Source organism: Acinonyx jubatus, chromosome B4 (genome assembly GCF_027475565.1).
Source record: "Acinonyx jubatus isolate Ajub_Pintada_27869175 chromosome B4, VMU_Ajub_asm_v1.0, whole genome shotgun sequence".
Lineage (NCBI taxonomy): Eukaryota > Metazoa > Chordata > Mammalia > Carnivora > Felidae > Acinonyx > Acinonyx jubatus.
In genome coordinates this window covers 3459267-3531355 of record NC_069387.1, presented here as the reverse complement: position 1 = coordinate 3531355, position 72089 = coordinate 3459267, and positions in this window count along the sequence as shown.

Sequence of the window (72089 nt, the reverse complement as noted above, 5' to 3'; positions counted from 1 at the left end):
ATGTGTATGTATGTACAATGGAATATTACTCTCCCATAAAAAAGAATGAAATCTTGCCATTTGCAATGACATGGATGGAGCTAGAGAGTATAATGCTAAGAGAAATAAGTCAGAGACAGACGAATGCCACATGACTTCACTTGTGTGTGGAGTTAAAGAAACAAAACAGATGAGCAAAAGAAATACAAAAGAGAGAGAGAAGCAAACCAAGAAACAGCCTCTTGACTACAGAGAACAAACTGATGGTTCCCAGAGAGAAGGTGGGTGGGAGGACAGGACAGGGGAATAGGAGATATGGATTAAAGAGCACCCTTATCATGAGGAATAAATAAATAAATAGATTTTTTTTAAGGCCCTGTAAGTGCATCACTTCACCTTTAGTCTAGATTTGAAAACCAGTGAGTATGGCCTACAACCAACCCTTCCCCATGGTTTCAGAGTGTCTTACAGTAATTCCTTCCAAACTTTTAATTTTTAGGGACAGTAATAGCCCAATGGAAAGACAGCTGGTTGGGGGCTGGAGGAGGCTTGGCCCCTGCAGAGGAGTTATACAACAACCCTAACGTGCTGATTTCTGAGGAAGGAGCAGCCGGCCGCCAGAATGCGCCACGGGGCTGGGGGGATCCGTGTTTGTAGGCTAGAGAGGGCTCTTGCCAGAACGAAGATAGGACTGAAACAGGAAGTCCAGATGGATGGCCCATTCTCTTCTGCAGGACAATCGGTTGGCATCAATTCAGTTTTCAAGAAGAAATATGCAAGCATTAATCAAGCTACCCCATTTTTATGACTCCATCCAAAGGCATTATCCAGAAATGAACTAGGTCACAAAGTAGGAAGGGAATCCCACGAATCAAGTTTCCCCCCTCTGCTGTAAATAAATTTTGCAAACCATATATTTTAAATATTTGAGACTCATCAATATACACATGTTGGAATAAAACAATCCTTTAAAAAACGAAACAAAACCTGAGAGCATTGCCATTCTTGTTTATGTTGTGTTACAGAGACAGTAGTCTTCATGTGAGACGAGAAAGCCCCCCGATGTGCGAGCGATAATCCCTGGGAAAAGCAGGAACTGAAAAGAAGCACACCTTTTGCAAATTGCTTTAGCAGAAATGACAATGTCGGTGAACATATCAAATGTCATTTCTGAAACGTCAAAAGGAAGGGGAATGTCTTTGCCACAAGCAACTGAGAGAGCACACAGCAGGGCAGAGGGTGTTGGTAAGAAAGACCCACGAGGAAAGCTATTGAGCCCTCCTGAAGATGGGAGGGCCTAGATGTTGCTGGAAGATTTTAGTACATCACACCCACTCCAAGGGACCACCCGTTCGTCGAGGGCAGTGGTGCTAGAGGCGGGTATTAAGAGTTCCCTTGGGGTCCTTGAGCCCTGGAGCACAGCAGGACAACCAAACAGGTGTCAGGGACACACATGCAGGGACTCCACATTCCAGCAACCAATTCTTCATCAGCACCTGGAGCGGCCGAAGAAAGGCAGTGGCATCAGCTTGTTCGCATCACCTGTTAGCGACCGAGTCTAGAGCTCAGCAGAAAAAGATTTAAATGACACTTTCTGTTACTCATTCCAAACGTGAAAACTGGAAAGTAACCTTCATCTCACAGCATCAAGTAGTGATTTGCCCGTCAAAATACACAGGATAGCACGCTGGAGACAGTGGAATAAATGTGGAATAGGCTATACAAAAATCCAGTCAGTGCTTTGAAAATCATAACAGTCTCCAAACCCAGCAAGCACTCACTGGTGGTTTCTCTCCCTGCCTTGTTTTTAAATATTCAGTTTTGGTCTTCAAAGACATTCAGCTGGGAAACTCCAGTGGGTGGGACAGATCTGCCCATATGTTTATTTGAATTGACAATAATGGAAGAGATTTCAAATTGTAAAGCCCAGAACTTACCCAAGGAGATAGCATCTTTTATGAAAGAGGGGACTCGAAGCCAGGAGCCCTGGACTGCACTTAACTCTATCAGTTACTCACCGTGTGGCCTGGGGCCACATCTATAAACCGTATCCCATGTACAAACTAGAGATGATAAATCTCCCTTTCAGAGCTGTCCTGAGATTTAAATAAGTTCATACCTGGGGAAAATCCATTGTAAACTATGAAGTCTCATGTACATATCATCTACCTAATGTGGAGATAGTGACTTCTAGCAAGTTCTTCTGTCAGGTATGAAAGGCTATGCCAACAATCCCAGCCTGCTCCTAGGAGAAGATGGGGGAAGGAATCCTATTTAACTGTGACAGGGTTAAGGGAAATCAATGCTGTTAATAAAATACTATTTGCCATTTAATTGGATTATGTCTACCAAAACTCCCAGAGCTAAGATTTTTATGACTAAAATGCTATATAGAATAGAGGTTGCAAATAAAGATGCCTACATGGGCCAAGAAGGCCACGGAAGAAGAAATGCCGACTGAGAGTAAGAAAAACAGACACAAAAGCAGAATAGTGATTAGCAAGAAGCACTTGGCTTCAGCAGGGGGATCTGGAGGGTGTGCTACAGACCTTGGGAAAATGGGGGCAGGCATCCCTTAATGAAAGCAGTGCTGTCTCAGGGAAATTTCAGTCTAATCTTGCTGGATTTCCCTCATTTGGGGGGAGAAGATGGAAATCTAGATATGTTATAAAATCTTCCCATTTTTTAAATGTTGGCTCATATTTTTGCCCCCCAGTACCCCATAGATGAAAATGGGGGCCCAGGAAACACATGTGCCATTGGGTCCCTTTGCCAATCACACCCCCTTCCAAAGAGAGAAGACGAGAGGCAGGAAGTGGAGGGGCTGGAGGTTGAGTAGCTATCGTATTGATGTCAAAATTCACTGGAATTGTTAATTAGCTAATGTGGAATGTGGACACTGTCAAAGAGAGCACTCATAAGAAAGTGAAAGCTAAAGTCATGGCCAGGTCATTTGTGGGAAATGACGGCTGAGATCATCTGGCCTCATGTGAAACTGACCTTTTCTTTCTTTCTTTTTTTTTTTCCCCTGATGCTGAACATTCCTGATGCCAACCCAACATACATGGAGATGAAACCAAAACATCCCCCTCTGGCCAGAGGGCCCTTGATAACAAATAGGGTGCTCATGACGGATGGCCAGGGACAAGGTAGCTCGGTGGCAAATGCTGGTCCCAAGTAGACCAGTAGACCCAAGCTGAGCTCAGGAAATGTCACCCTGCCCTTTGAGAGAAATGTGAAGCCAGGAGTTCAAATCGGTCTAGGAGCTTTTACAGCAATATTTTTATGACATCTTAGATAACACACAAAAAGAACAATATGTACAAAAATAAACACCATCATTTAAAAAAAAAAAAAAAGCAGCGTCCTGAGAACAAAGACTGGCTTTCATCTTGGAAAGAAATTCTCATTAGTTTGTTCACTAGATGAGAATCTTAATTCCTCAAGCCAGTGGCTGCCAAACAAGCTGGGAATCTAGAGCTGAATAATATTACAGAAAAATGGAATTTATCAACCTGTTTTAATTTAAAATTGGACTTAGAACTAGGGTGTGTATGTTGTGTAGGGGGACCAATAACCAATTAGAAACTGTTAGTCTCAACTTTTTATTAGGTACAGTCTTAATGGTATTTTTTGCATCATGATAAAAAATATGTATATTTTGATTGGTTCAAAATAATTGATTCAATCAGTAAAGTCACAGGATGCAAAATCGATGTGCAGAAGTCTGTTGCATTTCTATACACCAAAAATGAAGCAGCGGAAAGAGAATTTTTTTTAAATCCCATTTACAAGTGCGTCAAAAATAATAAGGTAGGTAGGAATATACCTCATAAGAGGTGAAAGAGCTTTACTCTGAAAATTATAAAACACTGATGAAAGAAATTGAAGACACAAAGAAATGGAAAGACATCCCGTGCTCATGGGTTGGAAGAACAAATATTGTTAAAATGTCTATATGACCGAAAGCAATCTACAGATTTAAGCCAATCCCTATCAAGATACCAGCAGTATTGTTCACAGAGTTAGAATAAACAATCTTAAACCTTGTATGGAACCACAAAGACCTCAAAGCCAAAGCAATCTTCAGGAAGAAAAGCAGGGCTGGAGGCATCACAATTTCAAACTTCAAGTTATCCTACAAAGCGATAGTAATCAAAACGGTATGGTACTGGCACAAAAATAGACACAGAGACAAATAGAATAGAATAGAAAACACAGAGGGGCGCCTGGGTGGCGCAGTCGGTTAGGCGTCCGACTTCAGCCAGGTCATGATCTCGCGGTCCATGAGTTCGAGCCCCGCGTCGGGCTCTGGGCTGATGGCTCAGAGCCTGGAGCCTGTTTCCGATTCTGTGTCTCCCTCTATCTCTGCCCCTCCCCCGTTCATGCTCTGTCTCTCTCTGTCCCAAAAATAAATAAAACGTTGAAAAAAAAATAAAAAGAATAAAATAAAAAAAAAGAATAGAAAACACAGAAAGAAACCCACAATTATATGGTCGATTGCTCTTTGACAAAACAAGAAAGAATATCCAATGGGAAAAAGACAGTATCTTCAACAAACAGTGTTGGGAAAACTGGACAGCCACATGCAAAAGAATGATGGTGGACCACTTTCTTACACCATACACAAAAGTAAATTCAAAATGGATGAAAGACCTAAATGTGAGATCTGAAAACATAAAAATGCTAGAAGACAGCACAGGCAGTAACCTCTCTGGCATCAGCCACAGCAGCTTCTTTCCAGATATGTCTCCTTGTAGTAAGGGAAACAAAAGCAAAAATGAACTATTGGTTCTTCATCAAAATAAAAAGCTTCTGCACAGGGAAGGAAACAAAACTGAAAGGCAACTTACAGAATGGGAGAAGATATTTTCAAATGACATATCCAGTAAAGGGTTAGTATCCAAAATACATAAAGAACTTATACAACTCAACCACAAAAAGAATCCAATTAAAAATTGGGTAGAAGACACGAACACCTTTCTCCAAAGAAGATGTACGCATGGCCAACAAGCACATGAAAAGACACTCAGCATCACTTATTATCAGGGAAATGCAAATTAAAACTACAATGAGTGATCACCTCACACCTGTCAGAATGGCTAAGATCAACCATAGAGAAACAACAGGCGTTGGTGAGGATGTGGAGAAAAAAAGAACCCCCTTGAACCTCTGGTAGAATGTAAATTGATGCAGTCACTGTGAAAAACAGTATGGAGGTTCCTCAAAAAGTTAAAAATAGAACTACCCTATGATCCAGAAATCACACTACTGGGTATTTACCCAAAGAATATGAAAACACGAATTCAGAATGATAAATGTACTCCTATTTATTTGCAACATTATTTACAATAACTGAAATATGGAAAGAGCCCAAGCATCCATCGTCTGACGAATGGATAAAGAAGATGTGGTGTATATATATATATATATATATATATATACAACAGAATATTACTAAGCCATATCAAAGAATGAAATCTTGTCATATTGTACACCCGAAACTAATATTACACTGTATATTAACTACCAGAAATTGAAATAAAAACTGAAAATAAAAATTAAAAAAAAAGCTGGGGCACCTGGGTGGCTCAGTCAGTTAAGCGGCCGGCTTCGGCTCAGGTCATGATCTCACGGTTCGTGGGTTCGAGCCCCGCGTCAGGCTCTGTGCTGGTGGCTCAGAGCCAGGAACCTGCTTCGTATTCTGTTTCTCCCTCTCTCTCTCTGCCCCTCTCCCGCTCACCCACTGTCTCTGTCTCTTAAAAATCAACATTAAAATTTTTTTTTAAATAAATAAATAAAAACAAAAAAACTAAACTAATTCGACTGACACTACCACTACCACTAAACTAGTAATTTTCTTGCATAGCTTCAGCGAGATCAGCTATGGACACGACAATAAAGAGGAAATTTGCATTTGTATTCCTCGTATTAAAAGAAATGCAGCATTTTAGACTGCAGACACACATGTACAGTCTGTGTCTACTTTTCCACCCATAGTCCCTGGATTCCATTCCTTCGTCCACCCTAAACCCTCCGACCCCAACGCTGCTTGGTTCATCAATGTCGTCGTGCGCAGTGAGAGCATCTTAGTACCTCTTGTCTCACGGCAGAGTGACTGTGCCACGAGATAACTGCCCTGGAAAATAGCTCCCTATCTTGCCGACCAATTTGCTCACGTACTTAAGTCACACGTATTTACAGAGCGGTCGACGCGCCGAGCACAACGATAAGCACAGAGCCTGCAAAGCAGGCCACCCGTGACCTTGCCCACAGGGACCCATACCCTGCCTGCCTCTCTGACTGTCTAGAAGCAGCTGCCTATTTTGTTAATTCCTTGAAGACTGAATAAAACCACAGCTGGATCCTTACTGACTAGCAGATGAATGTTGTCATTGGTTTGTTGAATGAATGAATCAGCGGCACCGGGAACAGAGCTGGGGGCGCTGGAAATCTTTCCAAGAGTTTGAGGAGACAGGTATGTGTCTGGTGACGCCTCGGGCTTTGGAAGTTCATCCACGCCGATCCCAGAAGCTCCGTGACAATAACTGACCCCAGACACGGATATGCGGGCCCCAGTTTTGCCAGAAAATTCTCCGTCCTGGGAAGGATGGATCTGTTTTCATCTATTACTTCACCTGCCTGCCTTGAGTTCGCAAAAGTCTCCGAAAATGTCTGGAAATTTGCGACGATGGATAAAACAAAATGGGAAACAGGGCAAACCCCTCTGACGATATGACAAATGTCTAGTCGTTAGGGCTACCCAAAGAATAAGGTAAAGTGTTTCACCGCCTGTCTGGCTCATCCAGGTAGGGGTGAGGACGGGCACGCCCCCACAATAAGGGAAGGCGTCCTGGAATTTAGTGATAAGCAGAAGAGTTGCTGAGCCCCCTCTGGCCCCATATAGTTCGTTGTACATTAACTAGTACAAGTGAGTCATTTCATTTCCCTAATTATGTAGTTTGAGGAGGAACTTTGTTCCGATTCCTCCTCGCCTGTTGCTGGACTTTGTTATTAAAGTGAGATTAGGCTGCTTACATTTTTGGTCACACTGCTCTCTATGTCCCCTCCCCAACGCCTGCACGGTTCATTGCAGCTTGGAGTTCCCTGTGACGTCAGTAATAACTGACCTATTTATCTGTGCCCTGGGCTGTTCATCTGAAAGTGGAGGCTTAAAGAGAGGACCAGAAATCATGACACAGTAATGGGAAAAACCCACACACGCACACACACACACTCTCGGGGGCCTGGGGGAGGGGAAATCCTGTGTGAGCCATGCTACAAGGAGAAATCCCTTGGAAAGTTAGAAAATGCCTTCTTCAGAGCCAGATCGCTATCTGGGTGAGTCTTCAGCAAACGTTTTGCTGACTGGGTCCTGCAGTGAAAAACCTCCCCGGGAGGTCCCTTAAGATTACAGGGTCTGCTCCACCCACCAGTTAACCCAAACATCACCCCATTACCCATTCAGACCCCGGGGTCAAATTCTTTCTCTGGGTCTCTGGAAGTTCCTCACTTTCAAAGCAATTACAAAAGTGACCGCGCTGGCACCTGAGGGCAGGCAGATCCAGGCAGCAGCTGTCCTGAGCAGTAAGAGAAAGGAATCTCGGGTCACTGAAATCTCTGAAAGACAAAAGCACCCATAATTTTTGGAAAATGCCACTGCAGAGGTGCATAAAGATACATAGGACAGAAAACAATCAGCGCGTGTTTCAAGGAAAAAAATAAAAAGGGTCCAAGACCGTTTTCTGCAAAGAGTTGATGTCTAAGAGGACGCAGACCACCGGGCTTCCTGGTCCAGTACAAGCTGTCAAATGATAGTTAGCACAGGGGCCTGTGGCAGGTTGGGGGTTTGGCGGGGCCTCCGGGGAACCCGGCCAGCTTCTCCTGCACAGGGGCGGGTAAATCAGAAAGGCTTCCTCCTCTACGAGGAAAAGTATGCTCCAGGAGAAGACTGGGAGGCAGCCACAGGGCGAAAATCAGGCTCTGCCCCTGGTTGGGGGTGACCGTCCCAAGCGGTCCTCCTGAGCCTGAAAAGGACTCCGTCCCTGCGGGCGGCTGGAGCACCCTGACTCAGGCGAGCAGGGGCCAGCAGGCTGCAAGGAGAGGAGGAAAGAAGGGGGCGATAAGCGCAGGGTGCACAGCCTCAGCGTGCCCTCCGGGTTCCCGTCCGGAGGGCCCAGCTCGGGGGGAGGTGTGCCTGAGCTGCTCGGGGACCGGCCTGTGGCTCTGGGTCTGCGTGGGGGCCACTGTGGGGCTTGTAGGATTCGAAAAGGTGGTGTGCAATGATTACGTCCATAAAGAGAGCCTCACAAGGCAAGGCGAGGAGCGCAAGACGTCTTTCTTCGGAAGCGCCCCACGAACTACAGGCACGAAGGGTCCGTCTCTGTTTTCCAAGACGAGCGGTCTCAAGGTTCCTTGCCAGAAGGCCTGCACTGCGTGACCTGTGTGCCGCGTGCCGATGGCAGAAAAGGGAGGGCGTTTGCTTGTGGGTTTTGTCCTTCGTCAACTCACCCTGTACCTCTGTCCGTCTGTGGTTTCCACTCTTTAAGTAGAACTCCTCAACGGCCCCCTACCTCCCCTGGCATCCGCTCCAAGCTCCCACCTGTCGCACCCCCACCGGCCACCATCAAGCACGTCCCAGGCCCTGGTGAACCACCAGGTAGGACGCTGCTGTTAGCTTCCTTTGGTGCTCCCTGGCCACACTTTCTGTTTCTGGCTCCTTCCTTCTCCGCTCCTTCCAGGGCCCAATTATTTGGAATTTCCCCGCGTCACAACGCTCTCTGAGCTTTATCTGATTTGGAGGCATATTGGAACCGCATTTCAAAATTTCACCCATTTTTGTTAAAGAATATCAGGGATTTCTTTGCAAGACCATCATCTTACAAAATCAAACCCGGGGCGCCTGGGGGGCTCAGTCGGTGAAGCGGCCGACTTCGGCTCAGGTCATGATCTCCCGGTCCGTGAGTTCGAGCCCCGCGTCGGGCTCTGTGCTGACAGATCGGGGCCTGGAGCCTGTTTCAGATTCTGTGTCGCCCTCTCTCTCTGACCCTCCCCTGTTCATGCTCTGTCTCTCCCTGTTTCAAAAATAAATCAAATGTTAAAAAAAAAAATTCAAACTCAAACCCTTCACAGGGGCTTCTGACTGGCTCAGTGGGTTGAGTCCAACTCTTGATTTCAGCTCAGGTCATGATCTCACGGGTTCATGAATTCAAGCCGCCCGTTGGGCTCAGCGCTGACAGTGCTTGGGATTCTCTCTCCCTCTCTCTCTCTCTCTCTCTGCCCCTACCCTACTCTCACTTGTGTTCTGTCTCTCAAAACAAATAAATCAACTTAAAATAAAATCAAACACTTACTGCGAATTGAAGAAAATCCATCTAAAACCATCTCGCGCATCCTCAAAGTTCAACCCCTTGTCAATTTTTCTAACCCACAGACGAAGGTGACATCCCTCAGTCAAAACAGTGTTAATAAACTGCCATTCATGTGAAAAGAACAGTCTATTTCTTATTCAACATCAGGGACATCTAATACACCATCAGTCACTGTATCAGAAGGCAGCCGCGGGATTCAAAACGTGCACAGTGACTGGTGCTCAGGATTTTTATTCCGGGAGGACGAAGCCGTGTGTCTGCTGACTTCGCGCCCCAGGAAAATGTTCACAACATCCGCCTCGCATCTCAGCTCCGCTCTGCCAGCCCTGGACTGCGTGATGCCGAGCCCGCCTGGCCGGAGGGGCGCCAGCTGGAGCCCGGGCTTGGGGAAGACAGAGTCCCCACCCCCCACCCTCCCTGTGTGCGGCCCCTGGCCTCTTGTGCCTCCTGCCTCTACTGCTGTGACACTAGCCATGCTGGTCCTCTGGGCCAGTGGGGAGCCTTCCCTCCAGCAGCCACTGGCCCCAGAGTGGTCTTCCAGCACCGAGAACCACCCTTACTGCCTCCCCTCTGCATGACACTTGCCCTCGCAGAGCCCCGGGTCCTGGCTCCGGGAGCCCCTTGCTCCGGGCTCTTTGCCTCCTTCCCTCGGCCCCGGGAATGGGACCTGAGTTCTACTTTTTCCTCTCAATTGTCCCGGTAGCCGCCTTCCCTGTAGTTCCCAGCTCTTCGTGGTAAATGCTTGCTGTCTCCAAATAACTAGAATGCTCTCTGCCTCCGAGTGGACCCTTCAGAGTGACCTTGAGAACTATTTCTCCCGTTCAGAGAAGCCATGGTTGGAGAAGCGGGCCCCAGGCTTCTTGCACAGTTTTCCCTCACGATCGTCCTTGATCGTCCTTGATCAACAGCTTTGCAAAGCCCTGACCCACCGCTGAAGTCCACAGCAGAATGTTCGGAACTGGCCGATCGAGTTCCCGTGGAGCGGGGGCCGGGCCCCCTGCCCCACCGCCGCCCGGCTTCACCCCCCCCCCCCCCCCCCCAGTGCAGGGTTCACAGCCGAGCCCCTCCAGGAATGGCCCTGCTCGGGGAGCCGATAGGCCCCAGATTATAGCCGGCCCCCGAGGGCGGCCCGGACCCAGTGTCTGGCCCGTGCCGGCCACAACGTTGTGCCGCCTAAGTTTGTCTGGGAACAGCTCCTGGGCAGCAGCCCAGGGGATCGGCTGAGCCCTCTGCAGGAACCGCATTGTGGTTCTCCTCCCCGCTGCCCGCCTGCCTCACTCACCCCTGCTTGGCGCAGCTCGTGTTGTTCACAAGCCTCTGTCGCCTCGTCAGCTTCCCTTGGCGTCCAAACCGCACGGGACTAGTGTCCCCACGGCTTGGCACTTGTCGGCCTCACGACCTCAACGAGACCGGTGACATTAGACAAAGGCTGACACCAAACTCACACACTGCTACTCAGAGAGCGGTTCCCTCTCCAGGAGGAAGGGAATGAGCGGGGCCCTCAAAACCAAGAAAGAGGGGCACCTGGGTGGCTCAGGCCAGTAAGTGTCTGACTTCGGCCCAAGTCGTGATCTCGCGGTCCGTGGGTTCGAGCCTCGTCAGGCTCTGTGCTGACAGCTCAGAGCCCAGAACCCGCTTTGGATTCTGTGTCTCCCTTCCTCTCTCTAAAAATAAACAAATATTAAAAAAAATTGTTTTAAGTATTAAAATAAAATAAAATAAAATAAAATAAAATAAAATAAAATTTCTCAGACAGAAGAGCAAACAAAAGCCACGGAGAGCACGCAGACTCCACCTACGAGATAGCAGGACCACAGACGGGGAGGTGTGGGTGGGGACACCGAGGGGCCACGGACTGGAAGGTGTGTCCCGAGAAGCAGCATTGGACAGAAGCGCTCTCATGTGATTCTAGATTTACAAGATGCCTGCACAAGAAACACACCTACGGACTGGTGCTAGGTACAGAATGTTTGTCTCTCCCCAAAATTCGTTTGGTGAAGCCCTAACCTGCGATATTTGGGATATTTGGAGATTGGGTCTTCACGGAAGCCAAGTTCAATGAGGTTATATGAGCAGGGCCCTGTTCCGATAGGATTAGTGGCCTCGTATGAAGAGGAAAGTAGACACGTGTTCATGCCAGCCCTTCTCAAGCACTTGCGGAAGAAAAGTCACATGAGGACACAGAAGATGCCATCCGTGAAACAAGACGCAGGTCCTCACCAGACAGCGAATCAGCCCGTGCCCTGATCTTGGACTCCAGCCTCCAGGACTATGATAAAATAAGTGTGTTAAGTCACCGTCTGTGGTGTTTATGGTGGTCAACTGGGCTAAAACCATTGGGTAATGAGTTATTACTGTAATTCTGTTGATATGGTTAATCCCCGAGTTTAAGAATTATTGAATGTCCAAGCCATCTGGACTTTATCTTAAAACCCTTGACCTTTACAATGGTACCTGTCTGACCGATTACTAGGTTCTTTCTAGAATTTGAGATCCTCACATGACTTAGAAGCTTCAGGCTGGCTAAATGTTTGCCGACATTACAGGATCAAACCGTAATAAGTTTATCAGCTTTGGCAAAATAGGAAGCAAGTCATAAAACTGTTGTATATGACTAATGGCCTTTTAAAAAAAATTTTTTTTTAACATTTATTCATTTATGAGAGACAGAGAGAGACAGAACATGAGCGGCAGAGGGGCAGAGAGAGAGACACACACACACACACAGAATCCGAAGCAGGCTCCGGGCTCTGAGCTGTCAGCACAGAGCCCGACGTGGGGCTCGAACTCGTGAGCCGTGAGATCATGACCTGCGCTGAAGTATGATTAATGGTCTTAATGGCAGTTATAGGAGACATGATTCACTTTCCACTAATCACTAACATGTATTGATTACTGTGCATAAGGCACTGCTCGAATCACTGTGTATGCTGTAATGCTCATTCCTACAATAGCCTTTTGGAATAGGTACTATTACATCCTGATTGCAAAGACCAGTAAATAACTGAGGCACAGAGAAGCTAGGGGATTTTCTCCAAGTCAGACATGAAGGGTGGAGCCCAGATGTGAACCCAGGCACCTGACAGCTGAGTTAGTGTCCATAATCATTTTCCTGGATGCCTTCAGCTGCTATTCCTTCCAATGAGGGTCCCCAGGTTCTCCTTCCACTGCTGCTGTGCATTTTTAACAAAGCTGGTGTCTATCTTGATGTGTCTTTATGCAGGGAAAATACTGTGAGCATCACCTTTCATAAATAAACTATGGAAAAGCCCCGCAAAATAATGGAGAATTTCCTGTACATGCCCCTTCGTGGTTACCCAGAACGATCCTAAGAGAATGACTTAATGGCCCACCGTAAGTGAAACCCATCCATCCGATGGCAGGCTTGACTCTGGTGCTTCAGAATGGTAGACTGACTTCACCTCCAACACTTTGCTCAGTTTTCCTCTGTCTTCGTTCTGCGAAAACAGTACTTTAGTGTTAGTGCTTTATAGCAGAAGCAGTCATACAGCTGGGTAAGATTAATTTTTAATCAATACAGTTAGAGGAAAAGCTTATATGCCTTTCTCATCGAAGTATATACACTCGTTTGTACGTGTGTGTGTTACGAGTATAGGTTTTTTTTTCTCCATTGAGATACACTACTCTTTTATTTGAAAAAGTTTCTTTATAAATCAAGATTTTCCATAGGACAGTCTCTCTGATCAGACAACCCTAAGAAATCTGTTTGAGTTGGATGTTCAAATTATAGTAATGGTAGACTTTCAGAGAATGTTTGCATTATTTCCTTCCACTGTCCTATGTCAAGTTTTCCACAACTATCTGAAATGATTATCTTTGAAAGGGTCCTCCTTCATAGAAAAAAATTATATATACATATATACATTCATATCTTAACATATGCACAGAGTTGGGGACAGTGTGGGCTGCCGCAATCCTGCTTGTTACAAACAATGAGATGAGGTTATAAATAGTGAGATAAGAGTCAGGGATAACAGGGGCACCTGAGTGGCTCAGTCGGTTGAGCGTCTGACTTCGGCTTAGGTCAGGATCTCACAGGTTCGTGAGTGTGAGCCCCGCGATGGGCTCTGTGCTGACAGCTCGGAGCCTGGAGCCTGCTTCGGATTCTGTGTCTCCCTCTCTCTCTGCCCCTCCCTTGCTTGCACTTGGTCTCTCTCTATCTCTCTAAAAAATAAATAAACATTAGGGGCGCCTGGGTGGCGCAGTCGGTTAAGCGTCTGACTTCAGCCAGGTCACGATCTTGCGGTCCGTGAGTTCGAGCCCCGCGTCAGGCTCTGGGCTGATGGCTCGGAGCCTGGAGCCTGTTTCCGATTCTGTGTCTCCCTCTCTCTCTGCCCCTCCCCTGTTCATGCTCTGTCTCTCTCTGTCCCAAAAATAAATAAATGTTGAAAAAAAATAATAAATAAATAAATAAACATTAAAAAAATTTAAAAAAAAGTCAGGGATAATGGCAGTAATTAATACTTATTGAACATTTGATATGTGCCAGGTAGTAAGTGCTTAATTTCCATGAGCCCTCTGCCCCTCACTGTGTGAGTATGATACTGTTTTCATCCACAGTTCTTATATGTTTATGTGAGTTTTTCATTGACAATTGGGAGTATTTTCCAGGGCACGCCAGGCACTGTGAGGAAACGGGCTGCCTTCTTTTCCGAAGGGAATTGGTTTTGTTACAATTGTATTGTTATTTTTGAGAAGGGCAAATGGATTCGTCATGATTTATTATGAGGTCAATGCCAGTTGAGTGAATATATTTGGCATATGAATAAAAATGAAAATAATTCTGTTTGCATCTATTTATTAGAAACCACAATCCCCTGCTTCTTAGAAGCGTATACGGTCCTCGACAATGAGATCATAAGCAAGGAAAACACAAGCGATAAAATCCCCTAGAAAGCCCTGGTGGGTGTTTTTTAGACCTTTCAGATACAATTTCCTTTAAAAATATAATCTCAGAGAAGACCGAAATGCCACAAAAAGGTTCATTTTCAAGAAACATTGCTATTAACATACAACAAGTGAAATGCCAACAGGGCTCTGAAGGACAAGAGAACAGAAACCGAACACAACACTACCCAAGAAAACTTAGCTTGTTGTACCGCCAGCATAACAAAAAGCAATGAGAAGGCACTTTCTCAGAGAATTCTGAAACATTAAGCATATCGTAATTGTTGATGATTGCATAAGACAGCCAGCTTCTAAACTCATTCATAAATAAATCCCTGAATTCCTAATCAGGGTATTAAACTATTTGTGATAATCAATTCTGATAGATGTCGTATGTTTTCCTTAATACAACCGAGTCGTCCGGATCCTTAGGCTCATGGAAGATTCAAATCAGCTGAACAGGATTTGGCAGGTGACAAACGGTTTTGATGCAATTTTGCATCTTCCCTGGTTCGTTCCACTTCTAAAGGGAGGAAATGTGCCACATTCGATCATTGGAAAGGACCCAGAAGATTCCAGGCAGCCCGGTCCCTCAGTCTTACAACGAAGCCAAGTGCAATGAGAATGGATGGCTTGGATCCTGTCCTACGAAAAGAACCCCAAATGTGCCCCAGCCAAAGTAGCCCAGTGTTATGGGAACTGGCCCCTAACTGGGATCCTAACAAATCTGAGAAAATCTCTGCTGCTGTGGGGAGTTTAGATCCTTCTCGTTCAAGTCCCCTGGACCAGCAGGCTGTGTGTTACCTGAGAGCTTGTCAGCCCCACAGAAGCCCCACCCAGATGTGCTGAACAAAAATCTGCATCTCAGCAAGGTCCCCAGGTGACTGCTGTGCCAGCTGGCTGAGGGACGCTAGGGTGGGTTCACCGCGGGGATGGAGGTCAGAAAGGACCCCTTCTCTGGGACATTCCGTACTACGAGTCTGCTGCTCATAGAGGAGACCCTCCCACACCGACGACGAGGCAGCTCCGCGGAGTCTGAAAGTTCACCTCCTCTGAGCTCGAGACCCCAAGCTGTGTGCTGCAGGGAGGCTGGGGACGATGGCAGTGGGGACAAAGCTGAGGGAGCCTCATGGCCAGTGCTCTGTCCACCTGCACCTCTCCCTGTGGCCCTACAGAGGAATCAGGCTGTCTCTGACCCCCAACTTCAAATTAGCAAAAAAAAACAAAAAAACAAAAAACAAAAAAAAGAAGAAGAAGGGAAAATCAGTCCTGGGTGACAAGGCTAGCACTTGGCAAGTTACTATGCTGTTTCTTTACAGTGTTTCTAATCTCCCCACCAGGCTGCAGGGTGGGTGGGTGGTATTTTAGAGGTGAGGAAGGCAGGGCTCGGAGAAGCCCGGAAACAGGGACCACGGGCCACACAGCCCAGGAGACACAGAGACACCCGAGCTGAGTGAGATGCCCGGGCCTGGCCCCCAGGGCCGCATTCCGACCTCACCTCTGGTTCCTCATGGACTCCCGAAAGCAAAACAAACTATTTCCCATTTGCAAATCACGACACGCCCTCCGCATATCAATTCCTTCTCCGGCTAACTCGGGGAAGGGAAAGTCCTTTAAAGACCTTCTTAAAGGAAGGGGTGCTCAGAGGGAGAGTGAGAGGCGGGCCTCTGAGGCGCCTGGTTAAATGGGACTGGGGCAAGGAGACCCAGGCTTGCACCGAGGAGCAGGCCTCCTCCAAACACCTGACAGGAAATGGCAGTGCTGAGGGATTGTGGGAGGGCGCCTCTGGCTCCTGTTAAATAAACACCCTGGCCTTGTCTGTCCCACACGTTGGCAGTCCCCCTCAGTGCTCCCTAAACCCGCGTGTGGGGTGCTGGGGCTGAGACACAGTCCCATCGCAGAACGAGTCCGAACGATTTGCTCCCCAGAGAAGAAACGAAGGGTAAGACTAAGCAAATTTAAAGACAAAAGTACAAAAACACTAATTTCTCTCTCTCTCTCTCTCTTTTTTCAATCGGAGAGAAAGGAAGTAATAAAATTCCCTTGAAGTCTATTTCACAGTGGCTCCTCCGGGGCCACAAAATAAAAGGCAAAACGCGTAAAAATTACTTAAAATGCAAAAATGGCAAAGGGAAATATTGCTGTGGGTAGGTTATAAATGACTTTAGAGATTTGGGGAAGCTAAATCGTCCAGGCCAACTGAAAAACTGTCACTTTAATCCGGAGATGGTAAACGTCTCCCTGTGCTCTGCTGTGGTATCAGAACAGCCCCTTATTAAATTATGGTGTTTTATAACTAGTGAATAAAATTGGTATCATGTTTACTATGCAAAATCCCCACGATTTTTCAAATGGATGTGCATTTTAATATGAAATTGAAATTTAATATCGAAAGCACCAAGCAATAAACCCAGCCCACCTAGTTCCAAACCCTGCTTAAATTATTTTTTGAATTTTGTATCTAATAACATGGTACAATAACACTGAAACAAGATTAACACTGCGATACTATTTGTTTAGGAAACCAAGAGTGTTGCTATGGAAACAGACATTCTGCATAACTATGGAAACAGTGACAGTGTTGTAAATAAAGATACCAAAAGGGGAACCATGTAAACTTAACATATGAATTCTAAGAAGAATAGAGTGAGGAGGTGGAGGGAGGAGGAATTCTATTTATTATTATTATTATTTTTTTTTTTGGTAAAACAAGCACAGTTATATATTTTCTGTCTCCTGGTAAGACTTTTACACTGTTCTCAAAACCTTCACCGTGTTTTCTAGAATCTTCTGGTAGCTTCTCTTTTTCCATCAACTGTCCAGATGATAATCTTTTTTTTTTTTTAATTTTTTTGGTAATTTTTTTTGTAACTATTTGTACTTACTGATAACATTCATTGAAAACTGTTTTTGATTTTTGACTCAACTTTACTCTGATAGCGTTTTAGAAGCCAAATTCCTTTTCCTAAAAATGTTAAAATGGGGAAAAAAATGCAGAAAGCGTATGTTTAACTTATTACATTTTGAGGTCTGAAAAGAATACTTCTTAAAGCCCTGTACATAATATTTAACCCACAAAAGAATTTTTTTAATTAATAGAAAATTAGTTTTTTTAAAATGAGAGGACCTTTTGAAACCATAATTGGAAGACACTCCTCCTCCATTTGTGACGGATTCCCTGCTACCTCGCGTCCTAATGGAAGCTAATGACCACGTCTTACCTCTGCAATTCCCCTGACATTGATTAGACTGCCCGGCCCCAGGAAATACTCCGCCACTGTGGCATGAGTGGGTCCCTCAAGTTATAAAAGCATCAGCACGTCTCACAACAATGCAATACACTAGAAACAACAGGAGGCCACAGGACGCCCGACCCCCTGGCCGTGATTCAAGGAGTTCACTGGATCACGAACTGATCTGATCTCCTTTAACAGGCAAAAGCCAGGGTAACAGGAGTGCTGTAGTAACACAAGTGAAACCACCAACAAGGGATGGGGGGGAAGGTACAGGCTGTTTTCACTGGGGCAAAGCCCGAGACCCGCCAGGTCCCCCTGGGATGTCGTGATCCCGTGAGGGTTCTGCTTCACCCAACAAGCTGCCCCCTTCAAACTGTCCCTCGCAGGATCGCCTCTGCTGCTCACAAAAAGTAGAAAGCAAAAGCGACCTTCAAAACTGCCAGACAGAAAGTTCCTTCCAGCTTTATACTTCTGTGATTCTCTGCTTACTTTCTCAATAAATAAAGAATTATGAAACAAACCACTAAAACAGTGTTTTTAATCAAAGAGCCTCTTTAAAGTCGAGCTGAGAGTCAGATACGTGTTATACACATCACATTACACATTATAAACATCAGACGCGGACTGAACATCCACTGCGTGCCAGGAGCACTTCCCGGCGGGGACGAATGAGAGTGATCAACACCCACCTGTTTGCGCCGTGGACACCCACAAGCTGGTGAGAGTCAGAGTCGGGTCTGCGGGCAGGAGGTCGGTGAAATCACAGGGGACCCCCCAGCTCGGGAGGGCTCGGGCTTGTCCATACTCTGCTACTGTGTCCTGAATTCTTAATTATTTTATCTTTGAACTTACGCTTTTAAGTGAGGTCTGATGGGACATTGAAGCATAAACATGAGCAGATGTAGGGTACGATATGGGGGGGGGTGGTTATGCACAAGGGTATTGGTGAGCTCAGCCTATAGTAAGAAAATACCAGGCATTCATTCCTCGCAGCTCTGGAGGCTGGAGGTGCCGGAACAAGGTCCCCTTGGAACGCAGACCCGGTGTCTGGTGAGAGCTCTCTTCCTGGTTTCACTGGGTGCAGGGGAGGGAGCTCTCTGCTGTCTCCTCCTATCCTATCAGGGCCCCGCTCTCCCACCTCATTTAACCTAACTCGCCCCAAATACAGACACACTGTTGGCTAGGCCTTCAGGATGTGAATTTTGAGGGGACACAGTTCAGTCCATAGTGGTATATTATCCTTGCTCTGTTCTTCATGGTTGAAAGAAAGAAAGAAAGAAAGAAAGAAAGAAAGAAACAACAACCAGAAGGCAATTGTTAAACTGGTCTAACCACTTCATGGAAGGTTACATGCTCATTCGATTAAATTACATTTTTCAACTTTCTTCCATAACACAGAAAAGACCTTGGAAAGGTGATAAAAGGGAAAACTCTAGTATAATGTACACGGCATATTGACAACCTGGTAAAGAGAGAGACCTCTGCCTAGAAAAAAAAGGTAGCTGTTATATTTGACTACATCTTAGGGGTGATTGTATACATCGATAGAGAACTAATACAGATTTGCCGAGGACAGAAGACAGGTAGAGGATCTTGAAAGGCAATCGTCCTAAGCACATTGTTGCCCACACAACAAAAATAGGGAAATAGAGGTAATGTATTTAAAAAATTTTTTTTTCAACGTTTATTTATTTTTGGGACAGAGAGAGACAGAGCATGAACGGGGGAGGGGCAGAGAGAGAGGGAGACACAGAATCGGAAACAGGCTCCAGGCTCCGAGCCATCAGCCCAGAGCCTGACGCGGGGCTCGAACTCCCGGACCGCGAGATCGTGACCTGAGCTGAAGTCGGACGCTTAACCGACTGGCCACCCAGGCGCCCCGAGGTAATGTATTTTAAAGCGTGCTTTGGATGCTTGGATGTAATTATGGTGCCCGCTTTGTGGTTGTACCACTGGAACAACAAGGGGTTCAAGGGATCTGTTCTGCGGGTGTGGCCACATGAATGACATCTACCGTCTTGTCCATATGATAGGACAAAACCAGTTGGCAGAAGTGGGGAAAAAAACACCCAAAAACCAAACCAAACCAAAACAACAACAACAAAAACAAAGACGAAGACCCAGGGTAAGTAGCTGTGGAATCAGAAAGGCCTCCCCCACCTTTTGCTGGGTGGCCATGGCCAAGTTGTTAAACATCTCTTATCCTTAGGTGACCCACTTGTACACAGTAAGGATATTGGTGCCTAACGGTCTGCGTCGTTTTGACAATTATGTGAGACAGACAATAATAGCACGTGCTATGTACCAAACATTTCATGTGAAAGTGGCACAGCCCTATCTCTCTGAACATGTTTAAGCCATCTAGAAGCGTGCCTGGCATGCGGTAGGTAATCGATAAACCTTGGCCCCCATCTTCTCCCCACAGAGATGTATGCATGAATATACGTCCGCAATCTCACTGATGTGCCCTAATACAAAATCCATTACTTCCCCTATGTGATTATGGCAAACATCTTGTAGCTGTGTTCTACCTAGAAGAAAATAATTCATCCTTTGTGATTTCAAAGTCATAAACATTACAATGAATCATACTAATGAATATTTAAAAGTTACTCTTATCCAGTGTGGCTTTACTTCGGTAGTGGAAGAAACATCCTCACTCAGGCTGGAGTCTTCAAGAGGGAAGAACCGTTTCATTTTCCCCCCTGAGCCGCTCACTGAAGCCCTCGCTCTCCTATTCGCTCCAGGGTCTCATAATCAGGGTGTGCACCTGCATGGATATGTGCTCATGGGTGTGAATATCCCTTCACGTATATGCTTATCGGATTCGTGTTTTAATTTGATGTGTCTGTATATCTTTTTAATTTTTTTTTAATGTTTATTTAGTTTTGAGACAGAGAGAGACAGAGTGAGAGCAGAGGAGGTGCAGAGAGAGAGGGAGACACAGAATCTGAAGCAGGCTCCAGGCTCCCAGCTGTCAGCACAGAGCCTGATGCAGGGCTAGAACCCATGAACCGTGAGATCATGATCTGAGCCGAAGTGGGACGCTTAACAGACTGAGCCACCCAGGTGCCCCAAGGTGGGCATTTTATTTGTGTTTTTTTTTTTTTAACATTTGTTCATTTTTGAGAGACAGAGTGCAAGCGGGGGTGGGGCAGAGAGAGAGGGAGACACAGAATCTGAAGCAGGCTCCAGGGTCTGAGCTGTCAGCATTTGAGCCCAATGCGGGGCTCAAACCCATGAGATATCATGACCTGAGCCAAAGTCAGATGCTTAACCAACTGAGCCATCCAGGGGGCCCTCTGTATATCTTTTTAAATGCTTAAGATATATTAGAAGATTTCCGTCTCCACGACTTACAAAGAAAAAAACAACGTCTTTGGATATTTATGACGGAAAACTTTTTACTGATGGGGGCTGTGTCCCCAAAATGTTTAGAAACCTCTGCTAAGAGTGTTAACATTAGAGTTACAGCCGCCAGTTAGCATTCATATGAGCTGGGACTAGTTATGTCACCCAACTTGCAACAAACGTGTTTCACAAAAATATAAGAAAAGAACGTGGTTGGGTTTAAGGGCTGTTTCTGAATTACAGGTAAGCCTTGATTCCTTTGGAATAAGCTATTCCTCCATTAGCTAGCGACCATGAGCTAATTAGCACCACAGCAGGGAGCAGGAACTAAGTGGAAACCGCTGCTGGACCAAAGTCAAATGTCAGACGGTTACCCGCACTACTGTCCTCAATGCCTCCCGTCCTTGCTGTTCATCGAGCAGAGCCTGGAGCCCTCCGACAGAGCTCCAGAAGAGCTGATGGTTGCTTAGCCTCCGTGTTCAAAACATCGCATGACAGGACACCAAATGGACAGGCTACGAAAGCAAAAATAAACAAGGGGGACTACACCAAACCAAAAAGTTTCCTCTGCGGAGCAAAAGAATGTCTGAAAAGACAACCTACAGGATGCGAGAAAATATTTGCAAATTAAATGCTGGAGAAAGAAGGCCTTAACAGTCAAAGCGTATAAAGAATACTTTTTGAGGTATAGGCTACTGAGTTATAGGTAAGTAACTAACTAAGTAAATGACCCTATTAAAAAGCAGTTAAGGGAGCAGAATAGACATTTTTTTCCCAAAAAAGACAAACGGTCAGGTGGTAGATAAAAATTTGTTCGGCATCCCGCCTCATCATGGAAATGCAAATCAAAACCACTGCTCGCACTGCCTCTCAAAAATAAATAAATGTTAAAAAAAGTTTTTAATAGAATTTATTGTCAAGTTTGCTATTTAGAGCAGCACTATCAACAGTAGCCAAAGTATGGAAAGAGCCCAAATGTCCATCCGTGATGAATGGATAAAGAAGATGTAGTTCAGGTATTCAATGGAATACTACGTGGCAATGAGAAAGCATGAAATCCTGCCATTTGCAGCAACATGGGTGGAACTGGAGGGCGTTATGCTAAGCGAAATCAGTGAGGCAGAGAAAGACAGATATCATATGTTTTCATTCATATGTGGAATTTGAGAAACTTAACAGAGGACCATGGGGGAGGGGAAGGGGGAAAATAGTTACAAACAGAGAGGGAGGGAGGCAAATCATAAGAGACTCTTAAATACAGAGAACACACTGAGGGTTGATGGGGGGGATGGGAGAGGGGGAAGTGGGAGCTGGGCCCTGAGGAGGGCACTTGTTGGGACGAGCACTGGGTGTTGTATGGAAGCAATGAACCGTGGGAATCTACCCCAAAACCAAGAGCACACCGCGAGCGGATTCTTACTTTATCAAATCTCTACCCACTTACTCTAATGCCCATGTTAAAATACGACGTCAACCTTTCTATCTACATTTTTCATTACTGAAATGGCAATAGAATTACCTGCTTTTCACTTTTAACTCAGTAAGTGAAAAAATGCAACGGATATCCTTCATTCGCATCCGTGGCCTAGATGAAGCTCCCGTTTCTTCCTCGTGCAGACGGAGGTACACAAGGCAGTAATGCAAGGGTGGCCATGCTGTATACCAACTACAGATGCCATCCCAGGTGCCCACTGGCCCCAGCAAACCAAGACTTTTAAAGAACAGTGGCGGGGCGCCTGGGTGGCGCAGTCGGTTAAGCGTCCGACTTCAGCTCAGGTCACAATCTCGCGGTCCGTGAGTTCGAGCCCTGCGTCAGGCTCTGGGCTGATGGCTCAGAGCCTGGAGCCTGTTTCCGATTCTGTGTCTCCCTCTCTCTCTGCCCCTCCCCCATTCATGCTCTGTTTCTCTCTGTCCCAAAAATAAATAAACGTTGAAAAAAAATTTAAAAAAAAAAAAAATAAAGAAAGAAAGAAAGAACAGTGGAGTATTTGCAATGTATTTCACAATCCCAGAAGATCTAAGAAGAAATCTTGCCAAGCATTAGGGACAACTATTTTCGGGGCATATTACAACTTGTGAAGTTTCGGGATGAGTCAAATTTCCATTGTGGTCTTACCCTATTTGCTTTTCTTACTACCGTTGATATTTAGACTTACATGTTGGGAATTTCCTTAGAGGAAAATAAAACAACAGTGATGTTGTATTCTGCGCCGTAGAAGATTTGAATGAGCTGTTGGGAGGGTGGCACGGACTATAATCTGAGCAGATATGAGCAAGTGTCCCGTCCATTGATAGAAAATGAGCAGATAGGAAAAGCTCTCAAAAAAACAGGACAGAGCTATATGTAAAGGAAATCTAAGTCAATTATTAGATAGTTTTTTTCATATGACTTGTGATCGAACGTTGAAAAGGAATTTGAATTTAGATAAGCTCTACCAATGGCAATAAATGTTCTCATCTTTATGGATGAAATCCACTTTTCTTTAATGATTGTAAATGGTAAAGTCATCCCCAATAAGGATGCTCCCCTGGGTATTTCCTACACGGCACTTTTACATTTTTACCCTCATTATAGAGGCATATGGAAATAACAAAAGGAAATTTGGTATTTTTGCTTTTCTTTGATGTTTGAAGTGGGATACAGTGTAGAGTAAATGCACGTTCTCCTGGAAAGTTTGAGTGTGACAAATGACCTTCTCCTCCTCCACAACATGAAAGCACCTTGCCTACGTGGGGGTTCATTTCTACCCATTTTAAGTCTCTTCCCGTTGCCCGTGAGGACACACGATGTGCTTTGCCTTGGCTTTTGCCACCAACTTTCATCTCTGAGACCCTGGGCTCCGCTTTCTTGCTCGGGACCATGCCCACGGCTTGCATGGTGCTCCTTGGAGGTGTCCATCTCTCCTTATCTCCTGTTGTGTGAATCCAACAGCATTTGTGGTTTCTGAATTGCCCTGTGACCTCCAGACCGTGATTTGCCTCCTACCATTGCTAAGTGTTTCATGGGGCCGCTCTCTGTAAGCTCTGGATGGGACATGACTACCTCGGGTATGACTTAGCTCCTGTGTAGACCTAAGGAGTTACTTTGCTACGGCGGCCAGAACAAAGACGCATACAAAAACAACACAAATGTGTTGTCCCTGCACTTCTGGAGCCCAGAGGTCTGAGATCCAGGGCTAGTTGCTACTGAGGCTCTGAGGGAGGGTCTGCCTGGTCCAGACCCCTCTCCTGCGTCCAGTGGTGTCCTGGCCAACTTCGGCATTCTTTGCCTCACCCCCATCTCAGACTTCATCTCGACTTGGCGTTCTCCCTCCGAGGATATCCCCTTCTTGTAAGGACACCGCTCAGGTCAGGATCACCCCAGTGACAACTGTTAACTTCATTCCCGCGAAAAGACTATCTCCGAATAAGGTCACATTCTCAGGTAGTGGGACCAGGACTTCAGTTTATGAATTCGACGCCATCCAACCCATTACACCTGGAAAAGGTTATGCCAAGGAGATGTCCCCAAATCCTGCAAATCACTGAATTCACACCCATAGGGCCTTTGCCGACCGAGACGCCAACAGTGTGAAGGCAAAAACGGGACAGGAAGCCTATCTTGACAGGTCTCGAACTGCTTAAAAATGCCAGCTTGTTTGCACGTTTTGTTTGCGATTTGGGGGTTCCTCTATGATGCTTTCTTATTCTCTTCCTTTCACCTCCCTCAGGAGGGCAGAGGCAGAAAGCTCTCCTTCACAGCCACCAGTTTGACTCAGAGCTGATAGACAGGCTTCTCGATCTGCTTCTATTTTTTTTTTTAATATATATTTTTTAATTTAAGAGAGAGTGCATGTGAGTGGGGAGGGAGGGGCAGAGAAAGAGAGAGAGAAGCAGAGAGAGACCCAAGCAGGCTCCACGTTCAGTGCAGAGCTCGACATGGGGCTCGATCCCACGACCCTGGGACCTTGACCTGAGCCGAAATCAAGAGTCCGACACTCAACCAACTGAGCCACCCGGGCGCCCCAGATCCCAGACTATTTTAAGCAGTCAGTGTAGCCGATCTAACCCTGGAGTTGAGGGTCGCAGAACCCACTTCTGCTTCTCCTTCTTCCTCAAAGTCATCACAAGAGGCAGAATAAAGTCAAGTCTTTGTTTTTTTTAATTCCATTTTTTTTTTTAATCTAAGAGTTAATGAGTTCACCTGGGCTTAAGGAGATTTGTAATGAATTTTCAAATCCCTGTAATTATTATTTTTATTGTAATGTTGGATTATTAATACCAAGCTAGAAATGTCGCTCAATATGCAAAATCAGGTGATAAGTACCACTTGGCTTTTAGGAAGCACATTATATAAGCAGTCCATTATGAGAATAATCTCGGGTTATAGCCAGCTCTCAAAAGACCTGGCAAATAAGGTTTTAAAATCAAGGCACTTGCAGGCCATTATAACAACTACATTGGTAAAACGTACTAGAATCCCCACATAATAAGTGTCCCTTAGAGAATAGCAACAAATTATATTAATATTGTATTTCAAAAAGAGTGAAATAATAAGACTCAGTCGAGGTTAAAATGACTATGTCCAATGATATCAATGCAGAAAGTACACAGCATCCGTCCCTATTAGTTGTCAGGCTGGAGGGGACACGCGGTCCCTAGAGCCCAGTCATCACCTGGTGGCCATTGCCCCACATCCCACACAAGTGGCCAAGAGCAGATCATGTCACAGCGCTGTCCTCACTGTGCCAGGAAATGCCAGTGGGCGCTCTCCCATCTGCAAAGAAGCAAAAGGCTCCAATTACCAGGAACGGTGAGCGGGAAATCATGAAGGGCAGGGAGGAAACCCGTAGGACTCATGGAAGCAGGAGGAATGCAGGGCACTGAGGGCAGGGGGTATGGAGCGAGGCACAGGTGCAGGCTGGGGGCACAGGGCAGCTGCTCAGACAGGACGTTGGCAGCTGGTGGACAAGCTGCTTGGGCAGAAGGAAGAAATCTCTGGATTCGTGGACTTACTGTAAGTCCCGTGACATTGTCGTTTGCCTCAGTTAGCTCCAATCGTGAGGACACAATTAAAGGGATAGAAAGTGGCCTCTGACCTACACTATGCCCCAGAACACTCGTGCCTCATGCATGGAGCAGGGGGCAATTTCCCATTGAGTGAACGGTAACATTTCCGGGAGATAAGGGAGTATGTGTGCTAGTACAATGGGTTGACAAGAAAGTAAGAAACGCAGTGTATAAGTAAAATAAAACACACATGACTTGTTGCATCCAAAAGTGTGTTTCCTCCTGCAGTAATAAAAATACTTGTGTGTGTTTGTGTGTGTGTATGTGAGATCCGTCTACATGTAATCCAAAAATGTGCTTAATTTAACCTTAATTTTTCATTATCTTAATATAGTCACATAGTTCAAAATTAAAAAAGATATAATGGAAAAGAATCAGGAAATTCCTCTTTTGGAAATGCATTCAGATAGAGTTCATTACGCAAGATGGTCAGTCTCGTGGCTTGCGAATCATACTTCAACATTTTGTTTGTTTGTTTTTACCAGAAGCAGCCTTCCCCAGATTAATCTCCAGCTCCCACTAAGAAGCATCCACAGACTGGGCCTCTGGAGTTATCTCCACAGGTTTGAAGACGCAGGCAAAAGCTGTCCTGAGACTCCTAAATTTAGCCTTTGGAGAAATCGATCGTGCCATGAATTCAATTGACTGTCCCTGGTATCACATCATCCACGGAGTCACTGAGTTTTGGGGATGACCCTTTTGATTGCTCAACTGAACGTAATAAAACACTCTGTGGCTTTTTACACGTTCGGGGAAAGTGGCATGCCGAGGCAGTTATTCAGACAATTCATGTCAAAGTTGGATTCTGACCTGAACCATTGGCTGGATCGTGCCTTACAACAGTGGACAATCGTGGCAGGGATCCACCTGAAGTAATTTGCAAAACTTCGCTCTTATCTGTGTGATGTGAAGCATGGTGGTCCCCCGGTGATCCACTCTTTTGCCTTTCCTCTTCCCTGTGCTCCATGAAATCCCAACAAAGGAAAAAGAATCATTCCTAAGGATCATTTGGAAATGTGTTTTTGGGGCACCTGGGGGGCTCAGTTGGTGAAGCATCCATTCTTGATTTCTGCTCAGGTCATGATCTCATGGTTGGTGGGATCGAGTCTCATGTTGGGCTCTGTGTTGACAGCATGGAGCTTGCTTAGGATTGACTCGCTGTCTCCTCTCTTTCATTCTCTCTCTCTCTCTCTCTTTCTCCCAAAAGTAAATAAATAAACTTTAAAAAAAAATAAATGTGTTTTTACCAAAGAGCAAGAAAACTGGACTGGGTTGGGGGATGTATATTATCCACGTAAACACTTTTAAAAACAAAAGCAGGTATTCATCTTAACTGGCTTCTAGAAAGGCTAAATACAAATTGCATGAGTTTTTAATGCCTTAAAAGACTCTATTTCAGGCATTTAAACACCATTATTTTTAACAAATGTAATTTTATTTCTGCTATAAGTTCTTGGCAACACTAGGAGAATTTTGCGGAGGAAATTTTGTCCCTGCTATGTGAATTACATTAGATTGCCAAAAATTTTCTAGGACTTGAAGTAACTTTACTAAGTAACTTTAAAGGCCACCTTGATCTCTACAACTTTAGACTTCAGGGACTTCAGCATCAGACAGAACTGAGTTCAAATCCAAACTCTGCTGCTTTCAGTGGATCATCGGAAAGGTTTCTGAACCTCTCTGAGCTTCATTTTACTCATCAGTGAAATGAAACTAATAGGACATACCTTAGTGGGAAGACTGGGTTCAAGAAGAAACAGGATTAAATGGGATAGTGGGATAAAATAAAAATGAGAATAGCTCCTTTAGTGGGAATGTTATGCCTTCTGACTGGCTGCTTGTATCAGTCAGGACGAGCTACATCATGCTGTAGTAACAAAGAAACTCCCAGTCTCTGTAGCTAGGCACACACAAGCTTTGACTTTTCACTTTCTGCTTCCTCTGATGTTTGAGTTCAGGTCTAGAAGGGCTCATACCGTGTGTGGAGCAGTCCTTCAGCTGCATGGGGCTTGAGGGCCTGGATTCCCACCACTGACCCAACATTTTTAAAGTTCTGTGACCTTGGAGAGTGACTTCACATCTCTGAATCTCGTTATATTACCTATAAAGTGGGGAAAATAAAAGAACCTATGCTCACATGTTGGTTGGGAGGGAAAAAAAGTTACCAAATGCATAAAACACTGGATCAGTTCCTGGCCCAAAGTAAATACTATATACATGCTAGCTACAGTAAAACCTTGGTTTGCAAGCATAATTTGTTCCGGAAACATGCTTGTAATCACACTTGTCTATCAAAGTGAATTTCCCCATAAGAAATAATGGAAAGTCAGATGATTTGCTCCATCGCTCAAAAACATTCATATAAAAATGATTACAATACTGTTAAATAACACAAAATAATAAAGAAAATACAAAATATAAAGGAGAATAAACAAATTAACCTGCACTTCCCTTTGAAAACCTTCGTGGCTGGTATGAGGGAGGCAAGGGAGAGGAGGATTATTGTGTAGGATGACTTTCACTATCACTAATGGGTGTTGACTACAGTGTAGTATTAATAAACTCCTGCCATGTACTGTATTTAATGTAACTGGCAATAAGACAGCAGAGGAAAGGGTCTCTATCTGCAGGCAGCCTGACCTAGAATGAAGCAGAGCATTCCTAAGCTTACTCTTGTATGGAAAAGCAAAGGACTGTCCCTAGGTGCTCTGAAGTGACAAAATCACACTAGTGCCAGTGTGGGCACCTTCCATCATTCTGAAAAATCACTGATTTCTGCCGAACACCAAGGCCTGAGACCGAGCATCCGAGCATGGGAGACGATCACCCACAATCCCGCAAAGAGACAGAGAGAGAGAGAGGGAGGAGCCGTAGACTCAGTTGTGATCATGTGACGTTCAGCGTCACATATGACTTGTATTGCAAGGCATCGCTCGTTTATCAAGTTAAAACATGTTAGAAACGTTTGCTCGTCTTGTGGAACACTCCCAGAACAAGTTACTCATAATCCAAGATTTTGCTGTATTGTTATTCTTTTGCTTTAGAACAATACATGCCTTTTATTCACAAAAATAACTCTCTGCTAATACATTTACTCAGGACCTTTCGGAATATACGTCAAGGCAGACTTGTGGCAATGGTAACAATCAAGTCTCCCTTCAACTTCTAAGTGAGTTTTCTGAAGAGTATAAATACATTTAATTTCTCTGCCAGCCTCTGTGCAAAGAGAAAGAGCATTAGGTCCGGAATCAGGCGAGCGTGGCAGCAAATCTCAGCTCCATTACTGACCAGAAGGGCAGTATTAGATCAGGAAATTTCTTAATTTCTCTCCCATGCTGTGCCCCTGTCTGTAAACTAGGGTAGGATCAAACCGCCTCATAAGGCTACGGTAAGGATGCAATCTGAAATTGCTTTTGAAGTGCTTATTCTCACATCCGGAACACAAGAAGCTCTCAACAAAGGTAGATATTAACAGTATCATTAGCATCCACGTTTTTGAAATATTTCCCTCCATTCAAGACCCTGACCGAGAGATACGTTTTACAAAGTATTCTCTGAAAACCTCCATTATGCCCTGATTCTCTGAATGTTCACTTATTTGACATGTTTCATAGAGTCGGGTTCCTTATTATTTATTTATAGCCTGTGGTAACAAACGCATTGTCTCTTTATCTTAAATGGATTAGCCAGGATATAATCTTCTTTTTTTTTTTTTAATTTTTTTTTTAACGTTTATTTATTTTTGAGACAGAGAGAGACAGCATGAACGGGGGAGGGTCAGAGAGAGGGAGACACAGAATCCGAAACAGGCTCCAGGCTCCAAGCTGTCAGCACAGAGCCCGATGCGGGGCTCGAACTCATGGAGTGCAAGATCGTGACCTGAGCCGAAGTCGGCCGCTCAACCAACTGAGCCACCCAGGCGCCCCCAGGATATAATCTTCTTAAAGGAAAACCCCACAGCACAGGATGCTAAACAGATTGCAGGTGTTAAGATGGCATCCACAGGGGTTTTTTTTTTCTTTCTAATTGACAAGACCTTTTCACAGATCTATGGGGTACAATGAAAATAACAATGACAACAACAGTAGTAACAACCAGTATTTTTGAGTGCTTGCTTTGTGCCCGGGATCTCGCAATCCTTGCCAATCATCCCATTGGAAAGTTGGTGAATATCAGTAACCTTGTTCTGCCACAGAACTTCGTGAGCTAACCCAACAGTGCCTGCAGTCCTTCAGCATATCTGTGGGTTTATTGCTCAGACCTTCTGCAGGTCTAGCCTGGGCTTACACACGCAGCTGCGTTTAGCTTGTAGGCTGGAAAGACATTGGGCTCAGTGGGAACGGCTACGATCTGCGCCTGTCTTTCCAGAAGGTCTTTCCTGCCAAGCGTCTTCACAGAATGGAATCTCCAACGCACCGCCCTCGCCCCCTGCACAAGCTTGTCCCACGTGTGTTGTGTTCCGCTTGCTTGTTTCATGTAGTTTGATGTCTGACTGGCCAAAGAAAGTCTGGGCGAAGCCTAGATTCAATGTAGAAGAGGAATTCATACCAAAGGAGAGATGCACTGGGCCGTTCCTGCAGAAATTTACCAAGTGCATAATCTCATTTTTACCAACGTGGAAACCAAGGACGGTAGGCATGAGCATCTTGCCTAGATCATGCAGCTAGTGGGTGACAGATAGCACAGAATTTGAGTCCCACGTGGCTTATTTGATTTTATTCTTAGTTCTAGTAAATTAGAAAAAATCATCAGGCATTGTTTTTTCTATTGGTATTTTGTTTGGGTGAGGTCAACAAATAATGAGATGAACCCACAACTTGACTTTCTGTGATGCCTCTCGTAACACATACATGAAAGACACTATGGCAGAGGGCTGGATCTGCTACCCAGAAACCATGCAAGTCACTGTCCAGATCAGAAAGCTGACTGCAAGCCTCCTTTGAACTGGGGCGCAGACATATGGCAAAGTTCACGATCATGAGAGGTAGGCAGACTTTCCTGGGAGGACTATACTTTCCAAATGTGTTTTAAAAAAAAAGAAAAAAAGATAAAAGGTAACAGATAAAAAGGAAAGTTTCTTCAGGAGAAATCTTTGGACTCTTCTCTTCTTTTAACAGCTTTACTGAGTAATAATTGGTAACTCAATTATATAATTGATTACCATCAAGGTAATGGACATACTTGTCACCTCCTAAGTTTCTTAGTGCCCCTGTTCACCCTTTCTTTCTTCCTCCTCCTTCTTCTCTCTCCGTCTCCCTTTCTCACTTTCTTTCTTATTGGCGTAAGAATACTTAATGTGATATCTACCCTTTCCCTTTGTTCAGCGCACGACACAGTATTTCTAACTACAGACATAACGTTGTACAGCAGATCTCCAGAGCTCATTTATCTTACATAAGTGAAACTTTATGCCTATTGAACAACAATCTCCCCCCTTTTCCTAACCTGAACCTGGAGCTGCCTGGACAGGCAGCAAGCATCCTAGAACCATGAGAATAAAAACTACAAAGCAGAGATGATGATGAATCAGAAATTGAAAAACGATACTGGGTCTTTGAAGATGTTACTGAGAGGTTCCTTCAGCCCCAGATCCTCCTCCTTGGCACTTAACTTTATGTGAACTAAATACGAGGTCAATGGTGAATATCTCTGTTCATTGTACCCTCTGTAACTTGCAGCTGAAAGTTACCCCAACGGCATGAAGTTGTGTAGAGTCATTTCGGAAAGGGGGAAGTTGACAACACAGAGGTTTTTCAGGCAATTAACTAGGTAAACAGTCCGAGCAAAACGTTTATGACATCAACAATCCTGATCATTTTGCAAGTGCCAGTTTGGCCTTGCTGACGAAGGGGACAGTCGCTACAATTACTGAAGCAGTGAAGTCAATGCTTTCCCTTCCTTTACTTCTGGAGCCTGAGCCGAAGGCACCAGGCATCTGTGAGGTGGGGCTCAGGCACGCGACATCACCCAACTAGCTTGCCGCGTGGGCGTTAGACCCAGATGTTGTAATTTAATGAAATAATGTCAGAACCGTTTTAAAAAATGTATTTGCCAAGCTCAGATAGAAACGGTTAACCTCGCGGATAACAAATGTCTGAACATCACTGTCGAATAAGCAAAATATTCCTAACACCTGGTCTGAATGAAAGATCACTTTTGTAATTGAACAGAAAGGTAACTGATGCTTCAGTGGCCCCACATCAAGCAGTTAGATCACGCACCACGCACGGGGTCATGTTAGGTTAGAAATGCACATGAAAATGGTTTTGGGGGTTATTTTACGACGCACGTGCACTATCTGTGAGAACAATTAAAAAGCGTTCATCCTGGGTGGCTTCAGCCCACATGGCTTTATTTTCTGATCCAGTCCAGGTTATTGCTGTTAATTGAAAATCTTGCTATTGCGCTAAAGAGTTCACCTCCTTTCTTTGAAATTAATTTCATGCAGGATGAAGAAAGGAACACCGTGAAAGGGAAAGGTATTTTCCCTTTTTGTACTAAGAAGAGATGGGATAATTTTAAAGAAAGGGTTTCAGGATGAAACTCCCTGGTCAAGTACCAGAGAATGGAAATGGGGGGTTTTAATTTTATTGATAAAACACTCCCCATTCAAAGAAAATTAAAGTGAACCTTTCATAGAAGTTGGTGTCTGATGCCCTATTTTATGTCTATACGCCAGTTGGAGGGCAGAACTGAACTAACTCTCTGGATCATTCCAGGAGAAAATAGACAACTCTCAAATCTCAAAATAGCCAGAATTGTGTGCAGAATATTCTCAATATTTCGTTGCCGATCCTGAAGCCAAAGTAAAAACAAACTGTTTCAGCACACCCAGGTACATCTTGGCTAGTCATCTGGCAGACCAGTTAATCAGGCAACAAATATTACTTTTCATAGTGTGAAGAACATATCTGGCTAGTCCCCCAGGGTACAAATAATTACATGACCCATTCCTGGAGTCCTAACAGCAGGGCTTCTAATCAAGGTGGGCAGGTAAGAACGCACACGCCGTGGGGGATCCCAGAGCACCACGGAGCAGAGACAAAGAGGGAAAAACATTGCCAGCACCCTCCTTGTAATGGTGGTTGAAGACACCTTGTCTTGGCTTGGGCCACCAGAGCAGAACCCCACAGACGGGCTGCTTAAACCACAGACATTTATCTCCTGGAGCTCTAGAGGCTGGGAGTCCAAGATCAAGGTGCCAGCATGGCCAGGTTCTGGGGAGAGCTCTCTTCTTGGCTTGTAGACCACCTCCTTCTCATTGTGTCTTCACAGGGAGGAGGGTGAGAGAGAACTCTTTGGTGTTCTTTCCTCTTCTTGTAAGGACTCCAGTCATATTGGGTCAGGGTCCCACCTTTATAATCTCATTTAATGTGAATTACACCCTTTTAGAGGGCCCATCTCCAAATACAGTCACACTGGGAATTAGGGCTTGAACCTATAAATTGTGGAGGGACGTGATTTAGTCTGCAGCAGTCCCATGGGCTGGAGTGGGCCACGGAAGAGCTGGGTCAGTGTCATGCGGGTTGCACGACAGTGAGTCTGGGCTGTCTCCTTCAGAGGCATGAAGTGCACGTTTCTCAGAGGCCACTACTGTCACACTGCAGGGTGCAAAACCCTCAGAGTCTGATTTCCGGTGGCCCCAGCCCCAGAATTTGTTCATGTGCCCTAGACGGGACTTTGCTTTTCACCCAAACAACTCGAAATGACGCCCCAGAAAAGATGAAAGAGACGGGAGTTATAATCTCTGTCTTCACACACATGTGATTTCCAGAGACTGCATTGTTAGCTATGAGCTACGGGAAGTGACTTTTTGTTGTCGTTCTTTATTACTTGATTGCTCTACAGGAGAGATCTCCTACAGAGGCTTACGTGCTCGTGGAAGACAGACGGGATTCTCCCCCTCAGCCCCTTGCTGAAATATGCACTCGCAAGAGCAGGGGTTTCGATGTGTTTGGACACAGCCCCTGGCACACAGCTGCTCACTCTGGTTTGAAGGAAGGATGGTTGACGGGCGTCGCAGACGTGTGTTCTAAGTATCTCCTGGTCCTCGTCATCTAGGAAGGGCATCGTTGGCCCTTATATTTAAAACGGCTTTGTATGTCGAGTTAAAATGGTTGTATTCAGGCCGCTCTACGCACGCCATGGTCAACAATGAAAGAGCAGTGCTTTGATATTCATTGAGTAAAATAATAGATAAATGAGTCAGCAGGTTTCGAATACCCTGAGACAAGGGGGAAAGATTTTTATTAGAAAAGTGACACTTTCGAAGCAGCATTTGAGGACCCATCTGGCCGTCATGTGAAACATTCACGAGAGCTGGAGGGAGGAGTGTGGCCCAAGCAAGAAGACATTGGGAAGACAGATGGGCCTGACATAGGGAAGGCCCAAAATAGGACGGTGGCCGTGGGGACGGGCAGGCTGGGGTGGACAAATCTGAGGGCCGCCGAGAAGGCCCATTTGCTCTTTGGAAGGGGGAGTGGTGGGGTTGGGAAGGGAAGAAAGTTGGCTCTTGGGATCTCGGGCTTACTGGCTCGGGAGAAGAGGTCACCATTCACCGGGGCGGGGAGGTCTCACTGGGAGAGACTGAACCTGCTGCCTTAGCCGTCCCCATCACAGAAAGTGGGTTTCCTGCAGAGTCCCACCACTTGTAAGGCCACATAGCACAGAGACGGTCAAGAGGAAGGGACGGGGGAAAGAGGGCAGAGGACGGGGTCCGGACTCCACCTGGGCATACCAGGCACCAGCACAGGATCCGTTCTATGCTGAGAATCCAGAGGAGGAACCACTTCGACAGACCGGCTCGTCACCCTGCCCTGACTCCTCTTGTGAACGGCCAGATGAGGTGCATCAGCCTCTTTCTCTGTCGGCTTTGACATTCCCTTCTAAACAGCCTTGAAATGCATGTATTTATCCGCTCGTGTTAAAAAGAACTCTTATCTGAAAGCAGATCAAAGTAGAGTTGCCCAATTCCTCAAACAGATAAACGAGGTTGGGGGAGTCGGGACGTGCAGCATCCCACCCCCCAAGTTCGTTGTCGTCCTCCCTGGAGACCCACGAGATGCCTCTGCAGATTCTCAGATTCCAAACGCTGAGCCCTCGCGTTGTGATCTGTGCGCGAGGAAGGAGACAAATACCACGCGACGAATCTACTCTAGGCCCCGAAGTATCTGAAATTACCCCTGCCCCCACCCTGCATCACAATATTTAGCTTGAGCTCTTTGGGAGAATTAATCGCAAAACGTAGGAGGTAACTTCAAAAAAACAAACAAACAAAAAAAATAGAGTCCCATGGATTCCCAGAGACTAAAAATTCCAATAGCCTTTTATCAGGAAACCAAGAGGAGGCAAGAACCACTAATAAAAATTCTTGCTAGGAGAGCTCATATGGATGTCCTGCAACGAGATCTCTGTCCCCTGGGCGGACCTTTGCCGTTGCTTTTTGAGCAGTGCTGGAGAGCTTTGCTGTGACCCAACAGTACACTTTTGCAAAGTGGTTGGCTAACGTTCTGGAATGTAGTCTATGGCCATTCAATGAATTCTTTCCTCTGAGCAAACAAGCTGGCGCTAGAGGTATTCCACACATGGTCACTTATTCCCATTAGCAACCCCAAACAAGCAAACGGCCTTACCCAAACGGCAGAAAAGGCGAGGTTATTTTTAAATGTGCTCCATTTAACATGTTTCACAATCTGTGGTTTCCCAACAACAAAAAGAGTTGTACAACCTTTGAAATTACACGAGAATTCAAAAGAAGGCACACCAAATAGGGAAAGAGGCGGTCGAGGGCAAGTCACACGTTACAAATGAATGAAAATAACAAAATCCTCTGCAGAGAGCTTATTGCCATTTTGGTAACCTCCTAGTAAAATCTACGCCAGGAAGGAAAGAGTTATGACTTTGGGGGAGGAACGCATTGATCTAATGTTTTTCTCCCAACAGGCTTCTCGTATTTTTAAAAATAAGTACGCTCCAAAGTAGCTTTGAGGAATGTGTTTGTAAAAGCAGCCTGATTATAAAGCCCAGGAGATTACAGCAAGTCAGGGAGGAGGGGGGTTCTCGGTTTCCCATGATGGCAGTGCCTGCCAAGCAGGCTCAAGTCAACAGGACACGGCTGGAAATCCCACAGCCCCCGTACCATCGGGACGTCCCTACCTATGGAGGGGGCCATCCAGCACCCGCCCACAGATGTCCTACACAGATGTCCAGGGTAATAGCTGCGGCCTCACCAGTAAAACATGTCTGGTGGAAGATAAAAAGAAACCTTGCATTGAGTCCACATTTTTGTTTTCAATTTTCAACCGTCTTGACACGTGATTTGTACAAGCTTTACACGAGCTCTTTCTCCTGAATATTGTCTGACATCAGCCACCCTCACATTGTTAAGGACTGAAATGGACCTGGCTTTTAACCCCTGACATGATTTCCTAATAAAACGTGCTTTTCAACAGACCCGATAACTGACGAGCCGAGGTCATGGCCAGCCTTGCTTTAAAAAGACTCACCACGCATCACCTGTACCTGTGAGACAGTCATTTCTCAAACAATCCCTTTCATCTGCAAATGAGGAAATGAGTCAGCCTTACTAAGTGTTACCTCATCATTGGCGTTTTGCTATTCAGCAGGCATAGGAACGTATTTTGTTACTCACACAAGCCTGGTGTCACCAAGCATACGGGTCCTATGGATCCCTCCTCTTCAAACAACCCCAGGTTCTATTGTCTAAGATCTCAACAGTCTCTCTGATTGGGAAAGTGCCTGGCCGGTCACAAGACGACATGACTCATTGTCACTGCTCAACTTCAGCTCAGCACAAGAGCTCAAAAAACCAAAGCAGCCCTGTGATATCATCCCTTTACTATGCACCTTTAACATAGTTCAGATACAGACCTTGTTGAGTAAGACACAAAGCTTTCAACTGAGAAGAACGTGTCTCCACTACTTAGGAGAGCAAACATTCTGGGGTTATGTTTGATTACAAACACCAGACATGCTCCAGGAATCTGGGTGTGTGGTCTCGGCTGATACGAAGTATTCCGCAAGGTTTTGAGCTCGACTGACCAGTCACCTGAGTTGGTCAAAGTTTAACCCGACCGACATAGTTGGAGCTTCGATAACCGTTCTGTTTCCAGAAGACACCAAGGGGTTTACCTAACAGAACTCCTGGTCCCGAAAGAGCCCATGTGAAAGGGGTTTCCGTAGCCATCAGCTATAGTAACACTTGCAGCAAAGGCTTGTAAGAGGCTGAGTCACTCCTTTTGGTAAAATCCAGCCAAAATGCAGAAAGCCCACAGGCCACTGTACAGCCAAGACGAAGGAAGTATTTTTAATTGAGCTGATGGCACCACTTGCTCGGGATGGCTCCAGCTGGAAAATTGGAGAACAGAATGGGGCAGAGAATGTTGCGTTCGGGAAAGGTTTGGTATCATGTGAAAAGTTAGGTTTCTTTCAAATTTAGCAAATCATTGTTTAGCTTCCTCCTCTCCCCTCCTCCCCCCTCCCCCCCACTCCGGCATTGTCTGTTTGCTTCTGGGAGATCTTGAGAAAACATAGAAGCTTTGTCAGTCTCTAAAGAGGAAGCCAAGTATTGTGATAGGGTGGTATATCGCACTCCCTTACCCCCAACGCATACAGCTTGTTTTTGAAGACACTTGCTTCCCTACCCATTGTCCTGTTTGTTTTATGAAGGCTGTAGGGGTAAAATCATGTGTCTGTCACTGAATTGTTCGTTAAAATATCACTTAAGTGAGAGCCGTTCAGTGCTCAACCCTGCGCTGTCGGAAAGAGTTCTGCGAAATCTTACCACCCCACTCCTGTGACTCGGCTGGTCTCTGGAACTCTGGATGTCTGTGGTCACATGTGGGCTTCTCCTGGCCATGTGCCTCCCAGCTTCGTGGGTGGATGTGGAGCCTCATCTCATCTCTGATCTGTCCACGGACTAGTATTGACTTTAACCTTGAGTAACTACTAGAAGATATACTTCATCAGAACCAAACATTGGCATCTTTAAAGGCCATGACCATTTTTACAGACAGTAACAAAAATCATATATGGACCTCGAAAGTGATTCTTAAAGAGGCTGTTTCCCATGGATGTCCTTCTGGGCAGGTTTTAACAGTTAGTGATGACCAGATAAATACGTTTTTCAATGATTTGGATTACTCTGAAAACCTACAAAAGTGGTGCCCCAGCTCTTTTACAGAAACTTATCTTAGACTTGGAAACACTTAGTTTTAAGGGTGAAAATGACAAAAACAGAGTAACTTTATTTTTTTCTTGCATCTCATTTAAAATTCGTCTATTGGGCTAGACTAACATGCCAAGATGTTCCCCATAATGTAAGGATTTAATATCATTTTACCCAGGCCGCGAAAGGACTCCATAGACCAGAGGTGCTCCTCACGTGGGGTGCCGAGAAGTCCCGGGCACCCCAACCTCTCTGGGATGCCTCTACTCCATCACACTGATGGTGTACCCTGTCCTACTCCTCCAGAGTCAGGCACGTACACAAAGTATCTTTATCTTCAGTAAGACAGGTGATAAACTCATTCAAACCAGAGAAGCTCCCACGTTAACATTTCAACCCAGAGATGCAAAAGAAAAACATGCGATCATCATGCACGGAAGCAAGAGAGCCTTCCCAAAGCCTCCTCTGCCGCTTGAACCATCACGTATATACTTTCTGACCCAAAATAAAATTAACAACCTGACCCATGTTTTTTTCAGATTAGTAATTTTACGTATATATGAAATGTCGTACACAGGTATACAACTTAAATTACACGTGCTATGCTTTCAATGATTTTCTTCCAGCAAATGGAGTAAACTCGCTGGGAGACAGTGACCTTGTGGAAAACATAAAACTCCTCATGGCCAGTAAGACTGGATCAGCAAGCCGAGGGAATGTGATGGTCGTCAACAGCGACATTCTTGTGGTTTTATTGCCCCTCAGTGAAACTGTACGTGACACAATCTCAGCTCACACTTTCTCCCCCTGTTCCATGACACCCCCCACTAGCATCTCCCCCTTGACTAGTACTGAGCGAGACTTTTCTAAAAAGAGAGAAAGAAAGAAAGAAAGAAAGAAAGAAAGAAGAAAGAGATTCACCACCCCCCGCCCAAAACAAGTAGAGAGGTTAATCCCTATAAGGAGTTCCAGTTAACAGATTTTCCAAAAATTAAATCACTATTTCATAAAGGTTACTGATATAGTTCATTTCTACTCAGCAGCAAATCGTTTGATTCAGTAAATTTGAAGTGAAATTACCTAGAATCTCCACGGCCACTTTTCTAGATTCAGGCTGCCTAATATTTTTTTTATTGAAATTGTTTCAATTAGTATGGAACAGAGAGGATAAAGGTTTATAAATATAATGTAATATATTTATTATTATATTCATATCATATTAATATTATATTTAATAATAGATACTTTAATATATAAATATATATGTACTACATATGTTTTGCTATATATAAAACATACATAAAATTATTCTACTTTATGTATAATATATAAATTATACATAGCTACAGTTATACACAGTTACACGCATTCACACACACATATACACATAGAGAGAGAGATGCCCGGTTCCTCTCTCTGTCTTAAGTTAAAGATAGTAACATAACTATCATTCTGTATTTTAAGGAATAGCATTCTGTCATTCTATGACACCAGTTAACTATTGTGTAATTATTTTTTCAGTAGATTTGAGGCATCTGATGATTATTGATCTGTTTCCAAATATCTTAACATCAAGATCGAACAAAGCTGTAGAGAAGCAATGATCCAATTTCGGTATGTTAGAGGACTGACTCTTATCTAGTCATTTCTATATTAAATCACAAAGCTGACCCCAAGCAAAACAGTATATTTGTTTTTTGAAGCACCCGGAGCTCATCTACGGACTCTGGGTTTTATATAAATTAGAACCCAGGCTGAAAAAACAACCACGGGAGAGAACAACCAATGTCTTTGAGTATTTCCTTCCAAGCAATGAATGTGTGTAGTTTTGTATCCAGGGGGAGATGGTCTGAATTTATGAATCACTTTGGAGTTATAAAAACTTAAGTCAGTGAAAGCGTCCTTTTTACCATCTCACCTTCTTATGAAGTTTCTTAGAGGGATTAAAAAATATCGATATTAATAAATATAGTACATGAGATGAATGGGCCGTAGAACTCCCAAGTCCGTGAAATAAATGCAACACTTATCTGGTCGTATGGCTGGCTTAACAATTAGTAGTCCATGTTGGAAATAACACACTCACCATTTCCCATTTCTAATTTTTAAAAAATTTTTTAAATGTTTATTTTTGAAAGACGGAGAGACAGAGCGTGAGTGGGTGAGGGGCAGAGAGAGGGGGAGACACAGGATCCGAAGCAGGCTCCACGCTCCGAGCTGTCAGCACAGAGCCCGACGTGGGGCTCGAACCCACGAACCGTGAGATCGTGACCTGAGCCGAAGTCGGACGCTTGACTGACTGAGCCACCCAGGTGCTCACCATGTCCCATTTCTAATAAAATTTTGTAAAAGCCTATTTGATATCTGATCATTTGTAATGACTAAATCTGGTTAGGATATTACTACTGAAGAACTTTAGTGGCATCGCATATCGTAATGTAATAAAATATTCCATCATGAAGTATCGCTCTACGCGTAAGATTCTGCATTGTATGAAAGACTGTCTTTTAAAAAAGATTGATAGTCTATCTGTGCAGCCCATTCAGTGTCAGATACAAACCCAGGACAGCTGGTGAGGATAAAGCAGGGGCAATGAGGGGGACCAGAAGCCACAGCCATGGCTGTGCTGAAGCCTTGCACGTAGGCAGAACTTTCATTAGTGAATTTTTCAAGAGATATGTCCTCACGTGACTTAAAACTCACAATACTTAAATATTCTTAATACATAAGCACTCTGGTCAAAGGGTTAATGGAAGAATCTGATTTGACAGACTCAGACCGTGTATTCGAATTTCAGTGGGAAATCTACCATCACGTGGAAGAGAAAATTCTCCTCCAATATGGACTTACAAAAATGAAATACCCATTTCTCCCAAGTGTCTGCCATGCTTGTTGGATTCAAATTACGTTAAAGTCTGTCTATGCTATGAACAGTTAGATGAGCAGATACAGAAATCAATCTCATAAGCATCACTTTATGAGAAAATGAGCTAAAGAGTAAATACTGGCCCCAACGTTTATGCTACTTGAGAACTCTACTGCTTAACACAGGCCCACCGCACCAAACAGGAAAATACGTGACCTGTAGGGAAGAAGAAATTTCAATAATAATGAAAACAGTATTTAAAACTTTTCAGATTATGGGGCGCCTGGGTGGCGCAGTCGGTTAAGCGTCCGACTTCAGCCAGGTCACAATCTCGCCATCCGGGAGTTCGAGCCCCGCGTCGGGCTCTGGGCTGATGGCTCAGAGCCTGGAGCCTGCTTCCGATTCTGTGCCTCCCTCTCTCTCTCTGCCCCTCCCCCGCTCATGCTCTGTCTCTCTCTGTCCCAAAAATAAATAAAACGTTGAAAAAAAATTTAAAAAAAATTAAAAAAAAATAAATAAAATTTTTCAGATTACTAACATCTCTAAGGATAACGGGAATCTCTATTGAAATGTTTGCAAGGGGCAGGTTGACAGGGAGAAAAGCATGCTTAATAATCGTATACAAAAATAAATTAATTAATAATAGAAGTAAAAACAAATCATATACAGTGAGACATTATCTCAGATATATTTCCATGTCAAGAATCAGGAGTCCCTACTAATTTCCAGTGAACAATAACATCTGATAGGCCAATGTTTCTGTAAACCAGAACTCACAGTAATTAGCTATTTGGCATATTTAAATAACCCCCCAGATCCCAGTTTGGTTCAGTTCAACAGCTATGGCTAGTTCAATAGCGGAGTTGATTATTCTGAGTGTTTCGTTAACCCAGATATGTCTCAAGAAATGAAAGAGAAGGAAGAAAAAAATGCCTAAAACTAAGTACTCCTCAAGGGACTGATTAGATAATAATGTGTGTTAAAATTACTGAGTAAAACACTTATTACACTATAGCAAACAATAAATCTGCCGGTTGTACTGAAAATTCCGCTTAAAAAAAAACACAACAAAGAAGCAATAAGAGGAAAGCTATTTTTTAAATGACATCAAAACTAATTTCCATCCCTGGGTGTCATGCAGCTTAAAGCCCAGAGATGACTTTAGATAAAAATATTCAGACAATTCTGTATGCAAAGTCAGTCTAAGGAGACAATGTTTGCTTACGAAAACGAAAATGTGACTTCTATAGCACCTCCCACAGAATCTTCTAGAAAGCTTGTGAAAAAAGCAGACTTCTGGGCCTTTTCCCAAAATTTCATCGAGCATGTCGCTGTGTGCGCTTTAACCTCGCAGGTGCACCTCAAACTGCAAGATTGAGGACTGTGCAGTGAGGCAAGGGCCCCCTAGGCCCATATCCCCGTGCATTTCCTTCAAGACTAATGTGTGTGTGTGTGTGTGTGTGTGTGTGTGTGCCCGCGTGCGCACTTATTCTCTGAAAATGTTCTGTGTATACATACCAAAAAGTAAATATTTTTATTCTTACTCTTGTGAACTTTTAAATAACTCAATGTTATTACTTTATCTTAGTCCTTAATTTAAATAACACATCATCATCATGACTTTGTGCCCACACACAAAGATAGATGAAGATATAGACGGATACAGAGACATGATATGTAGGTGCAGATACAAGTAATGATAATTTGCAGATTGTAAACTTCCTGGAGGCAGATATTACTTCTGTCTTACCACCCTGTTCCCAACATCTAGCAAAATGCCTGGCGCACGGCCAGGAATCATTCCGTATCTTGTAGTGAATAGTAATGTGTTGACGGCACTGTTCTACATTTCAGTTGTTCTAACGGCGAGCTTAAAATAGCTCTGGAATCTCCATAGAACAGCTAGAGCAACGTCTAGAAAACCCGCTATCCAGCGCACTCCCAAGAGGCTCTCTGGAGATCAGTCTGCACTCTAGCTCCTCATTGGCTGACGCACCGTGGGCTCTCCTGGATGGGCTGTGCAGCTGGGGACAGCGCTTGATTGTGGGGTGTTGTATGTCTCAGTTCCCCTTGACTATGTCAGATACCAGCACAACCAACGTCGAGTCTCCATTTGCTTTTGCGCCAAATTGGATTGGTGTGGTGCCAGCTTCCTGCATTAGCGTCTGACTGGCCAGAGCGCTGACCAAAACCCCCATTTCTCTTGGGCTCAGCCGACTCAGCCCTGCAGGGAGCAGGGTTCCAGACTGTGCTAATATGATTAGGAGCTGAGGAGGGTCCATGTTAGAGGACTAAGGATGAATTCAAGGGTCAGTTCCTGAGGACTCTGATTAAGGAGTTAGGGCTGAAGTCTTGGTCCTGGATAGAGCATGTTTTATGGAACGGTAAGTACACTTAAATTCATCTTTCAAAAACCAACAGTATTTTGGAATTAAAAACTGATAATAATTGGGGCGCCTGGGGGGCCCAGTCGGTTAAGCGTCCGACTCCGGCTCAGGTTATGATGTTGCAGTCTGAGTTCGAGCCCCGCGTCGGGCTCTGTGCTGACAGCTCAGAGCCTGGAACCTGCTTCGGACTCTGTGTCTCCCTCACTCTCTGCCCCTCCTCTACTCTCACTCTGTCTCTCCCACTGTCTCAAAAAATAAATAAATATTAAAAAAAAAAAACTAACAATAATTTTAAAACCAACAGCATTTTCCACAGCAACCATCCAGTTCATTGGCCCTTCCAGTGAACAAGTACGTGTTACCTTTCTGTTCTGGGAATGCTGAGCATCACGGGTGGAATCATTGCCAAGACCACAGCCCTATTCTCCCTGCCTGGTGGTATCCAAGGTTTGCAAACTGTAGCCCTCAGGATAATTCCAGCCCACTGCCTACTTTTGTATGGCCATGATCTCAGAATAATATTTACCTTTTTAATGGCTGGAAAAAATCAAAAGAGGATTAGTATTTTTAAAAAGTGACCGACAGGGGCGCCTGGGTGGCTCAGTCGGTTAAGCATCCGACTTTGGCTCAGGTCATGATCTCGCGGTCCGTGAGTTCCAGCCCCGTGTCAGGCTCTGTGCTGACAGCTCGGATCCTGGAGCCCGCTTTGGGTTCTGGGTCTCTCTCTCTCTCTGACCCTCCCCCGTTCATGCTCTGTCCCTCTTTGTCCCAAAAATAAATAAACGTTAAAAAAATTAAAAATAAATAAAAATAAAAATGTGACTGACATATGATTATCAGTTGCATATCATATAAGAGAGATCACACTGTATTTGTCTGACTTATTTCACTCAGCATGATGCCCCCAAGTTCCATCCATGTTGTTGCAATGGCAGGATCTCATTCTTCTTTACGTCTGAATAGTATCCCATTGTGTATAGACACCACCTCTTCCTTATCCATTCGTCTACCAATGGACACATCTTGGCTATTGTAAACAACGCCGCAGCGAACACAGGGGCACCGATCGAGTTAGTGGTTTTGTTTTCTTCAGATATACTGAATTACTGAATCATATGGCAATTCTATTTTTAATATTTTGAGGAAACTTCATACTGTTTTCCAGAGTGGCTGCACCATTTACATTCCCACCAACAGTGCGCGAGGGTCCCCTTTTCTCCACATCCTTGCCAACACTTGTCCTTCTTGTCTCCCTGGTGACAGCCGCTCGGACAGGTGCGAAGAGATCTGTCATCGGGTTTTGACTTCTCAGCCACTCACCGTTCCTTCTGTCTGAAGTGGACCCCACTCCCACAGCCTTATTTCTTCCCTTCCCCCACCTCCTCCTCCCCATATTCAAGGACACATTGTGTCAGTCTCGTTTAGAAGCTCCAGGTTTATTGTCCAACAAATGGGTCAAGGGGGTCCAAATGGATTCTGCTGCTTGACGTAGGGTGGCCTCCTCTGAGATGAGCTGAGCGGAGATCGGCAATAAGCTTCTAGAGGCTCGCTCACACTCGCTAAACTGCTTCTGTTGCTGTTATATTTATTTTTGCTGTGTTGTCCCTGTCTGGTTACACAGTCTCTTTATTTATAATCCTGCAGTGATGCCCTCCATCACTTCTAAGGCACAGTCTGGCCTTTCTTAGTGGGCCAGGCACATGCCCCCTTTCCAGTCTCACCCTAGGATCGCCACCCTCCCTCCTCCCCAGCCTCGGGGTTGAGCACCATCGAGCAAGGACACAGACCTCTGACCATGTCACCACCTCCCCACCTGCCCGGACAGCTCCAGACACTGCCTTGCTCTCTCCAGGGGCCTCCCTGGATTCCGCCCAATGCTTCTCCTGCAGAGGACTGCCCCTAGCTGCCTTCAGTGCCTCTCCTGGATTAATCTCACTTTATTTGACTTTCCTCCATTGGTCAGTCCATTTCAAGTGCACACTTCCATGTTGAATGAAGGAACATATTAAAATGCACATCATTGCAGCATTTAAATTGTCTCAGTCCATTTGAATAGGTACTGATAAAATTATAATAACACAATACACGCATTGTGAACATACTAGAAACCCAATGTAACGCTTATTAGACCAGTGTTACCATTGCCTTCAGTCCCTGGACACTATCTGCCCCTCACTTCTCTGAGCCCCCTAATAACCAGCATGGGGAGAGGGATTTGTGACACATTGTGTTTAGGAGGAATATTTTTTAAAGCCGAATAAAATGCGAGAATGCTCTGCATTTCTCATTCTAGAAGAGATCATCCCCAAACCGGGCCCTGAATCCCATTTGCCCAGCCTAACCCAAGATGGCTGACTGGGTGGGATTCTAAAGGCGATCCATGCGACTCTGCTGTATGTAAGCCAGAGGGCTACAGAAAATTCCCAGGGAATCACTGAGGTGTGGAAATGCCATGAAAGCACTCCAAGGCACTATTAAACTAATAAAGATGATTGAAACCACTCACATGTGCTAGAAAGATACCATCAGTCATAAAATTCTTGCCATTAAAAAATAAAGCAGGCACGTCACAGAGAATTCGTTCAAGTGTTATGATTTAAATTTAATGTTTAAACGGTCTCAGATAATTCGGACATGGTGAGTTTTATTATTGCCATTATTGGAAAGATGAAACGTCAACACAAATACAGGAATTACTGCATTCCAGGCACTGTTCTAATTACTTGAAGTGGATTAACTCACTTTATCCTCACAAGAACCCTATGAGGTAGGTACCATATGTTGGAGAAGTAAACTGAGGCACAGAGAGATTAAGTAAAAACCGGTGAAGCAGGAATCAGAAGTGAACATGTTGGCTTGAGTTCCTTCCCTTCTCCACACCCAGGGGGCTCTCGACGAATGGTAGAATAGTTGGGAATGGCCGCTTATCACTTCACTAACTCTGTGTGGCCAAAGCAGGATTGACGATTTGTCAATCATCCAGGGAATCTGGTCAAAGAAAACCCAGTCATAACATTTGACTCCATATTAGATTTGTTTTATTTGCATTATTTCTTGTTGGGGGAGACAACAATACCAGATTACTTAGGTCAGCTGGTAAAAAATACAAGCAGTATCAAATAACCACATGTTACTAGAATCACACCTTTGCAGGCTCTCGGGAAATGGTATGGCTAGATACCCCCGGCCTAACTTTGTCCCAAAGACATCACTGATTCTTTAAGTACACTAAGGTGCAAAGCAGTAATTTAAGAACCAGAGTGCAGTGGTCTCGAGCTGGGAAGTCCCGCAAAGAACGCAGAGTCGAGCCTCTGTGTGTCTCCACCATTTGGAGAGACCCTTATCTCTGCCCCATTGTCTTCAGTCAATAACTTGCAAATTTGCTCTTGCAAGTAGCAAGTGCCAAGGGTCCAAAGGACTTCTGCCTGCCTTTGACAAGTGGCTAACTAGTTAACTGACTAATTTCACTTCAATTAAAAGGTACCCCGAATAGCCACAGTAATTTTGAAGAAGACCAAAGCGGGAGGCATCACAATCCCAGACTTTAGCCTCTACTACAAAGCTGTAATCATCAAGACAGCATGGTATTGGCCCAAAAACAGACACATAGACCACTGGAATAGAACAGAGACTCCAGAATTGGACCAACAAAAGTATGGTCAACTAATCTTTGACAAAGCAGGAAAGAATATCCGATGGAAAAAAGACATTCTCTTTAACAAATGGTGCTGGGAGAACTGGACAGCAACAGGCAGAAGGATGAAACTAGACCACTTTCTTACACCATTTACAAAAATAAACTCAAAACGGATGAAGGACCTGAATGTGAGACAGGAAACCATCAAAACCCTAGAGGAGAAAGCAGGAAAAAACCTCTCTGACCTCAGCCAAAGCAATTTCTTACTCAACACATCTCCAAAGGCAAGGGAATTAAAAGCAAAAATGAATTATCGGGACCTCATCAAGATAAAAAGCTTCTGGACTGCAAAGGAAACAATCAACAAAACTAAAAGGCAACTGACGGAATGGGAAAAGATATTTGCAAATGACATATCGGACAAAGGGCTAGTATCCAAAATCTATAAAGAGCTCCCCAAACTCCACACCCAAAAAACAAATAATCCAGTGAAGAAATGGGCAGAAAACATGAATAGACACTTCTCTAAAGAAGACATCCAGATGGCCAACAGGCACATGAGAAGATGCTCAATGTCACTCCTCATCAGGGAAATACAAATCGAAACCACACTGAGATACCACCTCAAGCCGGTCAGAGTGGCTAAAATGAACAAATCAAGAGACTAGAGATGCTGGCGAGGATGTGGAGAAACGGGAACCCTCTTGCACTGCTGGTGGGAATGCAAACTGGTGCAGCTGCTCTGGAAAACAGTGTGGAGGTGCCTCAAAAAATTAAAAATAGATCTACCCTATGACCCAGCAATAGCACTGCTAGGAATTTACCCAAGGGATACAGGCGTGCTGATGCATAGGGGCACTTGTACCCCAATGTTTATAGCAGCACTCTCAACAATAGCCAAATTGTGGAAAGAGCCTAAATGTCCATCCACTGATGAATGGATAAAGAAATTGTGGTTTATATACACAATGGAATACTACGTGGCAATGAGAAAGAATGAAATCTGGCCTTTTGTAGCAACGTGGATGGAACTGGAGAGTGTTATGCTAAGTGAAGTAAGTCATACAGAGAAAGACAGATACCATACATTTTCACTCTTATGTGGGTCCTGAGAAACTTACCAGAAGACCATGGGGGAGGGGAAGGGAAAAAAAAAAAGGTTAGAGAGGGAGGGGAGCCAAAACATAAGAGACTCTTAAAAACTGAGAACAAACTGAGGCTTGATGGGGGTTGGGAAGGAGGGATGAGTGGGTGATGGGCATTGAGGAGGGCACCTGTTGGGATGAGCACTGGGTGTTGTCTGGAAACCAATTGGACAATAAATTTCATATTAAAAAAATAAATAAATAAAAGGTATGATTCCATAACTAAATAATCTCCAAAGAAAACGACTTGAGAAAAATCAGAAAGCAGTTTGGCTTAAAAAACAAACAAACAAACAAACAAATTCTGTACATCACCTGAGGAAGGAAGGGGCCATTTCTCTACATTCACTAGAACTCAAACAGTCACAACTGAGTCAATGTAATTTTCAAGCCCCTCATAGGGAAAAAACTTGACGAATGGTTTAATATTCCTCAATAAGTCAGTGTATTTACAGAGTTACTAACACTGTTAACAGAGGTAATAAATCAGCACATTTATTAAGAGATCTCATAAATAACTGGAAACTTCTTAATTATTAATTGGAACAAATTTTAAAATTCACTTTACAGATGTATGACTCACATTAAAATAACTAACGAAGATTCAATCACGCACGTGTATGTTTCCATTCAACAAAACGTTATTACATAGATGAAATGCTCACAAGAGGAAAATAGGTAAGAAATGTTATCCCCCTCTCCTGGAAAGTCTTCAGTTAAGTATCTTGGGTGTTTAAGATATGCTCGGCTCATTAAAATTTTATTCATTTGGATTAAAAAAAAGGTGTGTCTAATGGTAAATGGCGTGATTCATTCAACCGACTCCATGCAGAATTAAGGCAATTTTTGCTGTTTTGTCCACTTATAGCCCAAAACTTCTGACTAAATACATCAATTGTTTTGTCATTCTATACCTCGGCGGGGTACTCTTAAAGTTTCGGTTTTATTCGTTCTCTTCAAAGACCACCAACTCTGGTTCTTTTCAATAGATTAAATGTAATCTGATAGCAGGAAAAGTTTTGGAGGGTCCACATAGGAAAGCAAGCACTGTGTGCTACACGCATTGGATGAAACAGAGACGAATAAAGCCACTCACTTCCCTCCAGGAGATTATAATTCAGTCTGCAGAAATCAATAGTCCTACTCTAAAACAGATTTGATGTGGATCCATACAAGGATCTCATTGCATTGCTGATATATACCTTTACATCGAAACAAACATTTTTCAGATATGGTCAAGGAATGATAAGACCTGGCTTTAGAAGTTGACTTTATCCACAATGAAGGCTTGTTTGGCATCTATTGAGTGAGGGTGTGAGAGCCTCGAGTGGCCAGCTGCTGTCCTTGACATGCGGATATGAAGGAGAACAGACCTAGCCCTTCCGTGCAGCATGGAGTATGTGACAGACTTGAAAGATGAGGGGGTTGAGTCATATGACAACACTTCCTTCTCCACTCAAACTGAGAGATGGGGATCCGGCTTTCTGCTCGGGCACCCCATCCGCGTTTTTCACACAAAAGAGATTCGGCACTGGTGGGGGTGGGGGTGGGGTTCAAAAACGTATGCGGTCAGCCCTTCTCAAAACCTCCCCTTCTCTGTGTGCCCCCACACATCTTGGCTCCACCAACCTCTAGGGTGCCTGATTCGTTTCAAGGGCTACCTGGAAACTCCCTTCCCCTCCCCAAAACTGCAAGAGACCCAGCAGCCTGGGGCCTCAACCACCTCGCTAAAGCAGAAAGACACCCTTAGATTAGACGTCTATTTTCTTTGAGTTGCAGATGCTTGAACACTTACTCCATCGAACTAAAGTGATGATTTACTAATACAACAGAAGTGGCTAATAGTGGGCACTTGGGAGTCCTAGGCAGAGACACGTACATTTTACATGGATAGTCTCCTTTTGTCCTCACAGCACCCCGCCAGGTGAGGAGCCCTATCATCATGTTAAGTTGGAAATGAGTTTAAGTGGATTAAATCACATGCCCTCAATTGCACAATTGGGAAGAGACAGACAATCCCCATCTGGGCAGTCTGTTTCCAGGCTCTTAGTGTTATTCTCAGTCAGACACTGGGCTGATGCCCTAGCAGTGACACTGGGCATGTAACAGGTGCTCAGGAAAGTCTGATCCCATCCTCTTTGAACTAGGGACTGCTGAGTGTCATTCGGGACAAACACGGGGCCTCCCAGCTGGTTGTTGGGTCTGAACCATGGTGGAGACGTTTGAGGGAACCCACCCGCACCACACCATGGTCCCCCTAACCCTGACAGACTGCTCAGCCCATGGAAGAAATCACATCTGCCCTGACAGGCACAGAAGAAGGGTTTCCCTTCCACCCACTAAGCACAATTGTCTGGCTCTCCCTTGTCGGGAAGGTGCTGGAATACCTACCAGAGGTGGTACCCCACTCATCTCTGTCCCTCTTGTCTACAAACCTTTATTTTCTGCCTCTGTGAAGATTTGCCCCTCCCAGCGGGGCTCCCAGGACATATCTCCTCTCTTGCTAAGGACAAGTCCGCCATGATACTCAGACAAATCTTTTTTCCTATTGATTTCAAATGATGCTTCATACTTTGATAAATAGTCTTAAGAAAAAGAATTCATAAACTAGACCTCAGGCTTTAGAATATTTGCCAGTGTCTAGGGAGGGAAAACCACAGGAAGAGTTGGGTTTTTTTTTTTTAGTTTATTTATTTTGAGAGAAAGAGAGAATCCCAAGCAGGCTCCATGCTGTCAGCATGGAGCCCAATGTGGGGCTCGATCCCAGGACTGTGAGATCATGACCTAAGCTGAAATGAAAAGTCAGACACTCAACCAACTGAGCCCTCCAGGCACCCTGGCAGGAAGAATTTTATATTTCAGCGATGGTCAGCAATCCATGACATGTCCATAAGCTGTGTTCTTATCTACCTCGCGACTGGTATAATAATCTCCGTCTCTTTCATTCCATGGGATATTAATATTTGATCAAAGGAAAGCAGTAATCAAGAAGGCATGATACTTGGGTTTTGTCTTCATCGTGAAGATTTTGTCTAACCTTAGGACACTTAAAAAAAATTTATTTACCGTTTATTCATTTTTCAGAGACAGAGAGAGACAGAGTGTGAGTGGAGGAGTGGTAGATAGAGAGGGAGACACAGAATCCGAAGCAGGTTCCAGGATCTGAGCTGTCAGCACAAAGTCCAACGCGAAGCTCAAACTCACAGACCGCGAGATCATGACCTGAGCTGATGTCGGAGGCTTAACCGACTGAGCCACCCAGGTGCTCCAAACCTTAAGGCTCTTTTAAAACCTGAGTCTCGGTCTTCATTCATGAAATGGGAGGTATGATGCATTAACACCTTCCCAAAGTGATTTCTCAGAAATGATTAGTTTATATGAAAGTTAACAAACATGTCAACGTGCTCACCAAACTTCATAAATAAAGCTCCTTCCTTCTTTGAGTTTTTGAGGGAATTGGCGGTAAGGTCATTTTATTCCAATTAAACACTCCCTCCCACATTCCTACCACCTTGCACACCTGCTGAGAGTGTACTCCATATTCTGCCCAACAGAACTCAGCTGTTTGGTTTCGACGGCATGGAGTGGCTGTTCAAACACACACAAGAAATCCAAGACCCCGATGTCCAACCCCAATGTCCAACCCCAATGTCTCTATGTTTGATTCAGGTGACATTGTAGGTAAAACGAAAAGAGGCACGTGATTTTTCAGGTCTAGAATTCTTTGTGCAGTTATATAAGTTCTCAGCAGGATCGTTAGGCCACCCGTGAGAGGGGGTACATTGCACACTCTAAGACGGATGTGTGCAGATCCCAGGCACATTAATGGTTGCCTTACGGATGCCCCGTTACTCCACACATCCAAAGAAATGGCTCTTTTGTAGCCAACGTAATTTCTCTCCATAAGAACAACACGTCGAAGGTATTTCATTAATGCGATGCTTAACGCTCTTCAGAAAATGTTCATGCAGAGGTTGTTTTATTAGAAAATGGGAAACTCCCTTCCTTCTACCATCCAAACTTGATGATGCCTGTTCCAAGCCTCGGTTTTCCACGTTGTGGTCAACCCATGTCGGCATAAATACCACATAAGTAAAATTGATTTAACTTCTGAAAGAAAGCTGATCTCAGACAGAAGGATCACATTTGCAACATAGAGTCGATCTTTCCAAATCAATGGAACGAACCACGCTGTGCATTTTTTTCCCCAAACGTTTCCTTCCCTCCTCTCCTACCTCCTATAGCATCACAATCAACCAGAGTTCAGAAGACATAAATAGCCAGTCTTCACTTCTTTATTTAGGATGCAAATAAAATCTCTACAGATAGGATTTTAAAGAGAAATAATGGCTTATAAATTTTGTTTGCATTTTACGGAGGGAGCTTTCCTTTTGTCAGGAGGGAGTTATTTCTATTGTACAAGTTCAAACACTCTGTCACTTTGAAAACAGATTAAAATCTAATCTCCCTAATGGGAAATTTGATGATCTGACCAGGACACTGCCATTTTTATGTCTGGCTCACAACTGTTATCAGCCTCCTGTTTTGAATTCTGGAATTCTGGAATCGCTGGAACCTTCTGCGCGCCATCCAAAGTCTGTAATTTCAAATGACTGTGCGGTGTACTTTTTGAGTGTGTTGGGACCTGTTCTCTGGAACCCTCTGTTAATTGGTGTACATGCGTATTGGGATCAATAACAGAAAAGTAAATCATTGGCATAGTCGTATGTTTCAAGATAGCTGATATTAGAATCCTAATCGAAACCATGGGGATTTAAAGGTACTGGTGTGGGCCGCCAGGCTGAATGTCTTAATGTACTTGTTTTGTTTTGTTTTAATTCTTTGCCTCTTTGATCACATAAGTTTTAGCATTTTCTGCTGCCCCAGTTCAAGCTGGCACTCATTGTATTAATGTGCTCCAGGCATTTTCCCTGTTTTGTTTCTAACTTTGGATTTTCTCCACATTTTACTGAAAGGAGACACTTGGAGAAATGGCTTGGTACCTGGAAGGTCAGACAGTATGTAAGGTGCTGCAGACCCAGGACTCAAAACAGGCCTCAACCCCATGCCTTCGTAGATGGCATCACGTCATCACTCCCGATCATTTTCGTGAGAGCTGATTCCAGGGGACGGTAAGAGATGTTAGTGTTGTTTTTTTATACTGTCCTTTGAGTCAACCAAATCTGGGAAACATGGACTAACACAACGTTTAGCAGACTTTTGCAGCAGTAGGAATTCTTAGCCCCCTAAAATATGCCGACACTGTTGTGAACGTCCAAGAAAGGAACACAGCATGGAGTTTCTAACTTGTTTCTCCCCCACTGACTCTGAGATGCCCCAAGGGGGACACTCTTTGTAGGATTGAGCCATCCTTGCAAGCCAGGTCCGAGGAGCGCTGGGACATGTAACATGGCCTCACAGCCAAGCCCCTGGCCTTGATTAACTTGACCAACGTTGAGCAATGGACTATTTACTTGGCTTTAACTCACCCTTTGAGGGTGTCCATTGAGTCAGGCCCTGTTTTAGACACGGGGGGCCAGAGCTGAGAGATGAGGCTCTTGTCAGGGGTGATGGGGGCAGAGAAGGACCCCATCCCCAAACGCTGGTAGAGGAGAGCCCGAGCCACAGAACAGGGAGCACCTCTTCTTGGGAAACACGGCATCCAGTGCTTTCTTCAACGTTCCCATCATCAGCGGAGCTGAAGTCCAAAGGAGACACAGGAGGGGATGCAGAGGCACTGCAGGCAAGTGCTGGAAGCAGGCAGCAGACACTAGTGAGCCCAACAGAGCAGACCTTCTAGAAACTTCCATGTGGACATCGCCTACTCAGGCAAAGGGCCACAGGGGAGGCTGCCTCATTTTTGTTTCTGCTTTGTTTTTTGAGGAGAGACTGTTGTTTTGTCTGTGTGCTTAGGCAAACGCAGTAGGATCAGGCTTTCTCCGTGCCAGGGTATGAGAGCTGTGGCGATCTGAACGTCTGTTTCCACCTCACGGTGAAGCCACGGCAACATCCTTTCTAGTGTTTCCCCCCCTTTAGGCTTCCAGCGAAAGGAGGCAGAACCCCTTTTAAAACCAATATATGTTCATCTTAGACTTTATAAACAGAAACTGAAACACCTTTGATGCCAGGCTTTGCTAAAGCAATTTTTTCTTAATGATATCATTTTGTTTCTTGATGACCACATTCAGGTTTGACTGTGTTTCTCAAAGGACTCAAAAGGTAACACTGAAGTCTTTCAGTCTCTCTCATCTCCCTTTCAATTCTGATTGTGATGTACAAGGGAGAGGGTCACTAGTCCAGAAACAGCACACGTCCATCAGTCAAAGGCCAGAGACTCAGCAGTAGTTAAGAGAACATGGACATGGGGAACTGGGAACGTCTTGCCCACAGAAACCCTTAAGGCACATCTGTTCCTTTAATGTGTTGTTATAGGATGCACAATGTCATTTACAGCTTTGCCTACTCGTTGTTTTAGAAGCGATTTCAAAACAGATTTCTGTGAGTGCTCAGGAATTCATTCACTAGTCCATCTGTATTTCAAGGGAAGATCTAAAAAAAAAATTTAAAAAAAAAGGGGCATCTGGGTGGCCCAGTTGGTTGGGCATCCAGCTTCGGCTCAGGTCATGATCTCGCGGTCCGTGGGTTCAAGCCCCGCGTCGGGTTCTGTGCCGACAGCTCGGAGTCGGGAGCCTGCTTCGGATTCTGTGTCTCCCTCTCTCTCTGTCCCTTCCCCACTCATGCTCTGTCTCTCTCTGTCTCAAAAATAAATAAAAACACTAAAAAAAAATTTTCAAGGGAAGATCTACGCCCGTACTTCCTGAATAGCTGTGCTTCATGTGTGTCTGCGAAAACGCAGGGCAGAGCTATTCTGTGCTCGGAGAGAGTGTGTGTCCAGCAGGACATTCACAAATACATACAGAACACACATGTGCACCCACACATGCCCACATAGACACACGGAGACATATATACACCCCACACACAGACACACACGTGCACTCATGCACACAGACACATCCACAGTCACACACATACGCACACGCTTACGTGTAAACACGTACGAACACAGAGATCTATGCGCACACATGCACACAGGGGCACACACAGATTGGGGTGGGGGTGGCGAGGATATGACCTCACCTTTCTTCTCTCTCTTTACCCAACATTGCAGCCAGCACTGCTCTTGCTCAGGAGGGCTCCCCAGCCGATGTCAACCCCAGTTACTCCGAACGAGGCCCCTGTCGCTGGCATGTTGGAACAGAAGGCAGACAAGCCTGGCCAGGAATGAGAAGCAGGGATCAGGCATCAGATAAACGCCAGCTTGGAGCTTTCTCACCCAGATCACAGGGCTCCTGACCACGGAGACATGCCCAGGTTTTATAAGAAGCTCTGTCTTGAGTAACGAAGAGGAAAGGTGTGTTAATAAAGTGACTTCTCTGGGGCTGCGACCCTAGAGCATGACTAGGGTCATCCACACCCGGGGCTGAGCTCTCCCCCAACCAGCGAAGGCTGTGTGGCCCCCGGGATGTGACCGGCTCTGTTTCCTTGTCCACAAATGGGCAACAGGAGCCCCTGCCCACCTTGCTTCACGGTGCACCCCTGCGCCCCGCTGGCCGGCGCGTCTCCAGTGAGCCCGCTCCCCGCCCACCTTCCAGCCTCGCCTTTGGCCACCTCCCCTGGGACATCGCTCCTCTCCCATTCACGGACGCGTCGCCCATCGAGGCCACAGATGGAGCTTTAGTGTGTGTGTTGAGCTGGGGAGGGTAGACAGGAGAGAAAGCGTCAGGCGTCCCTGTGCTCTGAAGGAAAACACAGTGCTTCCCGGGACAGAGTCCCAGAATTACTCCCCCTGCGGCCAGCTCAGGCCACAGGCATTTTTTAAACCTTCGTCGACGTCCTATGGTTACATGTGGCTGCTCACAGACCCCCTCCTCCTCTTCCTCGTCATTGTCATCAAAATATCAGCAGCGGCTTTCAAGCATTCTTTATCTGTCAGGATCCTGTTAGGACAAGAGCTGTGGTCATGGGGCTTGTGGGGTTTTGTCGGGTTTTTCAGAGCTTTTGTGACACTGAGTCTCCAGGGAAGTGTCATCTGGGGCCAAAGCTGGCCAGGCCCGGGCTTAGGGCACACTCTTCCAGCCAACAGTGGTGTCAAACCTCGGAAATAATTTTCTTAATTAAATTTTTTTAATGTGTATTTATTTTTGAGAGAGAGAGAGAGAGAGAGAGAGGCAGAGTGTGAACGGGGGAGACTCAGAATCGGAAGCAGGCTCCAGGCTCTGAGCTGTCAGCACAGAGCTCGACGTGGGGCTCAAATCCACGGACCACGAGATCATAATAACCTAAGCCGCAGTCACTTAACTGACTGAGCCACCCAGGCGCCCCACTCAGAATTACTTTTGAAAGTGAATCCGTCCTACATAACTTGGGCCCAGTCTCTTGAGAGAGTTCCAGCCCTCCAGAATATGCTGGTTTCACAAATAGCTTTTTAATTCCCACTGATGTATTAGTGAGATTTCCAAATCGGAGACCACTGGGAGATATCTACATTTTTTTTTTAATGTTTATTTATTGTTGACAGAGAGAGAGAGAGAGAGGGACAGACAGAGCATGAGCGGGGGAGGGGCAGAGAGAGAGGGAGACACAGAATCCGAAGCAGGCTCCAGGCTCCCAGCTGTCAGCACAGAGCCCGACGCGGGGCTATAACTCACAGCCTTCGAGATCATGACCTGAGCTGAAGTCAGACGTTCCACCGACTGAGCCACCCAGGCGCCCCACCACTGGGAGATATCTAAATAACGCCCCCTGCCTAGGATACCGTCTTAATATTCTAGCCTGGTCTCAGTCGACACATCACCTTGGAAAACGGGAAGCCACTGACGTTGACAAAGCAGCCCAGCAGGGATGATGGGACGCTCTTCACTGCCCATTCATTCCTAACTAGAGCGAGAGCTCAAGCCAGTCCTGCTGGTCAATGGTCCATATGGGTGTCCCAGCTGAAGCTCTACTCCACCAGCGAGTAACGGAGAGGAGGCAGCAGTGGGGAATCAAAAGCAAGTGCAACGGGTGCCTGGCTGGCTCAGACGGTGATGCATGTGACTCTTGAGCTCAGGGTTGTGAGTTCAAGCCCCGCGTTGGACACAGAGCCTACTTCAACAAACAAAACCAAGTGCCACATGGCCCCTCCATGCATGAGAAGCTGTCTCCCTATGTGTGACTTCCAGTGTGAGCAAGCCAGATGTGATCTCTGCTGTGTGTGAATCACAGCTTTCTTAAAAACTCAAGTTGGGGCATGTGGGTGGCTCAGTTGGTTAAGACTCTTGATTTCAGCTCAGGTCGTGATCTGGTTTGTGAGACTGAGTCCGAGTTGGGCTCTTTGCGGACAGTGAGAAGCCTGCTTGGAATTCTCTTTCTCCCTCCCTGTCCACTCCCCTGCTCGTGCTCTCCCCCTCTCTCTCTCTTTCTCTCTCAAAATACATAAATGAACATTAAAACTGTAAATAAATAAAAAGTCACGTTAACCCCCGACATATATAGCTGACTTCAGCGGCATATTATCCACAGCATGGCAACACATCCGTACGCAGGTCAGCCTCATTACCAATGTCGTCCTGAACACAAGGGTGACGTTAGGTGGCCGTGTGGGACCTCAGCCCTCCCTGAAACTCCCTGTTAATTTACAAAGCCATTTACATAAATCTTCTTTACGTACAGTTGACTTGGTATAATTTTCCTATCATTAAATTATTCTGTTCTATGCTTTTAAGTTTGTTTGTTTTTTTTTTTTTAAGTAACCCCCAACCCCAACTTAAGTACATTTTTCTCTTTGGAGGGGCTGTAAAATGGGCAGTGTTTTCATTCCATTCCGGAAGACTGTCTCAGCTTGCAGGTTTTCTCCAATGTTCATTCTGCATTATTCAAACACTTCAAGGTAAATTGAATTGTCTTGATGTAGCCTGAGGTTAAATGTCCACGAAAGTCAAATTGCTTGGGCTATATTCCAAGGCTTTTCATAATCCTGTACCCTTCCCCTTGCAACCCCCTCCCCCTCCCCCAAGTAACAGATACCTTATTTTCAGAGCAGACGCTCCCCTGTGACCTCATGGCCGGGGCATTCTGCTCCTGGGGCTGTGGGCACACCATTCCAGCCGCGAGCCCTTTCACATCTACCCTAAATAAAGGCGTACTCACAGTCAGATTTCCTCTCCCGAGTTATTTTTTGTTGCTCAGGGATCGAACACCACCATGGTGACAGGAACCACCCACAACGACACACAAAAAATAAGTATATTGAAAGCACTTTGTAGCTTTCCCACAGGTCTTGTAACACGCATCTGCCCTTAAGCTGCTATATTTTCTTAACTAAAGCCTCTTTCCATAAAGAAGACCCCACCTCCACGTCTACTAGCCTGCTGTCATATTCAACTTGGACCTAAAAAGAAACAAAGAAGTCATAAATAAAAATACTGAGTTTTTAGCCACAATGCCTTCGGAGAGGTTGGATTTCTCTGGTGAAAGCAGGCTTGGAGGAAGGTGTGAGGGCTGTGTTCCAGACTCTTTCTGGAAATATTTTCACCTTAGATGAATAATTACCGTTTTTATGTAATGGTTCAGAATTGGATATTGTTCTCGCGTAGAACACTTAAATATAAAAAAAATTGTGACCTGGATCCCAGGACCACTAGATAGATCTATAAAGTCAGCAACACAATAATATTAAGCATAGATCTCAAAAAATCTGCTAAGTATGCTGAAGTCAAAAGGAAATCGCCTTTTCCTGCAAGAAGGCACAGCAGGTAAAATATATGTTTTAAAACTATTTATACCATGTGCCACTCAGAGAAGAGAGAATTGGTACACGCCATTGATCTAGCCCCGAATCCACACTTTCACTAGCAACTGGCCCCAAGAAAGTCACTAAACGTCATTAAGTTCTGTATACTCTTCTGTCTTAGGAAGATGTGAATACCTCTTAAAGGTCCACGCTGCTCTTGGACATTTCCTTGAGATAAAGAACCTGAAAACACTTTGATAATCGCATTCTAACGCTTCACGTTCATTCCTAAAAATCTTCACGTCATGCCTAGAAAGAGGAAATCAGCACTGAGAAGATGAAGTGAAGTTACTCCCTTTGAGATGTCGAGACTTCCCTAACGTCAGTGAGCGTCAATCAAATGGGCTACAGAAGGAAGATAATTCGCGGTGTCTGTGAAGGCTCTTCATCATGACCTAATTTCTCTCTCAAGTACACGGCCGTGTGTTCTCACCAGGATACCTCGGCTTTTCATCTAGACTTTCCCTCTCTTTGAAGATCACAGGGAGATGTTCCAGCTTGAGCTTCAGCACATTTGGGCAACTATCTAATCAGGGTGGCTGGTAGGTTTCCATCGTTACCTTGATAAACAAGAGGGGGGAATAGCTGGATTTCCCAGAAACCAAGGCTGATTAAAATAAAACACTTAGCATTCTTCCTCTCCAAACAAAGGCCCGCACAAAAGAAACGGTGTTTTCAGAAGGAGAAGCCACATCAGGCCAGGCTGTCAGGAGAGGGAATCCTATGCTGTGTGCCTCCTATGATACCATATTACTCTTGACTGATGTTCGTCTTTTCCCCCTGCGTTCCAGGTTTAACAATGCCACAATGAACGGTCTCGTAGTTGTGATCCACACCGAACACTGTGTGTACCGTAATTGGCCAAACGTGGATCAAGGAACGGAGTCGCTGCTTGAGAGAGAGAGATGAACAGGAAATTCAGATATTGTCACACCAGAAGCATAGCTGCACACAGAGGGAATTCAAACAACTTCACATCATAGGCAGACAAAACCTGACGCGTTCCAAGAAAGATAAGGCCTTAGTTGTTTGTTTGTTTGTTTGTTTCGAGGTGGGGGCAGAAGCCCGTACATTGTCAGTTAACTCTAACAGTCTGCCTCTCTACTCTCGTGACGGCAAGTCCTAGAAACGATGGGTCATCCTCCAAAGCCGACAGCTGGGTGACACACACAGATTCTCTAGGACGTCAGCCTTAGGTGCTTTGAGCGGGATTCGGAAATGAACGTGCTATTTTTTGCGCAGTGTGATAAATGCTGAAGGCGCCACAGAATGGTAGAATTGCCGTCTTCCTGAGTATTAGAAGGTAATATGTAGCTTTAAAATAAAAAGCGCTGCAGTGATTTATCTGCATGTGAGTTTTAACTCACTTGCCATATGACTCATGCGTCTCTGAGTGTGTGCTTCCTGACTGTGTATTCATGGGCATGCCAGTGTAAGCCTTCAGAAAGGAAGTCGATTTATAAAAACATCATGTCAGCATCCGTACTTTAGAGTATTTGAATGTGCTGTTGGGGGATGTTCAAAGATTAGTCATGAGAAAAACACCTTCATCTTGTTAATTGAATGTATAGTATGAAATGTCCATTTATTTCCCCACAGTGGTATTTAGAATAATAAATACATTTCAACGGGAATCATCCTGCTGGCTCATGAAACAGAATTCCTGGAATGACCAGGATCTGTGGAGAGCATAAGCCCAAATCAGCCCCCTCTGGACTCTGGTCCTTGGTGAGGCCAGGGCAGAATAATAATCAGTTCCTCAGCCAGGAATCCAGTTCCCTCTAGTAATCTGGTTGCTGGTCTTTCCCTTAAAAACAAACCTTGCTGGGGCACCTGGGTGGCTCAATCAGTTGAGCATCCGAGTCCGGCTCAGGTCACGATCTCACGGTTCGTGGGTTCAAGCCCCATGTCGGGCTCTGTGCTGACAGCTCAGAACCTGGAGCCTGCTTCAGATTCTGATTCTCCCTCTCTCTCTGCCCCTCCGCTGCTCACGCTCTGTCTCCCTTTCTCTCTCAAAAATAAATAAACGTTAAAGAAAAGAAAGGAAACTTTTTCCCCTTGAGAAGTTTGTGGGCATGGCCTAAGGACTAACGGTGATGTCAGACAGGGATACAGAGTGCCAACATCTACGAATGATATAACTTAAAATGATAATGGAAGATTTTTTCAGCCTTAAAAAGAAGGAAATCCCGCATCTGCAACAAGGTGGGTGGACTTGGAGGACCTTAGGCCCAGGGAGATAAGCCAGACGCAGAAAGACAAGACACTGAATCATCTGACTTATCTACGCAAGTAGAAGATTCTGGGGACCTCGCGTGTAGTGTGACGACCATAGTTAATAATGCTAGATTGTACACGGTAGCTACAGGAGGCGATGGATGTTCGTTAGCTTGATTATGGTGTTCGCCCCACAATGTCTATCAGAACATCACGTCCTGTACCGTAATCACCCACAATTTTTGTTGGTCAATCATAGCTCCATAGAGCTGGAAAAAATGGAAATATCCCAGAGTGGAAATCTCCTTTTTCCACAGATAAAAAGTTTTAGAACCTATATATATGCTCATCCCTGGAGGAGAGAAGGTAACTTTGTCACTTTACTGAGAGAACAAGAAAGACTCAAAATAGGTGAAGGATGTGCTCACTCGGTCACTGACTCATTCACAAGCACCTGCACAGCCTATCAGATGCACCTGGGCATCTGGGGGGACACGGAAAGGGCAGTGGGGGCCCTGGAAGGCTCTAACCCTGTGGTCCTACCCCCTCATCCTCAAATTCCCAGTGACACCCCATGACCCGGCGGATATCAGCATGAGACCTGCAGATGCGCACATAAGTAGATAGATCTGAACCATCTGAACCTGGAGGGTGTGGGCAGGGTCAATGCTGTCGCACGATGAGGGCTTTCTCCTCGCAGCTGCCCACGGCCTCCCCAGTTGGACCCCGGCCCGTCAGCGGGACAGTCCCTGCCTTTACCACCCACCTCCCCTCCCAGCCAGCTCCCCAAGTGTAGCTGAGTGGACAAGAAAGCCGCTCACTGATGAAAACGTGTGCAGAACATACTGGGTCCCAGGCCCGCACCTTGCACGCCGTGTCTCATTCGATCATTGTGACAAACCTAGGAAGCAGGCATTATTTCTTCAATCAGCTTTCCTCAAGTGTGATTTGCATATGCTGAAGTGCACCCATTTTAAGGGTTCCATTGGATGGCTTTTAACCGCTGCAGACACCTGTGTAGCCACACGCAAATCAATGAGAGCATCTCTGAGACCACATGGTCATGCCCTTCTCCGTGAAATGGAATCACACAGTGTGTGTCTTCTGTCTCACTGCTTCTGCTCAGCACCTAATAGGCTTTGTCCTGCTAACCCGGCACGTTCTGGGTCATTTCCCACCAGATATTTCTGTTCCAGCAAACAGATACTGAAAACTTGAATGAAATTCAAACTCCATTCATGTTTTTTTTTTTTAAATGATTTAACAGAGTAGACACGGGAGAAAACTTCTAATTTAACTTGTTAGAAACCATTGGTGAGTAATCTTCCCAAAGCCGTCACCCGAACGTACAACACTCAACATCAGAAATCGCCAAATAAATTTTAACGATATAATATCTGCTGAAAACCAGAAGTTTCTGATGATATATACAACTTGGTACTCTTTTTATTAAGTTCAGGGAAAACCTAAAGTTAAAACATATGTTTTGTAGAAATGCACGTATATGGAATGAAATTGTTCCAAAGTCAGAGGAGGGAAGTAAGGATCACGGAATCGGGCACGACCTTACCGCGGGTGGAAGGAGGTTTGTGGACCAGCATGAAGGTTTTCGCTCCCATGACATGGAGGGAAAGTCACCTGCTAATAGTTTAAGCGTCAGAGTAAGATCATCAAATAAACATCAACAGACAATCATGCAAAGTCTTCCTTAGAAATCCCTTGTGCTTGGGGCGCCTGGGTGGCTCAGTCGGTTAAGCGTCTGACTTCAGCTCAGGTCATGGTCTTGTGGTTCATAGGTTCGAGCCCCATATCGGGCTCTGTGCTGACGGCTCAGAGCCTGAAGCCTGCTTCGGATTCTGTGTCTCCCTCTCTCTCTGCCCCTCCCCCACTCAGGCTCTGTCTGTCTCTGTCTCATAAATAAATAAACATTAAAAAAAGAAAAGAAATCTCTTGTGCTTGCCTGCATGCGTGGACGTGTGCACGCACAAACACGTCTATGGGAAAAGCAGGTTCCTCTAATTGTAGTTCTGAGCCGTCTGGAGCCAGGGATCATCAGTTTCTGAACGGGACATGTTCTGTAAACTGTGTGGGCTCCGAAGAGCCTGGGCTCCCCACGGCTCCTGGGGCTCCCCGCTCCAGTATCCCGTGAGGCCGGCAGCCCTTCCCGCCCTTAAGCCCTGTATCTTCCAGTACAAACCCCTGCTAGCTAGTCTGTTTGCTTATTCTACCACACTTTGAGCAGTTTCTTTTCTTTGCCACCGAATACCCCAGCCCAAGGCACAGGCCCATCTGACCACATGATTTCCCCGCTATGAGAAGTAAGGCCAGGCACGTCTGGAGCCACACTGGATGTTCCCTTTGGCGAGGGAATATTCTGGAGAACTGGGTATCTTGCTCCAACGTCTACCTTCGCCAGCCCTGACGGGGTTGCTAATGCAGTGGGTTCGGGTTGCTGGTTCAGCAAGTTATGACCTCTGAAACCAGGCCTTTCTTGGGAATTCCGGAACGAGCAGAGAATGTTGTGGAAAAGTCACAAAGGTCAGTGGCTTCTGCTCTCCAGCTGCAGAAGAGCTCAGGGTCACTTCACAAAGCCCGCTGCTTCACCAGCCCTGGGAGCAGCGGCTGACACCCGTCCGGCTCACAACCTCTCCCGTGTGCCTGGAACCACGACTCACCACCCCGTTGCTCCTACAGTTGCTATGACAGAGCCAAGTGCAGAAGGTTACATCAGATGATGCTAAGTGACCAGACTTAGGGTCAGCTCTGTGCAGAACAAACATGGTGATGAAGGTAAACACAATTGGCTGTGATTAACAAGATTTCTCTGTGCTCGTCAACCAAGCTGCAAGTTTGATTGATCCCAGCCAATTAAGAACAGCAACAATTTTATTCCTTGTAACGGCTGAGTAATATTCCATTGTAGATACGTATATACCACATCTTTATCCATTCACCTACTGATGGGCACTGGACTGCTTCTGGGTCCTGGCTATTGTGAATAATGCTGCAAAAACACAGGCATGTATATCTCCTGTTGAATTAGAGTTCTTGTCTTTTTTTTTATGTTTATTTATTTTTGAAAGAGGGAAGCAGAGCACTAACAGGGGAGGGGCAGAGAGAGAGGGAAACACAGAATCCGAAGCAGGCTCCAGACTCTGAGCCATCAGCACAGAGCCCAACACGGGACCTGAATTCACCAACCATGAGATCATGACTTGAGCCGGTCAGGCACTTAACCGACTGAGCCACCCTGGTGCCCCTATGGTAATCCTATTTTTAATTTGGCGAGGAACCTCCATACTCTTTTCCAGAGTGGCTGAACCAGTTTGCATTCCCACTGAGAGTGCATGAGGGTTCCTCTTACTCCACATCCTCGCTAACACTTGTTATTTCTTGCTTTTTTGATATTAGCCATCCTGATAGGCATGAGGTCATATCTCCTTGCATTTCTATGATGATGATTGATGTTGAGCACCTTTTCACATGTCTCTTGGCCATCTCGATGTCCTCTTTGTAAAAATGTTTATTTAGGTCCTCTGCCCATTTTTAACCAAATTGTTTTCTTGGTGTTGAGTTGCACAAGCTCTTCATATATTTTGGATATTAACCCCTTATCGGCTGTATCATTTGCAAATATCTTGTCCAATTCAATCGGTTGCCTTGTTTTGTTCTGATGGTTTCCTTTGCTGTGTGAGAGCTTTTTTTTTTTTTTAATATTTTTTTCAACGTTTATTTATTTTTGGGACAGAGAGAGACAGAGCATGAACGGGGGAGGGGCAGAGAGAGAGGGAGACACAGAATCGGAAACAGGCCTCCAGGCTCCGAGCCATCAGCAGAGCCTGACGCGGGGCTCGAACTCACGGACCGCGAGATCATGACCTGGCTGAAGTCCGACGCTTAACCGACTGCGCCACCCAGGCGCCCCTAGAGAGAGCTTTTTATTTTGATGTGGTCCCAATAGTTTATTTTTGCTTTTGTTTCCCTTGCCTCAGGAGACATATTCATAAATACGTTTTGTAAGGTTGATGTCCAAGAGATTACTGCCTGTGTTTTCTTTCGAGAGTTTTACGGCTTCAAGTGTCACATGTAGGTCTTTAATCCATTTTGAGTTTATTTTTGTGTAAGATATAATAAAGTGGTCCAGTTTCATTCTTTCGCATGTTGCTTTTCATTTTTCCCAACACCATTTATTGAAAAGACTGTCTTTTCCTCATTGTATATTCTTGCGTCCTTTGTCACAGATTAATTGACCGTGTAAGCACGGGTTTATTTCTGTTCCACCGATCTATGTGTCTCTCTTGCCATTTGTGACAACACCGGTGCACCTAGAGGGTATTATGCTAAGTGAAGTAAGTCAGACGGAGAAAAACAAATACCACACGCTTTCATTGATGTGTAGAATCTATAAAACAAAACAAATGAACAAACAGACTCTTGAATACAGAGAACAAACCGGTGGCTGCCAGAGGGGAGGGAGGTGGCAGGGTGGGTGAAATAGGTGATTAAGAGGCACACATTTCCAGTTATAAAATAAATTAGTCACAGGCATGGAAAGTACAGCACAAGGAATACAAGCAGTAACACTGCAACAGCACTGCACGGTGATGGATGATGACCGTATTTATCGCAGAGAGCACTGAGTAATGAACAACACTGAGTCACTATGTCGTACACCTGAAACTAACATAACTCTGTGTGTCAATTATATTTCAATAAAAAAAGAAGTAATAGCCATGACCCAGGCAGCCTTCCCGCTGAACATTAGGGCAGCAGATTTACAAGCGGGATATGAATTAAGCGTGTGGTATCTACTTTAGATCTGACGGAACACCTTTCTCTCACCTTCTATCATGCCTTCACTCATTAGACCTTCTCAAGACAGCCAGCCCAGGGCAATCCCTTCTACTTTCTACAAACTGAGCTGCAGAATAAGAAGTAAATATTTTTTAAGGGATAATAATGAGCTGTAGAATACATTTACCCTGAACATACATATGCTTGAAAAGGAACTTTGGAAACAATTGTGACGAAGATGGCAATTACGGGAGACAGGATGTGTGATATATCCCAGCAATGTTCCCATGCAGGCACTTTTTGGAATATGAATTGATGTGCTCTTGGCATCACACAAGCGTGCCTCCTAGGGAAGGAGCTTTTCCCCTAACTAACTGAGATTTCCATTAATCCGTATTCTTGAGTGGAATCTGTTACTTAGTGGTATGTTTACAGATGGGTCCCCTAATTTCTGTGGGGGAACAGTTACTTTTTTAGGTCCAGAGACCTTGAGACCATAGACAAAGGGTGGATGATAAGGAATGAAGCCCCCCACGTGTCCAGCTGCTGGTGTCCACTGGGTTGGTTTGGATTCATTCCTGCCCTGGGAGGGGACAGGGCTCTGGAATGGGAAGTGATGTCACAGCGGCCTCGGCTGCTTGGAGATCTTCTACTTTGGCAGCTTGCCTTGGGGAGTGGGAGCACGCTTAATACAAACATAAATGAGCCCTTCTCGTGGGTCGCAAGTCCCTTCGGCTTACTCGAGCTCTCGGAACACAGGACTCTTCAGACAGAAGAATGGGCATGTGCTTCCCAAAAGGAAACCTTAGTGTAAAACACAGTATGCCTATGAAGACTCCCCAGTTTTCTCCTTCTCTGATGTCAGAGAAAGACAGAGAACGGTCCATCAGCTGCCTTCTGTTTCAAACCTTCTTTAAAACTCATGACTAGAACATGGCGTGGAACACGCTTCAGCTGATTCCTAAGAGGTTGTGGAGGGCTGGCAAATCCCACCTCAGTGCTTACATCCCAATAGAAAAATGAGTCTGGGTCATCAAGAGTATTTTCTCCAGGGCTCATTTGTGGGAGGAACCATTTACATTTGCAGTCAGAAACATCCCACACAAAATCTAACTGCAATTAGCAAACGCCAACCCCCTAGTCAGCCACATCTATCACTGGAATCCAATGTGTGATGATTCTGTGAGCAGAATTCTTCCAAGTGCTGTGCTCTGTTATGTCTAAGCAGACCAATGAGAACACAGAGTATAAGGAAGTATGGGTATAATGTCAATCTGGTCACTCAAAAAAAACATGCATCATTGGGGCGCCTGGGTGGCTCAGTCGACTGAGCGTCCAACTTCGGCTCAGGTCATGATCTCGTGGTCTATGAGTTCGAGCCCCGCGTCGGGCTCTGTGCTGACAGCTCGGAGCCTGGAGCCTGCTTCAGATTCTGTGTCTCCCTCTCTCTCTGCCCCTCCCCCACTCGTGCTCTGCCTCTCTCTCTCTCTCTCTCTCTCTCTCTCAAAAACTGATAAAGATTACAAAAATTTTTAAAAAATGCATCATTGAATTTGGAAAGTGCATAACACAGCACTGGTTGGGGCTGTTTAAAAAAATGGCTCCATGGGCACCTGGGTGGTCCAGTCCGTTAAGTGGCTGATTCTTGATCTCAGGGTCATGAGTTCAAGTCTTGTGCTGAGCTCCATGCTGTGCATTCTTTTAAAAAACAGCCACAAGTTCTCTGACCTTCTCCCACTGTGGGGTGATGTCTGTCACCCTTCCCTGTGACTCTGGCTGGAGGTGGGGGGGCTCCGACCCACAGCGTACGATGGAATTCACCCGCCCTGGGAAGCTAGCTGCTCATGTGCTGTCCGGCCGCCCCGAGACAGCCTTTTGAGGGGTCACCTGTAGGCGGCCCAGGGGGCAGCCCCAGCCGAGCTCCCAGACCACGGGCCTCACCAAACTCCTCCCTAGCAACGGGGCCACGTGGAGCCTCCAGCCCAGTCGGCCTTCAGGTGACAGTGGCCATGCCAAGCCAAGTCCAGTGCCAAGTGCATGAGGGGCCCGGGAAGAACGGCTTGCTCGAGCTTTCCCCAAATTTCTGGCCCACAGAGTCACAAAACAAAAATAAAGCGGTTGTGTTAAGTCACTGAGTGTGGAAGTCACTCCCAGACGGCATGGTCTGCATCCTAAACAGAACCAGACTCGGGAGTATGTCAGGTGCACTCCCCTGGCCACAGGGAGAGGGGAACTCGAACATCCAAGTCCCTGGATCTCTTCTAAAGAAACCTGGGAATTTGGGAGGAAGAAAGTAAAGAGAACAGATTAGGTGCTAGTCCCAGAAAGTGTCAACGGAGCCCCGGTTTTAATTCGACAAGCGCCTGTCATGTAGCATCGGTGACAAAGTGACGTGCTGGGGGGTTGGGTTCTCTTTTCTATCCCAACGGTTACAGGTTGGGGCCGCATCCTTTTGAAGGCATAATAACACTAAGCCATTTAAAGCTGCTGGGAGCCATCACTCGCGGATGCTCACGAAACACACACAGATGTGCCTTTCTCACGTGACTAACACTGTACTCAAGTGAGGAAGCACGTATTAGAAACCAGATTCGTAGATGCTTTTAAAAGAGTCTTCCTCCCCACCCCCCCACCCCGTCCCACTGTATATTTGCAAAGCCAGAAAAGAAAACGAAGGAGACACAGCCATTCCTCTAATTCGCACGCGACTCTCTTGTAGCAAGAGAGAAGACTTAGTCATGGGGAGATCGTCCCAGTACATCCCCGGATGCCTAAAATGCGATGCCCAAAGTCACATGAAGAAAGAGCCTGTGGACTTAACTTCTTCCAAAGCGCTGGCAAGCCTTTGCATTCAGAAGCCTCTAATGCACCGTGCATTCAAAATGAATACAGCAGTGATATTTTAAGTGCTCATGTGAACCTGGCTAATGGGACCAAATTATGTGGTTGCAGCTTTTGCAATCGTAAAGGGCAGGCGGCCCGGGTTCAGACTCTGGTAGGTGCTGGCGGCAGGAAGACATCAGAGACAAGAGACAATGGGGAGTAATTAGGCTCCTGGGCTGGGGAACCAACTCAACTTGGGCCTAAATTCTGGCTTTGAAAACTACCCATCGTGTGATTTAGAGACTGACCACAATTCTGTAAGCCTTGGTTTCCCTCACATGTAAAGTAGGAACGGTACCAAACAAAATAGGAGCATCTTTTAATTCCAACAAGGGGGGTTTCCATCTAACCCGAGGGAAGGTGTGGCTTGCGTGCGTGACTACTGTGGTATGTCCTCTTTCCAATGTTTAAAACTTGGAGCAAATAGGAGGGTGGGTGATGGGTATTGAAGAGGGCATCTTTTGGGATGAGCACTGGGTGTTGTATGCAAACCAATTTGACAATAAATTTCATATATTAAAAATAAATAAATAAATAAATAATAAATAAATACATGTTAAAATTTTTTTAAATAATAAATAAATAAATAAATAAATAAATAAATAAATAAATAAAACTTGGAGCAAATAGTTCATGCTTAAATGCTAGTAGGTTTGTAAAACTTACGCTGTGTGTCCTCTCCGAAACATCATCTGATGGGAATGCAAATTGGTATCACTTTTTGAGAACATAATTTTTAAAATATTTTTAATGCTTATTTATTTCTTTTTGAGAGCGAGAGAGAGAGAGAGAACACAAGTGGGAGAGGGGCAGAGAGAGACACACACACACAGACTCTGAAGCAGGCTCCAGGCTCGGAGCTGTCAGCACAGAGCCCGACACGGGGCTCAAACTCATGAACCTTGAGATCATGCCCTGAGCCGAAGTCGGACGCCCAACTGACTGAGCCACCCAGGCACCCCCTGAGAACATAATTTGGTGAAATATATCGAAGTCCCTAAAAACGTGTCTGCCTTCTGACCTAGCCCTTTGAATCCCCAGCCTTCTCGCTATTGGTGCACAGGTATTCACTGCAAATTAACTATGTATTTATACAACGTTTTATTATGTAGATGTTTAAATGGGTATGTGTTCATTGATACGGAATAATACACCTAATATATATTTTTAACTATAGTTAGCAGGTTCCCAAACACTATGGTGACTATTATTTCATGTTGAGAAGTTGAAGACACGCATGGCTGTGTGGAGCAGGTTGAACATGCGCTAAAACTCAGAGCGATCCGAGCTTCTGTGAGGCGACACATCCCTCTGTCCATGGAGAAAGCTCTTCCCCCACCCCGACCGCCACTGTCCCCCACCCCCCGCTCCCGGCCAGTGGCCAGGCCGGTCAGCCCTGACAGCACGTACCTCTTTGCTCGTTTCTATTTTCTAGTTTTTCTACCCTGCGTAAGTATGATTATCTAGTTTGTAAAAAACGGGGCCCCGAAATACCTTGCACCACCCAAAACCCCCATCACCCCCAGCCTCACCCTTCGTGCCCAGAGGCGTCTTAGGTATGGGGTTGTTGGCTGTGAGGCCGCGGCCCGGCACCTCCTGTGTCCGCCCGGCCGATGGCGCTGATGTGGGATCTCTCTGGCCATTGGCTCCTGTCTGCTCCAATGGTCTGAACAACACAGACTCAGAAACTGGACGAGGGTCAGCAAAGGTGGCTTGGAGCAAGGAGAAAAATGAATGAAGAATGTCTCTGATACTTCCGTTTCTTATGGACTTGGTACGTGTGGGATGATTGACGTTTAAAATACATGGCTTCTGTCTTCCTCTGAATTCTTCCACGTGTCTTTTCTTTTGGCCTGTGCCTGTGGCTGAAGAGATATGAATAGGCTATCTTCCCGCCCTCGGCCATACAGGAAACACAGTGCCTATGAAAATTGCCTGGACCAGAAATCTGACCATCCTGCTGGTAAATGGTGACACTCTAACCCGGGGGGGGGAGGGCGGAGGTACAATAAGAACAGGTCACAGCCACACACACCCATCGCTTTCCAAGTCATGTCAGCGTCACTCAGTACAAGATAAATTCATGGGCCCATCCTTCCAAAATACTCAAAAATCCACTTAGGTAAAGGAAATAGCAAATTCCTGGGATTTCCGCCCACTGCTCTGTATTTTAATGGCAGCAGCCTTTTCCGTCTTGGGCATCTACTGACAAGAAAGAAATCGTCCCAAAACCTTGCGGCTTGAGGCAGTGAATGTGTATTATGAAATAGTCTGTGCTTGGAGCTCCAGCCCAGCTCAGCGGGTGAGCTGACTCAGGATCTCTCAGGAGGTTGCGCGGAAGATACGCATGAGGCTGTCGTCTTTTGAAGACTTGACCGAGGCTGGAGAAACCACAGTGGAGAGAATCTGCTCACTAGGCCCCTGGCACGGGCCTCTTCCCGGGGTGGCTAAGCTTCCCCAAGGCAGGTGATCTGAGGGACCCAGAGAGGAGAAGGGGCACACGTGCAGTCAAACTCACTTCTGCCACATCCTATCCACGAGAGGCTACTCACCGAGTCCAGCCCACACCCAAGAGAGGCACTATCAAAGAGCTTGTGGACATACTGGGAACCACCACCGAACCTTACTAAAAACAGGAACATCTATCTTTTATTTCTGACTTAGGACTACATCAAAACACATCTTTCTCCGACTTAACCCAATAGAGTGCGGGTATTTTTCTTACTTACTTGCAATTAAAGCATATTAACTCTTACTGTCTAATCCTCAGCTATTTTGAGGAAGGTAAGTGAATTCTAATCTGCGTCCAGAAAACACAAAAACCAGTTACGTTGGGTCACAGACCCAAACCTTGGCCAGGATTGAGTATATTATCCCTGAGATAAACTATCTGTGACAACATGCAGCCACCATCCTGGACGTTCCCACTTTTTCATAAGAAACAAGCCAGGCACGGTTGGAGCCAGTTGAGAAAGATGAAGCCCGCAGGCGTCTGTGGGAGGATGGGGTGGCCACGTTCAGAAGTGAAATACAACTCCTGTTATTACTTCTGGCCTCCTTTTTTCTCTTTCATTGACTTGGAGAGCTGCCAGAGCAGAAAAGGAGACTGATGGGGAGGCCAGGAACAGCGAGACAGAAAGTCAACTTCACACACGCACAGCTAAGGACTCTCCAACTCCGCGTGTTGTCCTCAACTACCTACCCACAGACACTCTGTGACTCCCAGTGCGGTGGCCTGTGCATTG